The 72,089-nt window shown below is 32.3% G+C and overlaps 3 long non-coding RNA genes across 10 annotated transcripts; 1 reads left to right on the plus strand and 2 right to left on the minus strand.

Annotated features, from left to right (window-relative positions):
* Positions 1 to 16,424: 16,424 nt before the first annotated feature.
* Positions 16,425 to 59,339, minus strand: LOC127734013 (uncharacterized). 5 transcript variants are annotated; one of them, XR_007997347.1, is made up of 3 exons: positions 58,904 to 59,216; positions 49,347 to 49,421; positions 16,425 to 18,583 (listed from the first exon to the last, which is right to left on the minus strand). It is a non-coding gene; the product is annotated as an uncharacterized LOC127734013 (long non-coding RNA). The 5 variants fall into 5 exon arrangements; XR_007997345.1 differs by lacking the exon at positions 49,347 to 49,421 and having other exon boundaries at positions 58,998 to 59,339; XR_007997344.1 differs by lacking the exon at positions 49,347 to 49,421 and having other exon boundaries at positions 58,904 to 59,339.
* On the minus strand, positions 20,106 to 28,259 carry LOC127734014 (uncharacterized). 4 transcript variants are annotated; one of them, XR_007997351.1, is made up of 3 exons: positions 27,954 to 28,259; positions 24,174 to 24,367; positions 20,106 to 20,502 (listed from the first exon to the last, which is right to left on the minus strand). It is a non-coding gene; the product is annotated as an uncharacterized LOC127734014 (long non-coding RNA). The 4 variants fall into 4 exon arrangements; XR_007997350.1 differs by lacking the exon at positions 27,954 to 28,259 and adding an exon at positions 26,411 to 26,835; XR_007997352.1 differs by lacking the exon at positions 27,954 to 28,259 and adding an exon at positions 25,276 to 25,383.
* LOC127734015 (uncharacterized) lies at positions 31,934 to 35,809 on the plus strand. Its single transcript, XR_007997353.1, has 3 exons — positions 31,934 to 32,044; positions 33,663 to 33,749; positions 35,097 to 35,809. It is a non-coding gene; the product is annotated as an uncharacterized LOC127734015 (long non-coding RNA).
* Positions 59,340 to 72,089: the final 12,750 nt, after the last annotated feature.

The following is a 72,089-nucleotide window of genomic DNA, read 5'->3' on the forward strand; positions in this document are numbered from 1 at the left end:
TATATTTTAGAATATGGGAAATATATTATATTATACTTAGTAAATATATAATAATATGCGATTCTCATTTATCAAAAACATGTGATTGATTAAAATGAAATGAATAAATTTATTTTCATTATATATCTCTAAATCTCTCGATATATTTATGCATCTACTAATCACTGTACTGATTTGCCCATAATAGGTGCTCTATTGGAAAAAAATATATAAATATTAACCTATAGTCATATCTTGACAGTATAGTATGAGCAGTAAAACATGATCATTTCAAAGGTATAAAACAGCTAAAGGAATGAAATATAAATAGAAGTAAAAATCAGGAGACAAACTTGACATTAAAAAAATATTGAAACATTAAAATAAAAAAGACCTGAATATATATTGATAAATGCGAGCAAATAGAAGCAAGATAAGTACTATTTCTTATATTTAATATTGAAAATCCACCAACTGTACATACATGTATAATTGTAACCTTTGTAAATAAATTTTGACCGTTTTGAAATTTCCTTGGAGTTCGGTATTTTTGTTATTTTACTTTTTGCTACATAGAAATTGAATTGCTAAATTGAAATTTCTAATTGAACAAACACAATGTGTTTGAATATTTAGTTATTGTGTTTTGTATGAAGTGCAATGGCCTTTAATTATTACTAAAATGAAAAAAGAAAAGCACTTTGATTATTTGTTTCTTATGTTTATATTTCGAAGTGCATTCGACAAAAGCCTAAGTTATTTATTTGATCGACGGAAGCCTAAGTTATATATTTGATCGACGGAAGTGTCCTAACCCTGATACATATTTTAACATTATTAACTTCTAAAAAACGGCGAAAAAATAAAATTAAAATAAATAAAAAATAAAAAATAAAAAAGTTAATCAATTAGGATGCTAACTAAATGCACAATCGCTTGAGAACTATACATTTCACTAATCTATATTTGATGTAATGGAATTATCCGGCAGACGTACATCAAACCCTAGAGAGTGCGTCTATGGAATCAATCTCGATGACTGCAGATGGCGGATTAACCGACTGTATTATCTTGTGACAGGTCCTGGAAAATTACTTCTAGCCTTTCCTACCCTCTATCATTTGTCACTGACACGAAACGGGTGGTAAAGTCTCGGATCCGACAAGACTTAATTTAGTACGTCCTTCAACAATCAAACACTTGCATGGTAAATATTATCGGTAAAAGGAATTTGTATCGCATTCAACGATAATATGATGAAGTTGTATTTGATTAACTTTGATACTGTATTTCATAAAGAAAGACTCATAGTTTAAGTTTCCCTTTGTGGTCAGTGGTTAAACGCTTAGCTTGGCGGAAAACACACAAATGGCTGACTGTTAATTTGTAATTGAATTATAAAACTATAGCAATACTACAAAAAATATTAGAAACCACAGCATCAATCAACGAATCATACAGATTGGACATGAAACACCACTAACCAAATAGTCAAAGAAAGAAAGAAAGAAACAGAAGGTCAACAAAATGAACAAAATAGCAGACCAAATACTAAAAACTTTAAAATAAAATAATGGAAAGATCAACACAACACAATATAAAAAATATTCAAGTCTTTTCTGGACTTCTTCTAGCCAGCATCAGAATATTCTGCCCAAATTTTTCTTTACTTACTTCATATTCATTAACCTAACGTAAAAAATAAAAGACGGCACTTTATCAAGAAAAAGCTCAACTATGACTGTGTCAGACTTATTGTTAAATTTTTGTTGAAATCTTAATGATGATATCAAGAATAAACGAGCACAAACCTTTAGCAATACCTAGTAAACTAGTCAGAGAAAAGCCAAATATTGTGGTATTGTAACCCTTATGCATAGAATAACCCGGCTTTATTTATTTATTTGGACCGTCATTGAAAAATTGTTTTCAAGAAGGGAAAAGAAAACAATTTTACCTCAACATAAAAGTATCTACAAAATATTCACTATAGGGTGCAGTGGGTAATGCTTCAGTATTAGCAAAATTTAAATAATATATTTCGTCTAAATTTCCATTTTATAAAATTATGGTATCATCATATTGAAACTAAAATTGTAGTTCCCTCAGACAAAATTGACCCCATACCATTTAGGCTATATATGTTCTGTTCAAGCCATTACGATTTTTATGCTACCATTGTTTTTTATTTTGGATTTCAATTTTTTTTACTATCGACATAGCCTGTGCAAATCAAGGGAATATACAACTTTTTTCAGGGTATACTGAGTAAGCTTGACATCAGACTACAAATTACAGTTTTATATTATACGTGAGATTGGAGACAAGAACCTTTAAACTATAGTTTCCGTTAAATCAAGTTTCCTAACGACCTTATATTGTTGTGCGTACCACGGTATAGTGCTACAAGCACCTCAAGCCACGTAGAGTTCCTGACCGATTCCATCAGAGCTCATCCCCTTATAAATCCAATTTTATATCCTAATGCTTGATCAACACTCAATTTGTTTTCCGTTGGCATTCGGTAATTTGCGTGAAGCTCTGTGATTGATTGTGTATTCCGAAAACATGTTTAGGGGCAATAAGGTGCGCTACTTGTGCATACAGACATTGGGTAACCAATGACGGATCTGTGAAGAGGGCTAAGGGTTATTTTTCTAATTGGGAGAAGTTAGGAAGTCAGCGCCAGCGGTAGATTTTATTGACACCAGCTTATTAATAAAGTTGCCACGATTAGGGATAGAGATAATACAGAATAAATGCAGCGAAATTGATGTAAAATTCAATTTGTTAGAAGGTGATGAGTTTTGTGTGGTTAATTGAAAAGCCACTTCTCTTTCCGTTACCGCACTTAATTAAATGACTTTTTCGCATATTTTGTTTGCTTTCAAATTCTTTCCATCCAGTATGTCTAAATTAGAGAATGAATTTGACAACAGAAATAAGAAAATACATATGTCAAACTTGTCGGAGAAGCATACATTTGATACACCTTTTTGACCATTTTATAATTGTTCATTCACTGTCGTGAGACAAAGAAAGACCAGGACTGAATAATGATTAGCATTTATTAATCAACTATTAACTGTAAACACGACGAAAAACATTATTCAGTATGAAATTTGAGTAAGATTTAAGAATAACAATGCTTTTTTACTTTACTGATTTTTATTTAAAATGTGTTTTTTTGTAGATCTTTGATTACATTCTCTGTTAAATTTTTCACGTAGGCGGTTTGGAGCCTGACAAATTGTAAAGACACGTGTTTATTGTTGAAGACTGTATGTTTATCTCGGTATGTTTTGGTAAGTTGTATGTCGTTGGTTTGCTTCTCATTATCACCTCTTTTCCTCGAAAAACTGAACAGATTTAATATTTCAATTATTCATATTTGATTTTCCATTTCAGTTTTTAATTATTGATAACTTTTTGTTTCTACAAATCCTGGAGATTGGGGTTTTTATCCGCCGCTTCAAATGACGTTTACGTTTCCAATGTACTTGGCAATCCTGAAATAGCAATTTTACTTTTTTGTTTTTTAAAAGGACAAAAATTTGGGATACACGTCAATGAAGAACCTAACAACACATCTAATTTAAAACCAAGAAGACAAATAAGAGGCCAACAAGTGGTAATTACTTCAACGGAGATTCTAAAAAAATACTATCAATAACAAATTCATAATTGAAAAATTGAAGAAAAAAAAAATGAATACAATCAAACAAGCAAAAAAAAAACAAAACACACCCATAAAAATACCTCCACGAGGAAGGGATTATTAACATAAAGCATTATTTGAAATAACTTTGCAAGTACTGAATCAAGCGGTCTTCAAAATTTCATAATACAAAGAACTCTTTTTGGTATAGATACAGTTGACCACATTTTTAAACATTTTTTAGCATAAAGGATTGATGTTCCATACCTGATGATAATTAATCAAAACACTTATCACATTTTCTTATTTTCATATTTGCATCGAAAGAATAAATATTGTGCATCGTAATAAAAACCTGTATTAATCAGATCAAGGAGGTTGCATGGAGGTAACCTCCTTGATCAGATGATGTATAAACCTGGTCACATACGATAGGGTTGATAAACGTCCTTTACTTTCAGAAATACGTCTCGAAATGACGACACGGGGATTTTTGGTGAGCATTAAGATTGTTGTTTTTTAATCGGCCAGACAGTAGGACTATATACGGAGTCTCATTGACAATTATTGTAACGGTCTGGACTATCTCTACCCCACTATATCTATGATGCATGTTGACAAACATTGTTTCATATCTTCGATCTCGCCGAGTCGATATAGCAAAAGCTTGGTTGACTTCAAGTGCCATATCTGGTCCAAATCGTTCCTGCTGATTATTTTCTGTGTTTATAGTTCCAGAATTTTATAATTTTGTTTTGTGCGTCCGAAACGGTTTTCACGATTCACCATCATCCGCAACGCTCAACCAAAAAATTGAAAGCCAATAATGTTTATATACATGTATTAAATACTTTAATACAATAGGAACTATATGGCAAAAGAGGACATTTAAAGATGACCAAATCCAAAAAAGAGATCAATCAGAGAGATCATGTCAGTGCGAAGCATTGAACACTGAGCTGATGATACCATTGGGTACTAGCAGTCCACCAGTAACAGTGTCAACCCGGTCAGTGCTAGAAGACGAAACTAACCATTAATAGTATTTTGTTCGTACAAATTTGAGAATTCCCTTTAAAAAGGCCTCTTCTTATTCTTAGCTAACGCTTGTGAATGTGTTATCAGTTTCTTCATATGGTTTAAAGTGAAAGAATGTCTTTCATAAAAAACAATTAAATATAAAACAAATGTTTATACGACATCTGACACTGATATATTATTCACGCTTGACTGGCCGGAAGTGAGTTACAGGACTTGACGAGTTGCCTTTCATGACGTGTATTTAATTTTCTTCACACTCGAAATAAAATAAATGTTGGCATTTTACCTGTATTATAACATTGTAAGGCCTTTGAAGTCATGTTATTATGTTTAATCGTGTGTTCTGTTTTTTATTTAATGATTTTAAGACAATTACAAGTACTTATTATTTACAAGAAAATGACAAGAAACGTTATGATATTTGACGTTGTACATAACGTGAATAGTGACATAAACAAAGTTAACATAGACAGTCAAGTTTTGCATGCATTTCGGAAATAACTGCTTGATTTCATCAGGACCTTATTTTCCAAGTTAACAATCATTGTTGCTGAATTTAAACCGACAGACAATTCTTTTTTTCAAATTCGGTTGTATGACTGAAAAACAAATTAATACAGAAAGGAAATGTATGAGGATGGCACACATTACAAAAAAATAACAAAACAAAAATATGACAGAAACGATTTACTAATTACTTAAACATTACACAGAATACATTGTTGAGCAACACGAACCAGTTAAATTAAATATTTAAAAATTCCAAATAAAAAAGATGTTTGGTGTCAATGAGACAGGAATCTTAAACCACAATAAACGATAAGAGATATATAAGAAGTAACATGAGGTCTCCAATAACAGACAAATGTCTTTACCAGAAACATCAAGCTATATGAAGTAACATGAGGTCTCCAATAACAGACACATGTCTTTACCAGAAACATCAAGCTATATGAAGTAACATGTGGTCTCCAATAACAGACACATGTCTTTACCAGAAACATCAAGCTATATGAAGTAACATGAGGTCTCCAATAACAGACACATGTCTTTACCAGAAACATCAAGCTATATGAAGTAACATGAGGTCTCCAATAACAGACACATGTCTTTATCGGAAACACCAAGCTATATGAAGTAACATGAGGTCTCCAATAACAGACACATGTCTTTATCGGAAACACCAAGCTATATGAAGTAACATGAGGTCTCCAATAACAGACACATGTCTTTACCGGAAACACCAAGCTATATGAAGTAACATGAGGTCTCCAATAACAGACACATGTCTTTACCGGAAACACCAAGCTATATGAAGTAACATGTGGTCTCCAATAACAGACACATGTCTTTACCAGAAACATCAAGCTATATGAAGTAACATGAGGTCTCCAATAACAGACACATGTCTTTACCAGAAACACCAAGCTATATGAAGTAACATGAGGTCTCCAATAACAGACACATGTCTTTACCAGAAACACCAAGCTATATGAAGTAACATGAGGTCTCCAATAACAGACACATGTCTTTACCAGAAACACCAAGCTATATGAAGTAACATGAGGTCTCCAATAACAGACACATGTCTTTACCAGAAACACCAAGCTATATGAAGTAACATGAGGTCTCCAATAACAGACACATGTCTTTACCAGAAACATCAAGCTATATGAAGTAACATGAGGTCTCCAATAACAGACACATGTCTTTACCAGAACCACCAAGCTATATGAAGTAACATGAGGTCTCCAATAACAGACACATGTCTTTATCAGAAACATCAAGCTATATGAAGTAACATGAGGTCTCCAATAACAGACACATGTCTTTACCAGAAACATCAAGCTATATGAAGTAACATGAGGTCTCCAATAACAGACACATGTCTTTATCAGAAACACCAAGCTATATGAAGTAACATGAGGTCTCCAATAACAGACACATGTATTTACCGGAAACACCAAGCTATATGAAGTAACATGAGGTCTCCAATAACAGACACATGTCTTTACCGGAAACACCAAGCTATATGAAGTAACATGTGGTCTCCAATAACAGACACATGTCTTTACCGGAAACATCAAGCTATATGAAGTAACATGAGGTCTCCAATAACAGACACATGTCTTTACCAGAAACACCAAGCTATATGAAGTAACATGAGGTCTCCAATAACAGACACATGTCTTTACCAGAAACACCAAGCTATATGAAGTAACATGAGGTCTCCAATAACAGACACATGTCTTTACCAGAAACACCAAGCTATATGAAGTAACATGAGGTCTCCAATAACAGACACATGTCTTTACCAGAAACATCAAGCTATATGAAGTAACATGAGGTCTCCAATAAGAGACACATGTCTTTACCAGAACCACCAAGCTATATGAAGTAACATGAGGTCTCCAATAACAGACACATGTCTTTATCAGAAACATCAAGCTATATGAAGTAACATGAGGTCTCCAATAACAGACACATGTCTTTACCAGAAACACCAAGCTCTTTATCTTCCCATGTATAGTTCATGACCATAATGTTTATAATCTAGTATTAGGTTTGTTTTTTTAATTCATGAATAATAATGAAAGTAAAAAGTCATGGAGCTGGTCACTGTGTCCGGTTCAATAACATCAGAACTCAGGTCATTTAAAACATTATAAAAGTAATGGTGCTGGTCACTGTGTCGGGTTCATAAACATCAGAACTCGGGTCATTTAAAACATTATCATAGTAATGGTGCTGGTCACTGTGTCCGGTTCATAAACATCAGAACTCAGGTCATTTAAAACATTATGATAGTAATGGTGCTGGTCACTGTGTCGGGTTTATAAACATCAGAACTCAGGTCATTTAAAACATTATACCATTTCTGCCAAAAAGAGCTTTCGAATATATATACAGATACAATGCAAATGACGTTCAGCTATCATGGATAGAGAAGAGTATACAAGAATGACACATCAACCTTGAGAAGTTAACTACGGTTTGTAACAATAGACTTAACGCCGAATTATATAGATAGGTAAAATGAAAGGGTTGTATGGACGTAAGTCTGGTTTAACTCCAGGACATTTCGTGCCTCTACCATTCTGGCTAACTGGACTATGTGTTGTTCATTGTTTTTTTTTTTCTTTGTTTGTATGTTTATTTTCTTTCAACAGAATCGGTTGGTAGGTGGTATTGTGGTTTGTTGTATAGTGTTCAATAATTTTCATTATTCCTGTAACTTTCTTATGTATTACAGTATTTCAAGTTGTAAATGAATAAACTTGGTCAACATCAAACCAGCGAAGGCAAACAATTATAAAGTGTAAATAGGTAATAAAATCATCAGCATGCTACAAAGAAGAATGAAAAAAACACTCAGTAGCATGTATGTTAAGAAAAACTTAAATAAGAAAATAAACGGTTCTCTACTCATCTTTTCGACGTGTATGGTGAGGAACCCTTCGTTTTCCTTTTTGATATACAGTATATATATCTATGTATTGCACATTAATTTCATCAGATCAAATTTAATGCATGCTAAGTTTACATAAAAATAATCATTATTCCTTTACTCAAAAGTTGCAAAAGACTTTAGTTAATGCAATATTTTGGTCTATATGTTTTCACTTCTGCATTAATGTTCGTTTAAATTCTCGCACACTTAAGTATGTTTCTTTGAAGTATCAAGTACCTCGTATGTCAATAAGAAAATTTTTGAGAAAAATAATTCAGCGTTCATGAACAATTAGCAGTTGGTGAGTAAATAAAAAAACGCCATTTTACATCTAAGGTGTTCAGTAACCAGTATCAATTATTCAATACTGCTTAACAGTCAAACTACCTTTAAGGGTTAGGAACAGTGTTAAACAATCAATAAAAGGATTATTATACGGGAAATAGAGTTTTAAAACTACCCGCTTAAAGTTTTATAATTCAAATTTAAGAATTATAGTTAGAATTTGCATGTAAAGATTTTAAATTTCTGTCGTCACTGTAAAATGATAAAGTTTTAACGAGAGAGATGACAATAATACCGAGTGAAGGTAGATTAAATGTAGAAACCTAACAATATCATAAGTAACGCAGTCTTATTCATATTTACCTGTTTAAGTAAACCGTTTGGTTAGCAACTTCCCCCTTTTCTCAACCATATCATGAATGCTATGTTTACTATATCGTTTGTACAATGTTAGTGTGAACTTCTCTTCTTTTACTTAATACGATTTTTGATTGCTCCAACCCCCTATTTATTCTTACCAAAACAATGTCGCAACTGTAGGAATATTTAAGTTGAACTGATATTCATTATATATCTTGTAAGGAAAAGCGGGGAACACCACCTTGTAAGGAAATGCGAGGAAACATCGTCTGTATTTGAACTATGGCATTCAAAACAGCGTTGTCAGGACTATGATGAATTAATAAATTTTTCTGCCGATTTTCATCTTTTTTTACCGCATCATACATACCAAGAAAACAGAAAACTACCCCGAACAATCGAATTAATTTGGCCTATTAGCTTCTTAAACTCACTTCATCGTTCGTGTTACAACTAGTTTTTTTTGTTCCATCAATCTGTTTTACATATTTATCCAAATATTCCCATTTAGTTATTAACATTTTACATTAACACAAGAAAAGTATGTACTTATTTAAAAGGATATCAGCCTTTTGTGCAAATGAATAATATCAATTAATCAAAAGAATCGATCTTTTAATTATTTTACTTTTAGTTCCAATAGACATTTGACAACTATATATATCAATTTCTACCTCATGACCATGCATTTACATTAATTAACATGATAATATGTACGTCTCTTTCATTTTAGTTGAACTATTCTGTTCAGAACCTTCTTTATCAATTTTAAAATAACCATCTGGAGGACAATCGATTGAGTAATAGTTTATGAGATCAAAGGGAATTGAACTGAATTCATTATATAATGTATGTAGAAATTCCACTGCATTCAAATATCTTTGTTATACTTCAATAGGTGTTACGTGGAAACGTGCCATTAAAGGTCAACTCGAGTCGGTACGTGTCAACAGACTGCAATTGATCGCACCAAGAGGTTCAATATTGCAAACAACCTTCTATACTCATACAACAGTCTGCAAGCCATTTCAGGTGTAGTCTTTTCCGAAGGTCATATTCAATCACCTTATTTAAAGGACCAGAATAGAAACCTATTTTACTGTGCAGTGTATTATGGTGAAGTGTTTATTCACAATATAGAGGGTTACAACTTAATATTAAAAACGAAGATTTGCAAACGATAAGGGTGGAATCTATTGAAAGCAATCAATTATGTAATTATAGCTTCTAGTTGAGAAGGCTCAGGCACAAAAATCTATTACATAATAAGGTTAATTTGAAAGTTATAATAATATGTCAGACCTACAGACGTTTTAGTTCGATATCGAAATTTTAAAATTATTGTATTTCAAGGTTTCATCTCAAACAAATATAATAAAAGGTGATCGTTGAATCAATTATGTGTTGTGCTTTTGTCCAAAATGTCGCACATGGTAGTAGGTAGACAATTTAGAATAAGTAAGATTGAATATGATAAAAACTTAGAGATCCCATTTAAGGCCGCAATTAAAAGCAGTTGTATACAATTTGATTTGTATTTTATAGAATATTATATATTTGCATGTAGAATAAATAATAAATATCGTTTAACCAAGATGGTGATTTTTCAACTCTGAATACGATAGAAACCTTAAACGGAAACATAATTTTGGTGCACTTGAACTTGTATCAATTAGTTGGCAATATAGATCCAACAGCGAGGCCAACTAGGGGCAAAGCCATTACAGAACTTATGTTAAAAAATCCATTAACACAACAAAAGTAAAATTAGATGAGTTTAAGTGAACGAAACAGAAACACCATATTTTCCCCTAAAGATAAAGGGAAAATATCATCATGACCAATACATGACATTAATGTATTAAAAAAGTTTAAAAAAAAAAGGGCTCATTGACTATCTATACATTACCACTAAAAACAACTGTTATCCCAAAGAACTTTACAATAGCATGCTTTGAAAAGTGATGTAAATGGTTTATATATGAAAGAAAAATAGGTAATAAGATAAAAAGAAACGAGTTTCATTTCAATCGATACTTTTTGTGCATTAGTACAATCCCCATTTTGCAAATGCAAATATTAATTGGCATTATTTTTTCATTTCAAAATATACCCTCATTAAAAGATCTTACTCAAGCCAAATCGGTTAACTTTTAACATTTCATGCCATTTATAGTAAAAATAGAAAAACCACAAATATTATATCTTCATACAAATTAGTAAACTATTCCTTATATTTGGCTGCTGGCTACCTCAAAAGGTTAAGATCGATGGCCTAGGATAGCCCGACTGGCTTACAGTCATACCGCAATCAGAGAGTAATTTTAGATGAACCTTAATAAATAAGTGAAACAGTTATATTCAGTTGGATTATAGTTTCATTCTACTGCATGAAATTAAAGAATTTTACGAGAAATGTAAATATTTGATGGTGTTTACCCCTATTTAACCTTTTTGAAATGGGCACTACTCTAGGTAGTTATCTTCCTAAATACTGAAAGCCTACTTACAACTTCTGTTTATTAAGTTTTGATGAATCTTCTTTAATAAGTCAAGGGCAACAAGTCTTTGAATTTAAAGATGATAGCAGAGATCTTCCCTGTGTGAAATCAAACATAGTTACGTAATTAGCTTACCAGCAGATGAATGGAAAACCGCGGGAAAAGATACAACAGAACGAGGTAATTCAGTTCTAAAATCACCATGGTGCCGAGACCGGTGATGATACGAAGTTATAACATCAAAGACTTTCGTGATGACCTTCCGTCGCAGTCATTGAAGAGAGCTGCACATTTTGAAGAAGTTTTGCAGTTAAAAGAGTAATAGTCTTTCAATTAGATAATCAACATCTTCATGCCATTCAATTGCTCCCCAATGAGAACTTTCAGATTACATCTTCATCAAGTTATCATAGAAGCATGAATGTAATAAGAGCCTTCCCAGTTGTCTCAAAATAGAAACTGTTGTTCTGCCGGATGTCGAGGGATGCATGAAACTGTTGTTTGTCCATCTGAGAATGACCGTGTAGTACACTTTCATTATGGAATTGGTTGTTGACCATCAAAACAGTATAAACTTCTACATTTGTTTTGATTTATTGATGAGTAAATTGACCGAAATGTTCACAAAAGTACTGAGGTTTTCACAAACCAAATTATTCTCTCGACATATATATGATTTAATTGCCTGAATGGCATCTTCTGAACGTTTGTAGATAACACATCATTCATACTTTTCGAAATTTGTAAACAAGATGTAGTGCTCCATGTGCTTTATATGCATTCATAATTTCATATATCCAGTAGTTCCAGCTAGTCCATCACAAATTTACATATATAAATAAGATGTGGTATGATTGCCAATGAGACAAGTATCCACAAAGTTCAAATAAAGTGGATGTAAGTAATTATAGGTAACAGTACGGCCTTCAATAATGAGAAAAACCCATACCCTATAGTCGGCTATAAAAGGCCCCGACATGAAAAATATGAAACAATTGTTTTTTTTCCATTGCTAAATCATGCAATGGCGTAACGTACAGATTTATTTGCTGGAACTCATTAAAATATTATTTTTTGCAACGAAAAGGTAATTGCTAGATATACTTACTGGAACTGTTATTAGATGATTAAAACTGTAAATTTTCTTCTTGACAACTTATTTGCACGTTTCGGCATTGACATTTATCAACAGGTTGTAGGCATTCCTTTGGGTACAAATGGCGCCCCTATCTGACTTATTCCTGTATCGTTATGAAATCAGTTTTATGGCAAATCTCAGAAAAGATCCGTCTTAGTTCCATTTAATTGATAAATTTATTAACACTTACCGTTACTTTTATGATATTTTTGCTCTAAGTAGTCAAGAATTCACTAATTACACTGCAGACAAGAGAAATGACTTTAAATATATTCAACATCTTTTGTCCTTTTCTAGATTGGGATATTTCCGTTTCACACGAGAAAATCAAAACAAAAAATTACAAGTGATGATTTTTCGTTTCCTATTTTGGTTGGTGATGTCAAATTGACCCCTTTTTACGGTGTGTTTATTTACCAACTCGTTCGCTATGCTCGTGTCTGAAGTGATGTCTTAGATTTCTATAAATGTAATCTATGTATAACTGCTGAATTAAAAAGTCAGATATTTCGTTACTATAAGTAACTTAAAACTTTTACTAAATTTTTTCCATAGATACAAAGATTTGATTTTGTAGTTTGGTTGTATCTAGAGGATACTTATCAAAAACGGGATTTCACATCCTGCTTTTTACGATAATACGTTTATAAAGCCCGTACATTTAGATACGATCCATGAAAAATCACTGATCCTCAATATAAACTTAATTCTAAAAGAATACCAATAAAAACCTTAGTAAGATCTTTGAATATTCAATTTGTTTTTATCGGTACTAATATTGATTTTGTTTTTGATATATTGAAACGTAATTAAATATGTATTGCTGTACATTATTAAAACTTATGGCCCTACATACTGTCGATATTATGTACTTATATTTTGGCATTGCACAATATAATGCTTTTCTCAGACTGGTTATGACGTTTTTACTAAATCCGTTGGATGTGTACCGAATGATAATAAAGTCTTGGCAAACATGATTTATTTATTATTAGCTGTAATTTGCTTTAAACTAGCTTTCAGTACCTGCGAGCTCTTTTAGATAGGCGCTTTGCGTTTTTTTTTGTTAGTTGTATTTTGTGCTTCTTACAGATCTGATGAGTCAAAAAATTTCCAACAGTTTGTACGTATGTTGTTCCACATGTGGAGCAGGATCTGATTACCCTTCCGGAGCACCTGAAATCACCCCAGTTTTTGGTTGGGTTCGTGTTGCTCAGTCTTTGGTTTTCTGTGTTGTATTTTGTGTACTGTTGTTTGTCTTTTTCTTAATTAGCCATGGCGTTGTCAGTTTATTTTCGACTTATGAGTTTGAATGTCCCTTTGGTAGCCTTCGCCTCTCGTGTAATGTTATACATGTACCCCTGTCCTGTTAGGGGAGGATTAAGTGCTCTCAAACATGTATAAAACCGCCACATTCTATATGTACCTGTACCAAGTCAGGAGCCTGTAATTCAGTGGTTGTCGTTGGTTTCAGTCCGTCATATTTGTTTTTCATTTATTGTTTTGTTATTAATTAGGCTGTTGGTTTTTGTCGTTTGAATTGATTCACACTTTGTCATGTCTGCGCATTTTATAGTTGTCTATACGGTATTGGTGTTGCTCATTATCGAAAGTCATACAGTGACCTACGCTCGCTTAAATCCGCTACATTAGGACAATGTATAGGATAATTGTCTTATTGACAGTCATGCCAAATCTTCTTATTTTATATATGTCCATCTTACTTTTGAAAAAGCTATGTTACACAATGAAGTAATTTAGGAGCTATTACGATAAAATATATTTTTTTTTTTTTTTTTTTTTTTTTTAAACATTTGGCATTTTAATAATAAAATTTAACTTTTTGATTTTAGCGTGAATTTACTTATCAAATAATTCTAAGCAACACGCATGTTTTCACCATTGAAAAATATAATAAACAGTAATATTATATGGTCAAAATTGTCAAAATATTCATTGCATTGCTTCAGACCAATTGAAACTACCATTGCTTTTAAAGTATATTTGTAAAGATATACACTGCCAAAAATAATGGAGAAGTTTTAAGACATGTTCTAAAACTATAAAAAAAAAGTGAATTGATATAAGTCCTACAAATCTAATTCACATGATTGAACAGCAACATGTAGTATACGTGAAAAACCAATTCTAACATCTCTACAAGAGAAGTAATATTCCGTGTTGCTTAAATTTCTGTTTTCAGTTAAACGTTTTGTGGACTGTTGTTTTTTTTGTTGTCTTATTTTTCTTCTCTTGACAATGGTATCGTCTGTCTTCTTCTTCTCTTGACAATGGTATCGTCTGTCTTCTTCTCTTGATAATGGTATCGTTTGTCTTTCTTCTACTTATAGTTTTGGATTGGACCTTAGAAACATCTTCTATCTTTGTTGAACATTTGCCAATGTCGATAACTGAAGTTTTAAATATGTTCTCTGTTAGGTAGAGTAATTGATGACGTTCATCTGAGAAAATCTTACAATGTGAAGTGCATGAACGCTTACCTGATATAGTACCTTAGGACTTACCAAGTAAAGCACTTAAAATCGTACATAATGATCTACACTTGAAGGTATAACGAAGTCTGAACACTATTCTATGAAGTACATGCCTGCATCTATGTGAAGGAAAACTCTAACGTGTTGTTAATGGAGCAACTAGAACTGAACGCGTACATGATGGAGCAACTAGAACTGAACGCGTACATGATGGAGCAACTTGAACTGAACGCGGACTTTGGCGTAGCTAAATTGATTGAACGAACAGTTAGTATCACAATGTTTTAAATAGGCGATATATTAAACAAAACAAATATTCTGTTATTAAGAAAATATGCTTAGAAAAAAAGCTGTTTTGAACTGTTGCTTAGAAAACAGATGTTTTGAACTGTTGCTTACAAAAAAAATAAAGTAGCTGGCAATATAAAGCTACAACGACTGAACGTCGTTTTCCGTTACGATGTGTCATTATGCCAAGTTGTACAATAGTTCGTGACATGACAAAGGTAACTGTGAAGTGTTGTTTGGTACCATCCTCCACATAAAAACTTGATTGTTTGACATCTATTCAAGTAGATAATGTTCTGTATGTATGGTAGAAGATTTGCGAAAACTGACTGAATAAAAAAATGCACATGTTTGTTAGTTATGCTTTGTAAAACTTGGAGAAGTGAAAAGTTTGTTGTAATCAATTGCAACTGAAATTACTTTTCCTTTACTTATTGTACTTCTTTACAAGTTTTTCTATTGGTAATTTAACTTTTTGCAACAATCATTAAGAATCTATTTTTCAGACACGTATTGGAGAACAATCCATTTAAATATGTTCGACGTTAACATCGAACTTTGCATGATACTTTTTTCGTTCCATTTTACCACAGAATTGCTAAGGTTTCATGAAAATGTTTCTTTTCATCTTTGATATATAAAATACATTGAGTATAAGTTGAAGTTATCTAATGTGCATCCTGTAGTTTTGCCAAGTGGAACATCTGCCACAAGCTTTTGAACAGGTACGTATAACGTATTTATAGATATAATATGGCTGTCAGCGTCTTGAACCCAGACACAACACACGTTATCATATATTACATTACATAATTTGACCTGGAAAATATAGACGGCACTCTAACCATGCCCTTGAATGTTCGTCTGAAGTGATTTCTCCTGACAGGTAACTATCAAGTAAACACTAAAACTTTCATTTTATTTGATCAGTTATTAATTTATGATTAACCTCTTTTTCAATTGAATTATTTTACTACATATTTTTTTCCCAAACGAGGTATTAAATTGCGCATGCCATTATAATTGAATAAAAAATAGGACGAAGAATTCTCTGCGTTATCAATTAAGTGATCTGTGTAATTGTAGACAATCAGATAGTATAAATACAAATTTGACGTTTCACTTCTTGCCTACTAGAAAGTACATACGAGGACATCAATATAACCATTTTCTGTTGTATTGATTGGTTGGTGTTTGCTTTACGCCTCCTCAGCACTAAAAGGCTATATCACGGTGATTTTTCTGTTGTACACTTTATTGTTAAAACATATACATTTTGATTAATAATTCACCAGTTTCCCTTCACCTCACCATCATGCCGATCTAAACTGAAATTATCAAAAATATATAGACAAAAACCATATTGGAGCAACCCCTCATATATTGACATAATTTGAATGTTTTTTCTTCTTACAGTTTTGCCTTTTGCAATCCAGGAGTTCGACGGTTCCAACAAGCATTTGCCACAGTTATAGTCCGTGACAAGTAATAGAATAAATCAGTGCAATCAAGAGCCTCTACGGTGTTCACAAAATAGATTATAAAGGACGGATGGCAACGTCACTACCCCCTCCAAAACTTTGGTTCATGGGAATGATAATTAGAAGCTGAAATAAAGCGAAAGCAGAATTTGATAAAGGTCACTATACTTCAAGTACACATGAGAGCAAAATCATCTCTACCAAAACCACACAATTCTATGATAGAAACAAAATGGGTTCATAAACAAGTGCGCCTGATAGGTTTATGTATCCTCATACGGTATTTTCAGATAACAATATCATTCCATCGTCGTGTTTTTTAACAGTGTTGACATCTTTTTACGCCAAAGAATATGTAACTTTTTTACGATGGTAATATAACCACACGAAAATGTTATGCAGAACAATAGTCATTAGCATTTGAGCTTCCATTTACTGGAAAGGATAGCTTAGACAGTTAATTGACTCTTTTCTTTAGGTCCTTTGGCTTTGTTTTTCGAAACATGGTCTGTTTACTCTTTCTTTGCTTACCAAACTAATGATTCTGAACATTCCTACTAGTTAATCCAGAAGACCGCTTTGTTTGCAAAAAAAATCTGATTTCATCTTCTGTCATATGTAGTGGTTCCTTTCTCCTTTTTTATGCTTGAAAGATGATAAAGTTTTCTAAATTTTACTTTAGTTATTCAACTTAGAGTATATATAGGTTATTTCCAATGTCAATACCAACCGTTTAATTAAATGTGACATACTGGAGCTTTTATTGTCAAATCTAGAAGCCATATGTCCAAATTATATAGCTATAGGGAATACACAAGTCTAAATTAAAAAAAAACCCGATTACTTCTATTCTCGATAATTCAAATCAAAGGTCAAAATTGCTTTTAAGTATTTTAAGAATTGTAATGCTTTCAGAATGGTTCAATTCTACTTTAAAAAGGAATGAACATGCACGTCACTAGTTTATATCAGTAAGAAGCTATAGGTGATACATTTAGTCTAACTTATATTTATTTTGTCCTGTTTCTTCTAGCATTCGATCTATTTGTTCTTGTATGAACGTATCCCCTATTTTGTCCTGTTCCTTCTAGCATTCGATTATATTCGTTCTTGTATGAACTTATCCCTTATTTTGTCCTGTTCCTTCTAGCATTCGATCTATTTGTTCTTGTATGACATTTTCCCATATTGTGTCCTGTTCCTTCTAGCATTCGATCTATTCGTTCTTGTATGAACTTGTCCCCTATTTTGTCCTGTTTCTTCTAGCATTCGATCTATTCGTTCTTGTATGAGATATCCCCTGTTTTGTCCTGTTCCTTCTAGCATTCGATCTATTTGTTCTTGTATGAACGTATCCCCTATTTTGTCCTGTTCCTTCTAGCATTCGATCTATTCGTTCTTGTATGAACTTATCCCTTATTCTGTCCTGTTCCTTCTAGCATTCGATCTATTTGTTCTTGTATGAACGTATCCCCTATTTTGTCCTGTTCCTTCTAGCATTCGATATATTCGTTCTTGTATGAACTTATCCCTTATTTTGTCCTGTTCCTTCTAGCATTCGATTTATTTGTTCTTGTATGACATTTTCCCATATTGTGTCCTGTTCCTTCTAGCATTCGATCTATTCGTTCTTGTATGAACTTGTCCCCTATTTTGTCCTGTTCCTTCTAGCATTCGATCTATTTGTTCTTGTATGAACATATCCCCTATTTTGTCCTGTTCCTTCTAGCATTTGATTTATTCGTTCTTGTATGACCTTATCCCCTATTTTGTCCTGTTCCTTCTAGCATTCGATCTATTCGTTCTTGTATGACCTTATCCCCTATTTTGTCTCGTTCCTTCCAGCATTCAGTCTATTCGTGCTTGTATGACCTTAACACTCCCTTTCTTTCGTTCTAGTATGACCCTGTAATTATTTAATGGTGATATTATCCATAGTTCGTAATAAATAAACAGAATTGATTTAATTACCGTTTAATAGGTCAAAGTTGCCTGCATTTGCATACAGTGTAGACATGTATATCACTTCACATAACATTACGTAACTCGTAAAACCTTTACTTCAAAGAGACAAAGTTTGCACCATAATTTTCAGTGGAACGACAAGATATATATTTCAGCTTAACAATTTATGAGTTTTTCCGGATAAGAGTGACTGATCATTTACGAACTCGACTACTTTTCAAAATTAATAGCTACAGTGTAAATTAGTGAAATGGGGAGTTCAACAAAAACTTCAAATTGTTCATTGCTATTGTTCTAAATATTGACCATTAGCTTTATACAATTTTAATTTTGATTATATCCAAATTAGAACTTAAATTTTATGCAAGATTTTAAAGAGCTTTCAGTCACCGTATCTTTCATATGTACGCACGCAGTTACTTTGAAGTAAATCCTTTAAATAAGGAGATTTCTTGATGATTGCCAGTGCGACAACTTTCAATCAAAGACCAATGAACAAGGATGCTAACAACTACAGGTCACCGTCAACAATGAGCAAAAGCCATACCGTATAGTAAGCTATAAAAGGCAGATTCAGATTCAATAGTTTATTAGCGTCTCGTCACATACAACAACATAAAAAACAAGGAACGAAATAGTTAAAAAAAAAAAAACGAAAAAAAAGAACCACTTGATTTAAGCCAATAACAATATACGAAACACAATTACGCCAAACAGCAACCAACGAAAAACAGGATCTTTGAAAAGATGAAAGTGTGTTATGACTGTGTTATTAATTGCATTTAAACTGGAATTATATACCGATCTCAGCGCATGCATGTGAACATCACCATAAATCTTAATGAAAGGAGTATATTAAATATAATATATTTTTGACCAAAAATAAAACACTGGACACTTTTAATTTGCAAAACACTCATTTGCAAATCCGCCGCCGCCTCTCCTTAGAGCTACAGTGTCGTGTATATAACCAAAATGTGCGGAATTACATGGGATTCAATAAATTCATTGCTTTTCTGCTGTCATTATTATATATATTTTTTTATTTGATTTAGAAAAACATGGGATTTTCAATATCCCATGGGATAAGGCAAATCCCATGGGATTGACCATTATCCCATGGGATTTTGGTTAAATCCCATAGGATTTTTTTGGATCCCATGGGATAATTGTAGTCCCATGGGATATTTGTTGTCCCATGGGACAAAAAAAATCCCATGGGACTATAATTATCCCATGGGATTTTTAATATCCCATGGGACAAAATAAAATCCAATTAATCCTATGGGATTCAAATTATAAATATACAGTAATGTGTATGTTACAATGAATTTTGTTTGGTAGTAAATTGTTTTAAGATGAATCTTTTTAGTTGAATATCTTTTTTTCCTTGGAAATGTTAATGCAATCATATTGTTCTATAATTGTTCAAAAACTAAACTTTTAAACAACAAAGCAGATAATGTAAGTATCAATATATGTTTATTTATGAATTCTAGAATACTTTTTTGAAACACAATTTTTTCCCATTTGGAATCAATGAAAACTCTATTATTAGGCTTAACATACTAGTAGCTTTTTACATAAATCTAATTTTTTTTCTGGATATCCCTCCATCCAAAAAATTTATAGTTTCTTATCATCCAGCATTGTGTGATCTTAATGTATAGTCCACTTTTTGGCCATTCAGCACAGAACATTGTCATTATTGTGGTTTTAATATCTTTAGATATTTAATAGAACTTCGATTCATTGACTGAGTGATGAAAATAATAACTGATCTGACATTTGTCTTTGAATTTATTCTGGTCTTGTTTCTGTGTTTTCTCCTTTTATTCTAAGTGATGAATTTCAATCCTTCTGAAAAAGAACCAATAAAAATCCGAAGTTATGCATTATAAAAAATTGTTTGCATACATGTAGCAATAACATATGATTTTCAATAAAAATAGCTATGCGGTATGGATTTTACTGATTGTTGAAGGTTGTCCAGTGTCATCAGTTGCTAACCTCCTACATCCTTTGGTCTCTGATGGAGAGTTGTCAAATTAGCAATATACCACATCTTCCTATTCTAATATTATATAACAATCAATTTATGTATTCTTCTTTATAACATTTGGGTATTTTCCCCAGTTATATATATATATATATTATATAGATCAATGTTAAAACTTTAGGCAATTACAATAACATTCCATTTTTCACAAGAATTTGCAATATATTATACAAAACGCCAACAATAGAAACAGCACTTCTTTAAGCTTCTGAAGTTCTGAAAGAGTTCCACTTGTGTTTTATTTCAATGAGAAAATACCTTGAACTCTTTTGACATGTTGGAAATTATAACATTGATACAAAAAATTATATTGTTTTTTTTTTTCTTATTTTTGTGTTGTTCGGTTGCTGTCTCATTTTTATATATGGTTATACATATATCCTAAATCTTCTTTTTGTTAACACTTAATTATTAATAGTAAAAATGGGATATTTTTTATTTTGATAATCTCAAAACATTATTATTCTATCAAATAACTTATTTCCAAGTTCACAAAACACCAATGTGTCAGATATTAATTTTAAGACATGTATAAACATGATCAACAAGCAGTTGACAGGATGTCATGCAAAAATCTCACTAATATTAAACTTTCACAAAAACTCCATACTCAGCGAGTACTATTAAAGTTCTTAGTACAGGACAAATTCCTAGTACAGGACACCATGCCTGGCAAACACTAGCATGTGTCAATGTCAAGTCAATCATGTAATCAGGCTCAAAATCTTAGTTTGGCACAGAATTTAAAAGTTCACCACATAATGAACATGTGTATGAAATTCAACTTCATGGTAAGCTATGTACCTTAACCTAAAACTTTAACCTAAGAATGTACTATAATTTCACATTATGACATTTCTATGTTCAGTGATCCATAAAATCAGGGTAAAAACAGTAAATGTGGTGTATAATGTATAAACAAGAGTGCACACGCTGAAATGTTGCGCCTTCTTTACTAATCATTATATCATGTTGATAGTCCTAAATATAAAGCTTTACTACAACTATCACATAAACTCAACATGATCCAAGAAAATGAATTCAAGGTCATATAAACCCGACAAGAAATACATGTACACCTTACAATCATTCAATATACTAAATACAGTTGACCTATTGCTTATAGTTTCTAAGAAGCAGACTTAAACAAGAAAACTAAACATTGACCAATGAACCATGGAAATGAGGTGAAGGTCAGATGAACCATGCCAGGCAGACATGTACAGCTTACAATCCTTCCATACAACACATATAGTTGACCTATTGCTTATAGATTTAGAAAAACAGACCAAAACACAAAACTTTAACACTGAGCAATGAACCGTGAAAATGTCAAATAAAACCTGCGAGACTGACATGTACATCATAAAATGTTTCCATACACCAAATATAGTTGACCTATTGCATTTAGTAATAGAAAAAAAGACCAAAACTAAAAAAATTAACTTTGACTACTGAACAATTAAAATGAGGTCAAGGTCAGATGACACCTGCCAGCTAGACATGTACACCTTACAATCATTCCATACACCAAATATAGTAGACCCATTGCATACAGTATAAGAAAAACAGACCAAAACACAAAAACTTAACTATAACCACTGAACCATGAAAATGAGGTCAAGGTCAGATGACACCTGCCAGTTGGTCATGTACATCTTACAGTCCTTCCATACACCGAATATACTAGACCTATTGCTTATAGTATCTGAGATATGGACTTGACCACCAAAACTTAACCTTAAATATAAAAAAGAAGATGTGGTATGATTGCCAATGAGACAACTCTCCACAAGAGACCAAATGACACAGAAATTAACAACTATAGGTCACTGTACGGCCTTCAACAATGAGCAAAGCCCATACCGCACAGTCAGCTATAAAAGGCCCAGAAATGACAATGTAAAACAATTCAAACGAGAAAACTAACGGCCTATCATTATGTAACACATAAACAAACGACAACCACTGAATTACAGGCTCCTGACTTGGGACAGGCACATACATACAGAATGTGGCGGGGTTAAACATGTTAACGGGATCCCAACCCTCCTCCTAACCTGGGACAGTGGTGTAACAGTACACATAAGAACGAACTATAATAAAATGCTTGGCTGAGCGCAGCCTGATACGACCGCAGAGGTCGATCCCTGAACAGTAGGGGCAATTTGGACACAATATTCAAGCTTGATACTGTCTGAATTTGGATTGTGATCAAATTTTTGACATAATATAGGTTTCTGACACAAAATAAATGTGGTCAAAGATCTTAAAAATCTATTGCGCAATACTTTCATTTGAAGATTTCTTCTTGAAACTTTTCAAAAAATTTGAAATTTCAAAAATATTGGAAGAAAAAAAAATTGGGAAAAAAAATCCCACCCCTCCCCCCCTTGGAGTAATTACCCCCAAACTCAATCCAAGCTTTTCCTTTGAGGTATGGAACCTTGTAGTACAATTTTAGAGAGATCCATACACTTAAACACAAGTTATTGTCTAGAAACTAGAAAAATGCTTGTTTTTGGCCTGTTTTTGCCCCTAATTCCTAAACTGTTGGTACCATAACCCCCAAAACTAATCACAACTTTCCTTTTGTGGTATTGAATCTTCTTGTAAAATTTCATAGAGATCCATTCACTTAAACTAAAGTTATTGTCCGGAAACCAAATGTGTCTTCGGACGACGACGACGCAGACAACGACAACAACATCATAGCATTATACGAACCCAAAAAAAAATTTTGCGGTCGTATAAAAATCAGTTGAAAGAGGCTTAACTCATCAGATAGATAAAAATACTACAAATACAAGTGGACGTGGCCGGGTACTTGTACATCCAAACAACAAAAAGACACTAAGTATAGATCTGAGAGTACTGGCAGTTACTGACAGCTAGTTCAAAACCACTAACAACTAATAAAAAAAATCATGCATCTAAGACTGTTCTTGTTTACTGATCCATGAAATGAGGTCTAGGTCAAGTGAAAACTCTCTGACGAGCATGAGGACCTTGCAAGGTACGCACATACCAAATATAGTTATCCTATTACTCATAATAAGAGAGAAATTAACATTACAAAAAATCTGAACTTTTTTTTCAAGTAGTCACTGAACCATGAAAATGAGGTCAAGGACAATGGACATGTGACAGACAGAATTCGTATCATGAGGCATCTATATACAAAGTATGAAGCATCCAGGTCTTCCACCTTCTAAAATATAAAGCTTTTAGGAAGTTAGCTAATGCCACCGCCGGATCACTATCCCTATGTCGAGCTTTCTGCGACAAAAGTCGCAGGCTAGACAAAAATACATGAACATTTTAAAGTACTAAATTTTGAGTATATACATGTAAAACCACAAGTTACTAACTGAAGTTCATGGTGAACTGTAACCAAAAACTTTAAGTGAATACAATTTAGAGAAAGACAGATGAATGCACAAACACTATCAAAACAGAGCATAAAACTTACCGAACAAGATGTTTTACATTTATTCTTCAGAAGCAGGAAAATTGAAGTGTTTCTTTTCTTTCTCTGCCCTCCATGATATAAACTTCAAATTCATTCATGCAAAATATGAAAATCTGCAAAAGTAGGACCTTGTATCTCAGCTTATCCACATTTTGACTTTTGAACTGCATTGTTCTTTTCATCTTGCTGGCAACCTAAACATAAAAAAAATGATAAACACATAATTCTGGATAAACTTCGTGTATTTATTTTTGTTGGTACAAACAATTTTTTCAAACTTTAAACGAAAACATCATCATTAGAAAGGACGTCATACTAACCTCTGAAATATTTAAACAAACCAAAATTAATACTTGATTAAGATCTTGTCATAAATGTATAGCATGGATACCTCTTATTTTTGAAGACCATATGTCTATTGCATACTTATATTCCTTTGTACAAGAGTATGCATATTAATATTAAAGATTGATTCTGAGGACTTTAAAATCAAAGACGTAGTGCCATTATCCCCTGAATTCATTACACTATACAATGCCATAAGGCTACTCCAAGTTGTATGCCAATCTTTAACATGTTTAATTAGCATGATTAATTTAAGTTTCATAACTCCATGTGTACACTTTGAGAATCTTACAATACTTTTTATTCTGATTTTCAGAACTTATTGTGAGGTTTTTATTAATGCGACTGAGAGCTGTATTTCATTCTTATATCTAATACATATTTATGAGCTGAAGACTACCTCCGGGTGCATGACTTTCTCGCCGCGTTGAAGACCCGCAAGTGGCCTTCCGCTGTTGTCTGCTCTTTGGTCGGGTTGTTGTCTCTTTGACATATTCCCTATTTCCATTTTCAATTGTATGTATGCAGATTTTTCTTAAATCACAATAATCAATCACATTTTTGTCCATTATTCAAAATAAGCAAAAATTAATGCACACAAAAATTAACATTGTTAAAGCTTTTTTTTTAAATTCAAAACAGTTGCCCAAAACCATTAAATTCCTTGTTTGATTTATTTTATATTATTCAAAGCCTTTTATAGCTAGCTAGATGGTATAGCTTTTGCTCATTGTTGCATTTATATTGTTACCTATACCTAACTTGTGCATCATTTGGTCTCTGGTGGGGATAGGCCTACTGAAGAAGGTTCAACTTGGAATTTGCCGGATAATGAGTATTTATCCAAAAATGTAGAAGAAAGATATTCATAACCACAACCAAAATTATGCTGAAATTAATGTAAATTGTCTGTAACATGTTTCATTTTTATTAGTGAGGTACTGGTGACCTGACGAAATTTATAAACATGAACTTTTGAACTATAGGAGTTACCCTACTGGAGTTTGGATCTAGGTCCATTCGCCCTGATTCACATTCAACCTTAATTACTTGTTAGCCTGAAATAGTTAATATCTGTTTGCCCTGTGTCCATCCGCCCTGATTTTAAATTTTATTTTGTTATCTTGATGTATAATGTTTATTTTTGAATAGAGTATGGTAAAGTTTGTAGAAATTTTGCTCAATATTTATATTGTATTGCTACTACCAGATAATTTACATTATTTTCCTTTGATTTGTACTATAGAATACAGGTATAAAATTTTTAATATACTACAACTGAAGACGATTTTACAGTGGCGGATCCAGAAATTTTCATAAGTGATTGCCTAAGAGGGGACCGACTCCTGTCATGCTTCAGTGATTCCCTATATAATCAACCAAATTTTTTTCAAGAAAAGGGGGCCCCGAACTCCTGTCCCCCCCGCCTCTCCTTTAAAAAAACAACTGAAAACCATTTTAAACTGCATGTATTTATCTTAATTGAAAACAATTTCTTGAGTTTCTCATTTAGCGGATCCAGAACTTTTCATAAGGGAGGGCCGGCTCCAGTCATGCTTTAGTGATTCCCTAAATAATCAACCAAATTCCAAATTTTTCCAAAGAAAGGGGGGCCCGGGCCCCCAACCTCCCCCCCCCCCCCCTGGATCAGCCTATGATATATGTGTTTATATATCTCTCTGATATCCCATTTCAAATCAAATGTGTATTAATAAAACTTTACACTAGAAAAGTAAGGGATAGTTACTCATTTGGGAAACTTTCAAATTCACAGCATGCCGGTGCCCGTGTTTTCATCACCCTCGTTGTATTGCGGAATAAAGATTTAGGCAAATTGAGAAAAACATCATGTCTGTGGTTGAAAGTAGTGTGTGTGCATTAATTTTCTATACCTTCTTATTTAATATTTTTCCAATTTTGAGTACTGACGGCAAGTGTTGTAACGTATAGTGTACCAATGTCTTGAGACCAATGTGCTATTTACAAGTGCGATCGAGGAATGCAGGGGAAAGAAACTTATCAATTATGTTTATTCTTAAGACAAAAATGAGCCGCCGTAAAATGAACCGTGTCGAGGAGGTTACTGACACGTAATAGGGCAGAGACATATATACACATATGTGTATATATGTCTCTGTAATAGGGTTATCTCTCGAGAACATTAACTAGTACATTGATAATTTACTATGCAGTCAGTATCCCGAAAAAAAACGTATGGATGCAAAACGCTTCAGTAGTGGTTTCGGCTGACTACTAATACGTGCACTTTGTCTCAAAATATCCCGGCAGCGTTAAAGTTGAAGCCAGGATCTTGGGAGGGGGGTCTTCTTTTTCTGTGTTCTTTATTATTTTTTTTACCTTTTTTTTTACATACTTACACTTTTTGATCATTACTCTCTTTCCTCATATTTTAGCATTTCATTATTCTTTAATCTTTATTGTTTGCCCGTTATTCTTTATTCTGTTAACCCCCATCCATACCCTCTTATGTGGACTTAAGCTTTCGGTAGTTTATTTTATCCTATTTCTGTCTATGTGAATGTAAATACTTTATTTATCACAAAACAAAAACTTACTAAATATTTTTTTATGAAGTCCTCACCAGTTGCGGATCCAAAAAATGTCACAAGGAGGCACTAACTGTCATGCATAAAGAGGGGGCCCACTTCAGTGATTCCCTAAATAATCAACCATTTTTTTCCAAAAAAAGGGACGGGCCCCCATGTCCTCACCTTAATCCACCTCTACCCCTTCCCACTTCGTATCATTGAATTCAGATTCAAGATCTCTCTGATTAAAGTAAGTAAGTAAGTCACATTTGCTTATATCAGGTTTTTGAATTGAACTGGCGGATAGTTGTTTCATTACCAATCATACCACATCTCCTTATTTTTTATATATACGAAAGCTTTATTCATATTTTTAGGTGTATTGATGAATGTGTAAAGATGCAGCAATTGTGTAGATACATTTTAACATACAGCACAAGAGATGCAGATTATATAAAACTTATAAGTCGAAGACATACTGACAACGCCATGGCAAAAACTTAAAAACGACCAAATGACGTACAACAGTCTATAAAACTTAACTATAGCATACAAAACGCAAACATTTAAAACACATAAGAAGCACCCAGACAGTCAAATAGAAATTTAAAGAATAAATAATTTGTAAAGATTTTCAACTAGGCCTACAGCTATATTTTCTTATCATCTAACAGTAAACATGGGTTCTGGTACTATGTGATAAGTCATTTTTCATGCAGACCCAGTTTCATTGATACCTTGAACTTAAAGTGGTTTTATGCATATCAGCCCAGATTGTGTGTGTAATTTTATTAAACAATTCAACAATACACGTTCTAAACAGGTTAAATTCAATTTACAAATTTATAAATTCAGATCTACTGGCATTCAACACCTAATTACTTACTTGCTGTATATTGTCAATCCCTCAACATCGTGAATACGCCATGCGAGGTGTTGGCTATGTTTGATACAGGGTGGCGGCTTCGAAGCGTAGAAAAAAATCCAGGTAAATGAAAGTGTAAAATTTTGTTGTTGAAAATTTTAAGTACTAAATTCCTAAATTTGTACTTAACTCCGTTCTACGGGTAACATGGTTGTTTGATATGAAAATAGGATAAAAAGCATCCGGAAAAATTATCACATTATAAGTATTCGTAAATGGATATGAAAAAACTTAACAAGGAATAAGTATCGGTAAACGGACAGAAAGTCGCAGTTCAAAAGTTTAAATTAATTATTTTACAATTGTTTAAATATATGAGAGAAAGTTCTTAACGAATTGACTTTATTTATAGATGGTATTTAGTTGAGGAAATGATTAATTCGCTTTCAAATAGTTTTTTTTTATCATTAACTTATAAAAAGGAGACATTTTTGACAGCATGAAGCCAGTTAATTACCAAACCACTTTGGCAGATTGCTTTCTTAACAATCATTGTTCAATATTAATATTCAAAAATAAATAAGTCCGTTTCCTTTTAAAAATGTTTCAGAAAAATACTGAAACGTTTTTAAAATTAAGTTAATTCAAAGAAAAAAATATCCCAAAACTAAATCGTGACTCAAAATTTCCTAATGAAATTGTTAGATTCCAAACATTTAGGAGAAGATTGTATTTGTACTTTATGTAATGGTGGTGATATTGGAGACGCGATTCATTATATTATAGCAAAGATTTGTAAAAATCCTTGATTATAGAATGTTCGGCAATAGACGAAAGTAGACAAACCCTATTTAAACGGGGGTTTGATCTCCAAGGACCCCACATTTTACATCGAATAAGATCTATATATATTTTAACGTTTTCAAATGAAATAACTTGAATTGAAAATTTCCCGACTATGTGAAGATTTCTTATATTTCTAAATGGCTTCAATTATTACATACAAAACGAAAAAAATAACTTTTTCTTGTAAAAACAATATTCATGTATTATTATAATTTTTCCAAGGAAACGCTTTCTTTTTTTGTTTGTTTGCAAAGTTTACTTGTATGTGTTTATAACCATCACCAATCAGTCCTAATTATCAAAGATCAAACGACCTAATCAAAATGATGATTGGTATTGAATATGATCATCGGTTATGCATGACGTATCCCAAATAACTTCTTTAATGTTGGTTTGATTTTATCAAAACCAAAATTATAAGATCAATAAACAGCATGCGCCATGAGCGCATGATACGCCCGTCGTCTTGTGTGTGAATTTTTATGCAATAAGCATAAATAGTTTCTGACATACGGCGTGACATGCGAAAACCCCCCCCTTTTTTTTTTTACAAAAATCTCAATATCTCTAAAATAAAACAACGCTCACTAAAACCAGAAGTCCATTACTAGACGTAAAACATATATACATGTCCTGAGTGACTTTTTATGTCCTGTCTGCACTCAGGAGATCCTGAGCGGTTTTTAGACGTACCGTTAATTTATAGGCATATATTTGAAGCTGTTCTTAATTATGTATACATTATCTATAGGTATACATGTATCAGACAAAAAACTTTCCAAAGAACTTAGTTCTAGTTATCTTAGGTCCTAGTCACAGGCACTTGTCTCAGAAAAAAAATTTCCTATATACTTTTAATGTTATATTAAGGTATATAGGAAACAAAATTCTGAGACAAGTGCCTGTGGTCCTAGTGTGAAATAAATCCACTGGGAATTGGCCATTTTAAACACAACTATATACACGTTTTCTCAAGGGTTTGTACATGTAAAGTGAAATTATGTTTACTAAATGCGTAGTTACATAAGTTTATTTGCTACTTTTTTCTTCTTTATTTTATATAAATGATTTTTTTTTTATAATTTTAACATTTTTTTCTACGAAAAATTTGTAGTGTTGCAATAGGGAATGGACACAGATACTTAACTACATTTAACTAAAGAAATTTTGTGTAATGTCATCAATCTGTATTACACATAGACAGGATGTTCTCTAGATAACTATGGTATTTCTAATAAGTTATACACACCCCAGGGTACACGCACTGTCGTAATGGAAAATTACTGCATGCTTTAATTACCTGTAATCAGCCATGTAACAAATCAGTTGACTGACCATGTCATTACAGTTTAAAAAGTTTTTCCTCAGATCAAAACGGAATATTCATTTTAACTTTAAAATTTAAAACTTTAAAAGTATACTTTGACATAATTATGAAGTAAAAGAATTTAACAATTGACTAATCGGATTTTTCCAAAGATTAAGATACAATTATATTTATTATTCTGGGACTGACAGATATATCACAGGCACTTGTCTCAGAATTTTATTTCCTATATACCTTTATTAAAGTATATAGGATTTTTTTCTGAGACAAGTGCCTGTGAGACATATATACATGCATAAGTCGCAGACATATATAATTGTAAATCAAAATGATTTACCTAATTACTGGGAAATAATATAATGTTTCAGTTATGTTGATGTCACAAATACACATGAATTATTTGATGATGCATGCTGGAATTTCTTATCTAAACGCATGACGGTGACCACAGACATATATATATATATATACATTTACTGATTCTATAATTTCTTGAGAAAAAAAAAAATCAGGAGGGAAGTCAGAGGGAAGTGAAACAAACATTTTAAGCTTTTATTAAAAATTGTTGGGAAGACAATAAAATACGACACTGAGTTTTGAAAAAAAAGTTTATGATTGGTATTGGTTTTTTTTTAATAAAGATGCCCCCTTTTTAGCCACACCGACGAATGGAGAATTCCAAATAGGGTCACAAGGTCACATTTTAAAACTTTTTCAGTTGCCCAGTCTCAAAAAGCAATTTTGACTGGCATTGTTTTTAGTCGAATTATATTTTTGCAGGTCAGGTTGCAAAGTGGCAGGTCGGATTTGACTATGTTGACAACGGTCCTAAAAAATATCCGAAAAAAAACGTTGAATCAAACGATATGAACCTACGCAGTTTTATATTATAAGACTGACACACACCAGTGTGCTAACTGTGCTGGGTGAGGTGCTGTAACTTGATATACATGTATCATTAAGTTACAGTACTGTTAGGATTTGCCTACCTATTTGCCTGTTAGTATAGACTGTCCCTGGCTTGAAAGTATGGCCACGGTTCTCTGCTCAGCAACGAGTGCGTGATTAGCAAATCAAATATCTTGTAGCAGTAAAATACATCGGGGAAGGGGGGGGGGGGGGGGGGGGGGGGGTTGCACTTCAATATTTAATTGATAGGGGTGTCGCTGGGGTTCTGTTACCCCACCCTTTTCATATAATTTAGATCTTAAAAATGTATACCTTTTCATATAGTTGCGTGGGTAAAATTGTAACCTTTTCCCATATTGATTGGGTTTCGTGGGGTGTGTTGGAAAAGTGGAATATTTAAGGCTAAGATTCTGTGTGTAATGTTTACTTACGGCGAGACTTTCGGCTGTGAAAAAATGACAGGGCTTTTCATATACAAGTAATTGGAACTTTATCGACCTAATCATATATTTCTGATAGTTTTCCCCTGCACCTATTCCCATATTTTCAAGCAGGAAAAAGTGACCTATTCCAGCGGCACGTCCTATCATCTTGTATATATAGGAAGTGCCCCCCCCCCCTCCCCCCGAGTAAAATACACAAATGTATAATACCTTAATTCAGGAGCACAGTCTCTCTTTACCGTAGATAACTTCGAGATTAATATGTAAGTTTACTTTGCTAATCGATGTTCCTGTAATTCAGATTTATATTTATTTGTGAGACCCCCGTCACTATTTATATTCACTCAAAGAAAGGGGTTCTCCGTTACTGGGAAAATCTTATCTGATTCAGGATCAATTTATCGGTTACACTCCCCTATCACCAGTGATTCTTTGTTGTAAGCTGACATTCTGAAAAAGGTATACTGTGTACTATCAATTTGCACGATTAGTTACAGATGTCGACTCGGACTACTGCAAAAGACAATAATTCAGTTCACTGATTTAGATTGAATAGTGGTTCGGTTAATCCCCTCTTCCCCAAACAAGTAAGAATTAGGTTACATCTTTTGGTAGTCCAAATAATTATGACGTCTTGCAAGGCTATTTTAATTTTTTTTTCTATCTATCTATCTTCATATTTCCGCACTCAGTCACAACTTTGACTATTACGTGCCCAGAAAAAAGTTAAAATAGCCTTGCAAGACGTCATAATTATTTGGACTAATCTTTTGGCAAATATGGTCGTACCACAGGGGTTTGTTACAATTTACCGGGTTTTCTATCCTTACGAATCATGAAAAACTAACCAGGCCAGGTGATAAAAAATCTGTCTCCCCTTTTTATCCCACCAGAATATCAAAAGGTTGTCTCCTTACACCTACATGACAAAAATATATACAAATATGGTATCATGACAATGTGACGGCTCTTCAACAGAAACTAAAGACGTAGAAGTTAACAACTATATAGGTCACCGTACAGATTTCAACAATGGGCTTAAAAGGCAAAATGCTTAATAAGCTACAAAAGGCCAAAATAGATAGACAATATCTGACAAGGGTAGAAATGTCCAGAATGTTGAAAAAAAAAGGTAAGGTGACATGTCTCTCAGAGAACTAGTGTAAGAGATAAATTAGTCCTGGTAAAAATAATGAAAATTGTCTGGTCAGACAAATATAACTTGTATTAAAAGTCCATGGATACAGAATTTACTAGTATATTTAGTCCGATGTCAGTAATTTATGTCCCCAGACTAATTTTCCTAGTCCATGGCATCACTATTCCGAGGTAAAAATGTCCAGTTTTTCTAATACTGTATGCATCATGTCAAGTATATTTGGTGTATGAAAATTTTTAAGGATGTATGTTTGTCTGGCATGTTTTATTCAACCTTGACCTCATTTTTATGGTTCATTGCTCAATGTTATTTTTTTTGTTTGTTTTTTGGTCACTTTTTTCTATTTCCTTATTTTAAAATTAGCAATAGGTCAACTATATTTGGTGTATGGAATGATTGTAAGGTGCATATGTCTGACTGAGAAGTTTCATCTTACCTTGACTTTATTTTCATAGTACATTGGACAATGTTTAGTTTTTGTGGTTTGATCTATTTTTCGGATACTGTTAGCAATAAGGCCCTATATTTGGTGAATTGAATGATTGTAAGATGCACATGTCTGTCTGGCATGTTTTATATGACCTTGACCTCATTTTCATGGTTCATTGGTCAATGAAAAGTTTGCATTGTTTTGTCAGTTTATCATATGCTTTAAGCAACAGGTAAATTATATTTGGTGGATGTAACGATTGTAAGGTATGCATGTCTGTCTGGCAGATTCATATAACCATGACCGCATTTTATGGTTCTTTGGTCAATGCTAAGTTTTCTTGGTTTTTTCATTTTATCAGATATTATAAGCATATGTCTACTTGTTGGTGTATGGAATGACTGCAAGGTGTCATATAAAAATAACAAGATGTCTGTCTGCCAAGGTTAATATTGCTGTGACCTCATTTTCATAGAATATTAATAATATTAAACAGCAAAAATGATGAGCAAGACAAGATATACAAATGATCCAAAATTGTCAGTTGCCTACTAGTACTAATTATGTGATAGTAGTTATTGTCATTAAATGATAATGTTTACCCTTTTATGTGTAGGGCAAGGACATTAAAGATAAAGGGAAACTATAAACAAAAGAAATTATCAACAAAAATAGATTTACAGACGTCAACAAAGCCTAAATGGTAAGTCCACTTCTATAAAAGTTATTGCCCTTGAATAATGATTATTATGAAAATAAGATGTGGTATGATAAATAAGAAAACTATCCACCAGAGTTCAATTAAGTGGATGTAAGCAATGCAATTACTTATGAGAGGCCAATGATGACCTGTAAATAATGAGAAAACCCATACCCTATACATGATATAGTCATCTATAAAAGACACCACAAACAAAATTTGGAACAAAACATCAATTCAAACTTCAAATATACCAGACTAATTTATAAAAAAAAAACAAGTTATGAAAAAACAAATATGACGGACTTGAACCAACATCAACCACTGAACTATGTACAGGCTCCTGATTTTGGACAGGCAAAATACAGTAGGGTTGATATAAAAATAAGAAGCGGTATGATTGCCAATGAGACTTTTCTCCAATAGAGATCAAATGACATTAAATTTAACAAAATTAGTTCACTGTACAGCCTTCGACAATGAGCAAACCCTATACTGCATAGTAATCTATAAAAGGCCATGAAATAACAAATGTAAAACAATTCAAAAAGGGCATGGTGTCTATCCATGCTAAACATGCTTGGGGGAAACACCACAAAGGCGAAAGCTAAGTGCCTGATTTTTGCACAAAACAAAAAATAAAAAACAAATATGATATATAGCAACAATTGACAACCACTGAATAACAGGCCCCTGACTTGGGACAGCCACTTACAAAATGTGGCATGGTTTAACATGTTTGCTGGCGCCAAATCCTCCTCTAATTAAGGACAGTGGTGTAAGTGTCAGTTCATTTAAATATAAAAACTATAAAATCAGTTGAAAAGGGCTATTTTCTGCTCTTTGGTCAGGTTATTTTGATACATTCCCGTTTTCATTTTCAATTTTATTAACTCATTAGAATGCAACAAAGCAGAAAAACAGCTACCAAAAACACAGACCGGATGTGGCTGGAAATTTATTCTTTCCCTTTAACAAAAAAGACTCAACATACAGATCTATTAGTACTGACAGTTACTGAAAGCTAATTCAAAGTAAATATCAACTAATAAAATAAACATTTTGTGAGCACCCAACCCACCCCTAACCTGGGACAGTGGTTTTTATAACAGCACAACATTTGAACAAACTGTAAACATTTGTTGCAATTGGCTTAACTCAAAAGACTGCAACAAGGCACAAAAAACAACTAATATGAAAACCATAGACACAAAGCACTGAAATAAGAGTTCTTACAATTTTAAATATTCAAATGAAAGTTTTATCAAAATGTACATAAAAATGATAAAATAGCCATTTTATTGCTGTATTTCTCTTCATTTATAATTTTTGAGTTTTGTGTATTTGTAGGTCAGACATCTTGGTTTTCATGATCATCATTCAACAAGTCAATACTGAACAGAAAACTTAAAGTTGATATTTTTCTACATAGTGTGACTTTTTTATTAATTTGAAATGGAATGTGTTTTTTTCCTACATAAGAAAGAGGAAATTTCATCATAATGACTATAAACAAAAAGGCGTCATATCATCATGATCATAGATGCACAAGAACTTAATCATGTAAATGCAATAACGTAATTATCAATTGAAAGAAGGGAGGAATGAAAAAATATATTAGTATTTTGTTGTCCAAATGAACTTGCTTTGTCCACTCATTTAAATCGCTCCATCCAATAAAGACGTACGGTGGAAGATTTTTGAAGAACAGATTGCAAAAGAGGTTTTGTCTTAGAATTGTAGGAATATTCTAGTGGATGAAATAATTTATTTACTTGACTCTTATATAGTGGACTGAATAATTGTACATAGCAAGCTGAAACAAGAAAAACTAAAACTTAACAGGAAAAGTGTTTATTTTATAAATTTGCAAATATAAACGTAATATTATGAACACCACAAAGGTATAAGATTCAAATCGTTTGCATATTCATGTATTGCAATGGAACTAAAACAAAGAAAACTTTAACTCATGAAAAGAGTAAACTATTAACTGTGCTTTGTCAATTTATTCAGTCAGAATATGAAATATTTTTTTTCAGTTCTATTTTTCATAATAAAACAAACAACACAAAGATTTCAAATCAATATTTTTTTCTTTTATTAAAACATGTCATCATTTTATTTCAGTTAAAGGATTTTATTTTTTGACTTTAAATAGTATTATACTTTCCAAAATAATAATAATCTTTATTGTCATATAAACAAATTAAAAACATGTTTGTGACAAAATGAAAAAAAAACAAAATACACTCATACATGTTATATATATATTATAAACTTTTTACTACCAAACATAATTCATTGTAAAATACACATTACTGTATATTTATAATTTGAATTCCATAGGATTTTATTTTGTCCCATGGGATATTAAAAATCCCATGGGATTTTTTTTGTCCCATGGGACAACAAATATCCCATGGGACTACAATTATCCCATGGGACCCAGAAAAATCCTATGGGATTTAACCAAAATCCCATGGGATAATGGTCAATCCCATGGGATTTGCCTTATCCCATGGGATATTGAAAATCCCATGTTTTTCTAAATCAAATTACAGAATATATATAATAATAACAGTAGAAAAGCAATGAAATTATTGAATCCCATGTAATTCCGCACATTTTGGTTATATACACAACATTGTAGGTCTAAGGAGAGGCGGCGGCGGATTTGCAAATGAGTGTTTTGCAAATTAAAAGTGTCCAGTGTTATAACCATAATCCATTAAAAGAGACAAATTTGAACACTGATCAGAGTTTTGCATAAGGGATAAACATTCCTTAATTTAAATTGATTTCCGAAGTTTTATCAATACACATTTCATAAAAACAATATCCGTATGTTCATACCAATACCTCAGTACTAGGCTACTGGACTGGAGATACCCTCAGAGAAGTACATTCCATAAGCAAATATATTGACACAGTTTTAATAATAACATTAAACGCTACGTATACTGTACTACAATGCTATGCGCACTTCGACAAATAATGTCTCTTTAGTGGAGATCGACACTAAAAATACAAAGCCTATTTCAAACGTCGAAGAGTTGATATACCTGGAAAGAAACTATTTCTGATAAAAGCGCAAAATTTTCTTTCCCTTTAATGTTAATATAATGGTATTCAAGTAGTCCCTTCTTACGGTGTGTACGTATCCCAACTCGTTAGCTATGCTCGTGTCTGTAGTAATGATTCAGATTTCAGTGAACGTAACCTGTATATAACTGGAAAATAATTAAGTCAGGGATTTCGTTATCACAAATGACATTTACTGAATTCTTTCATAGAGATGAAGAATTGTTAGCATGTTTGGTTGTACAAGAAGAGAGGCGAAAGATACCAAAGGGATATTCAAACTGACAACGTCGTTGCAAAAAAAAAAACGACAAAGAATAGAGTACAAAATATAACATAGAAAACTAAAGACTGAGCAACACAATGCCCCTAAAAAATTTGGGTGAACTCAGGTGCTTCGGAAGGGTAAGCAGATCCTGCTCCGCATGTAGCACCCGTCATGTTGCTCGTGCAAGTACAAATACGGTGAGAAGTTTATTTTGGATCGTAGAAATCTTATAACAAATGGGATATCATATTCTCATTTTTACGGTAATGTTGTTTATAAAGCTCATAAATGAATATACAGTTCATATAAACATATCGTTCTTTATTGTAAAATCTTTACATATAGTTTTTATCGGTATACTAAGGGAGCTACCATTTGATTTTTATGGGGGGGGGGGGGGGGGGGGTAGGATGAAAAATTTTGTCCTGCCTTTTTATTTTTCCCTCTATTCGGTCCTGCCTTTTTATTTTTCACTCTATTCGGTCCTGCCTTTTTTTTTTAGTTTATCCTGACTTTTTTTTTTACATAAATTGTCATCCTGCCTTTTTTTTTTGCAAATAATCTCATCCTGCCTTTTTTTTAACTCAAAACTCCTGTCCTGCCTATTTTTTTTAAATTTCATCCTAGCCCCATCCCCCCACCCCCCCCCCCCCCCCATAAAAATCTAATGGTAGCTCCCTAACATTGATTTAATTTTTAATTTGAAATATAACTAAATATGTATTATTATTATAGAGAAGTTTTCATTAAATATTCTTCAAAATTTGAAATATAATGTATACATAGTTTAGTTGCACTTGTCCATAGATAAATGTCCATGTATAAAGTTTTATAGACCATGTACAAATTTAGCCAGTGGGGTTTATGATGTAAGTAAACACTCGATTCAGATTACTAAATGACCATGTTACGTAAACCCCATTACACATGTTACTTTTAAGTGTATTGGGAAGGTTAAGAGTTTAAATAAGGGTAATTCAACGGTCACTTCAAAGATGCAAAATTTTAGTACCGACGTTTATTACTTTATTTGATTAATGGGATAATTTCTCCGGGTACTATATAAACAAGTTTGTTCAGTTGGTGTACTATCTGTGTATTCCAACTGAACAGAACTTTGTGTTTTTATTTTAAAGGTTAGTAATCTTTACACATTTTTTGTAACGATTTAATCATTTAAATTGAGAAAGAATTTGTGATTAAAAGTAAATTTTTAAACTGTAATCTGAAAATAGAAACAATGTGCTCTTTTAATTTTATCAATTTAATGAAAGCTTAATTTGTTCAATGTTATTTGATTTATTTACAACTTTATTGTATTTGTTAATTATTACTATTTTAATTTGTATTTTAATTTGATATTTAGTATTGTACAATAATAAACAAAACGGATCTGTGTATTCCAACTGAACAGAACTTTGTGTTTTTATTTTAAAGGCACCGGACAATTTCAGAAACCCTAGTGGTATGATAAAGTCATAAAAAAAACATGAACAGCATACAAATTACTTGTCAGCCACATACACATACGAGTTTCATCCGACCTCTCACTACACCAAGTCGAGTAAAGTCTCACCCCAACTGACACCAAAACCAAGTATAAAAAGTGGTGGAGGACTTTGGAAAAAAAAAAACCATAAATAAAATACTGCATGTATATGGTCATATAAAGTCACGAATAAGAATAACTAAACGCAATCAGTCATCTTGGTCATAACAACTTGTCTAACCGATATATACAATATCAACGGATATCAACCTTATTCCTTACAACCCACATATGTTGTTTGGAAGCGCAATTTTTTTTTTAAGAATAAAACAGATATTTTTCTTTTATATGCTTCAATTTGTTTGTACATATTCATTTCAATTATTTGTGTTGTTGATTTGTCTTTTTCCTAAAAATTTTGGAGCTCCAAAATTAAATGGAGTGGGGGAGTATTATTATAGAGAAGTTTTCATTAAATATTCTTCAAAATTTGAAATATAATGTATACATAGTTTAGTTGCACTTGTCCATAGATAAATGTCCATGTATAAAGTTTTATAGACCATGTACAAATTTAGCCAGTGGGGTTTATGATGTAAGTAAACACTCGATTCAGATTACTAAATGACCATGTTACGTAAACCCCATTACACATGTTACTTTTAAGTGTATTGGGAAGGTTAAGAGTTTAAATAAGGGTAATTCAACGGTCACTTCAAAGATGCAAAATTTTAGTACCGACGTTTATTACTTTATTTGATTAATGGGATAATTTCTCCGGGTACTATATAAACAAGTTTGTTCAGTTGGTGTACTATCTGTGTATTCCAACTGAACAGAACTTTGTGTTTTTATTTTAAAGGTTAGTAATCTTTACACATTTTTTGTAACGATTTAATCATTTAAATTGAGAAAGAATTTGTGATTAAAAGTAAATTTTTAAACTGTAATCTGAAAATAGAAACAATGTGCTCTTTTAATTTTATCAATTTAATGAAAGCTTAATTTGTTCAATGTTATTTGATTTATTTACAACTTTATTGTATTTGTTAATTATTACTATTTTAATTTGTATTTTAATTTGATATTTAGTATTGTACAATAATAAACAAAACGGATCTGTGTATTCCAACTGAACAGAACTTTGTGTTTTTATTTTAAAGGCACCGGACAATTTCAGAAACCCTAGTGGTATGATAAAGTCATAAAAAAAACATGAACAGCATACAAATTACTTGTCAGCCACATACACATACGAGTTTCATCCGACCTCTCACTACACCAAGTCGAGTAAAGTCTCACCCCAACTGACACCAAAACCAAGTATAAAATAATTGTTACTCAGTGAATAACACGTATTTTTCTACATCGATATTTTTATTTTGTTATTGTACACTATTATGCTTTTCTCAGATTGCTCATTACTTTCACACTAAATCTGTCGGAGTTGTACTGAATCACATTTTAGTCAGGGAGAGCATGTTTTTTTTAATTTCTAATATTTAGAATAGTCTTTTAGATTGGTATAATTGTGTTCTTTTTTATTTGTTTAGTGCTTAGTACCGATCTGATGATAAAATCCCTTTCCAACTGATTTTGACAGTAATACTTATGTTGTATGGTACCCCTGTCCCAGGTTAGTAGAGGGTCGTGCGCTCACAAAATTTAAAACCCCGCCACAATCTGTATGTGCATGTATCAAGCCAGGAGCCTATAATTCAGGGTTTTCATTTGTTGCTGTCTGCGATCTGTTTTTCGTTCATTTTTGTTGTATAAATCAGACTGATATACTTTTCTTTTGAATTGTTTCCCATTTTGTCATACGGTGTCTTTAATAGATTACTATACGGTTTGGTTTTTCTCATTGTTAAAGGTCGTACAGTGACCTGTAATTGTTCAAATCTTTTTTCTTTGGTCTTTCGAGAGTTGTCTCATTGGCTATCATACCACATCTCTTTGTCTTTATAGTAAGAAGAATATTAGTATCATCAGTAGGTCTCATCTATATGTAATTCTTTGATAAATCATGTACAGGTACCACCAAAACATGTGTAGCGGTTGTCGAAATATTAAAAACTACCGTGGAAGTCGATGCTATACTTTAATCGTACTATAAGATGCGAGCACTTTATCGTACAAATGAAGAGCAGCAATAAAAGCGCTGTTTCATTTGATTAATGTTATTTCATCCTATTTCACTATTTCACTATCGATACGGCACTTTTTTCAACAAATTGAATGGTCATGTTTGAACTGTTTTACATTTGTTATTTTCGGGGCCTTTTATAGCCGGCTATGCGGTATGGGTTTTGCTCATTGTTGAAGGACATACGGTGACCTATAGGTGTTAACTTCTATATCATTCGGTCTCTGGTGGAGAGTTGTCTCATTGGCAATCATACCACATATCCTTATTTTTATATTGATATATAGATATCTTTACGACAAAGTTCGCCCCTTGTAAATGTCCTCCCGTGTATATACCGTCAAAAAATAGAACTGTTTAACTACCTCACCTGACTCATCTTGCTACACTTAATGTATTATGTAGAGTACAAATTATTTTCACTACTGTATTTCTACTATTTGTATTTGTTAGTCCTTTGGTAATCCGTATGTATCGACAATATTGTGTGAATTATTGTACTTAAGATCTTTTGTGTTTCTTATGTCAAAATACCCTGTCACATATTTGCATGTAGCTCAACACAAAAACTAGTTTAGAAAGACTTCCATAGTATGTGACAGTAAGTTATTCACACTACACTTTGAGTCATATTAATTTTAATGTCGTTGATGTCCGGAACATTTTACCTGTCCTTCTTCTGCTAGACAAGAGTCATCACCCAGACAGAAAAATGCGTAAAAACATTAAATGCAATCATTTTTGCAGCTTTTACCAATTCTTGTGGCAGAATTTGCAATAGAAAAAGACAGTACCACAAAAAATCACGAGGCAGTAAATCTGTTGATGCATATCTTGATTGTAGTACTGATATAGACTTTGTCTGAAGCTTATGACGTAATTCATAATAAGAAAAGTTGCACCCGTTCTCATAATCCCAGAAACAAATATACAAAGGTTAGAATTACATGAACCTCAAACGGAGTCAAACTATGTACGCCAAGTGAAAAGGATTTCTTGATATGTATGCATCACCCCTTATGGAATTCCAAAGTCCAAAGGGTTACATCACAGTAACTATGAAGTAAGATAGGCAGTAAAGACACGCGGCATCTGTAGCAGAGTACATGTGAACACTGTACATAAAAGGAATGATTGGGTAAACGTCAATTAGACAGTAGAACATCAACATAAACAACTAAACAGTCTACAATTAAACTAACGATTTTCACCAATAGACCAGTGTTTTGTGCAATATGGTATGGACAGCTTTTTATCGACCGAAATGGCTATTGTGGAAATGTTTTCGTTGGTTCTTCTGACTTAATTTGTGACATTATTTTTAAGAATACATCTCTTTCTATGAATAGAGAACATGGTATAGGGATATAACGTATGAACGTAATTTAAGCATCAACTCGTGGCAGAAGGTGTTTGATTAAAATTTAGTCAATGAGTGTCTTAAGACATATTGTCTGTTGTTAACATGTCCGTATATCTTTGTGGTGGATTGTATGTGTTGTTTTATGTCTTTTTAGTTTGTCTTTGTCTTATGAATATTTGAGGTGAAGGGTATACGCCAATAAGACAGAAAACCAGAGACATAATCAAAAATACATCTTTAATTTGATTTTGACATTAAGATTTCCCCTAGAAAAAAATCGTATCGATAATATTCTAGTTGTAATCGGTTATTATTGATTTTTCAGGATCCAACGCTAAAAAAGAAATATGATGGAGTATAATAAAAGAGAAGGATACAGTTGTTTTAAGGCCTTCAGTGATGAATAATAAAGCTCCTGCCTTTCATCAAGTTCAAATATCTCATTGTGTCGAAATATGCAGATTACATTTCTTTGGTGTGGTTTGGGTTGGTGTTTTATTGCCGTATAACACACATTTCCTCACAACCTCCGCTACATAATTAAGTTTTATAATGTCAAGAGCAAGTAGTCCAATGGTGGTCAATTCTTCCCGTTATATATATAAACGAAAGAAGCTATGATATTATTGTCCAAAGAAATTTAAATTATGATCTTGATTGTTTTTTATTTGAACTTTAATGTGTAATCGTGATATTATTAATCAAACCAAAAACTTGAAAATTGGCATTTACTGCTTCGATGCTAAGGGGGTAAGGGCAAAGTCTGGTCGGTTCAAAGAATAATGTATCTGTGGACGGTGACATTTTTTCCTCTAACTGTTATGAACTAGAACGTTAAAGATCCGAATCAGCATGTTGGTCTAAGGAGACAGCAGGGTTCATTTTCTCGTCCTAATATTCATGTATAATATTGGCCACTTGACGTTTAAAGCCAAAGCATCCATCCATTATAGTGGCCCAGTAATAATGTTCACGGTAAAATGTGAGGTTAGTGCAAGAACAAAAATATTTTTGCATTCAAATTAAAAAATAAGGTAATTTATTTTTTTGATTTAACATGAACATTTTTATTAAATGTATTCACGAAAATAAGTTCCAGGTTTTTGTGTATAATATGAAATTGGCATATATTGTCAATTACTAGTAGATCGTGTAAATTCCTGTTATGAAGAGTAAATTACAAGATGAAATGAAATTCAAAAAGACCAGATAAAGATCTTAAGTACAACGAAGACAAAGCGATCTCTTGCAGATACCGGGAGTATCGTCAGGTCCCCGGATGGGGATACATGTGTTTCCCTCTTGTGCTTATTATTATGCAGAATTTAAATCAGTGAAGCAGTGAGACAATAATATAACCTTTTCTGCAATGCAAGAATGATAATAAGGAATTTTAAAAACTTAACTATAATTAACAGTGTAGTTAATTAAAACATCGATGATGGCAAGGACACAGAGAGATAGTAACGCATGAAATTTATAAAGTGTTTTTTCATTTTTTTAATAAAGAACATTTACAACAAAAAACACCAACAACACAAATTTGACTATGATCATTTAGTATGTTCTGCTGTTCGTCTGGTAAATTGAAAAATAAAATAACAAAAACACCGAAATCCAAGGAAAATCCAAAACGGAAAGTCCCTCATCAAATGGCAAAACCAAAAGTTCAAATACAAAAATTGAACGAATTAAAAGAGACGTGGAGTAAACGTCAATGAGACAGCGACCAAACGACACAAATAACCAAAAGACATGTAAAGGTCGATCAACATACAGTCTTCAACAATATAGATAGGAATTGTTTCATTGTATCTTAGGTTTACGGTATCTGCATATTATCGGTGAGATATATAATTTGGTTATATCGTTTGGTTGAACGAATGTCATCTACCTATCTGCTATTCAATAATGCCTAAATAAACAATTAATTATTAAGTTTTACTAGTATTACCATTTGAGTATTGTCACATGATTAGAGAAATGAAATTCACTATATAGAATCATATACATGTAACACAGATGGTGCGAGTTTTGGACAGGACATACTTGCCATCGAGGTGGGTCTATTATGCAGATTTTTTGTTGAGGTTTGATATGGCTCTATTTGTTCATGATTTATGCTTTGTTGAGGTTTGATATGGCTCTATTTGTTCATGAGTAATGTTTTGTTGAGGTTTGATATGGCTCTATTTGTTCATGAGTAATTTTTTGTTGAGGTTTGATATGGCTCTATTTGTTCATGAGTAATGTTTTGTTGAGGTTTGATATGGCTCTATTTGTTCATGAGTAATGTTTTGTTGAGGTTTGATATGGCTCTATTTGTTCATGAGTAATGTTTTGTTGAGGTTTGATATGGCTCTATTTGTTCATGAGTAATGTTTTTTTTTAGGTTTGATATGACTCTATTTGTTCATGAGTAATGTTTTTTTTTAGGTTTGATATGACTCTATTTGTTCATGAGTAATGCTGTTATTCTCCCTTTCTTCAGAATGAGATTATTGTTGCTCAATTTAGGTCGCCGTTGTTGCACGTATCAAGTGTTTCTTGTAGGTTTGTCACTGACCTATGGTTTTATCCGTCTCAACCTCTCTATTGTTACATTGAAAATGTTCTTGCTGACAATCGTTATTACATTTTTCACGCTGTGAAATTGAATACGAATACAAAATATATATATTTATATATCATAGCAATTAGATAAATGTCCTTTAAATAAATATACTTTAAGTAAATATACTGTAAATATTTTAAGCGTAAAAGGAGTTGTAGAACTACACATAATTGAATTGTATTTACTTGAATAACTATTAATTTTAGGACATATATTTGAACCTGCAATTGTAGAGATTTTTAGTTTCGTAATTTGTTTAGTAGAGATGGAAAAAGTTCAAGCTTTAAGCCTCATGCAAAGTTGATCGTAGATGAATTTGGCTACTTTTTTTTATTTCCCATACTCATCTAGCTCTTAATGTTTCTATGTATTTACACACTCCTGGCTTTCAAATACTCATCTAGCTCTTAATGTTTCTATGTATTTATACACTCCTGGCTTTCAAATACTCATCTAGCTATTAATGTTTCTATGTATTTATACACACCAGGGGCCTGTTTATCGAAATTGTCCTAAGATCGGTCCTAAGAATTTCTTAGGACAGAAATTAGGACAAAGTTAGGACAGACTTACGACATGTCTCAGCATGCACATCGAAGCTATCTTAGGATTATCTTAGCTAGGATGTCCTAACCGCTGTCCTAAGTATTGGCGTTAAAGAAAATAACAAATTAAAAATGAAAAAATGAAAATATAGTATCAAATATAACCAATAACTATAATTTAAAAAAAAAGATAAATAATTAGAAAATAATATAAAAAATATATGTGAAATTAAATATATTATAGCAATTAAATAAATATACTGTAAATATTTTAAGCGTAAAAGGAGTTGTAGAACTACACATAATTGAATTGTTTTTTCCTTGAATTAATATTAATTTTAGAACATTGAAGCTACAATTGTAGAGATTTTGAGATTCGTAAAAAAAAAGATATTAGAAGAGATGGAAATCATTCAAGCTTTAAGCCTCAGGCAAAGTTGATCGTGAATACTTCTGGATACTTTTATGTCCAATTTTGTCATATATCTCTTAATGTTTCTACGTATTTATACATCCCTGGCTTTCAAATATTTTGTTTTAATGTTTCTGATAAAGGTAAATCCAGAAAACGCTTTGGACGTGCACAATTTCTAATGTGTTATTTTCTTTTACAGGAATCTCGCCACTTTGAATTTTCAAATTTTGAATTCGAATACTTTTTTTTAATTTTTTGTACGTCTAGGTCCTATACGTCATATTGTTAAACAGCTAAACAATAGGGTCACACAATAGGATCAAACAATATCAACAAATAAACGTCCTATACCTACAAAATATTCTTTGAAGAGAACACATTGACATAGTGCATGTATATAAACAATAAATTATATTGGTAGTTATATCAATAAATGGATGCAAAACCTTTTATGTTGATGTTTAACCTCTGCCCACGTGATGAGAAAACATGAAACATTATTTGTAGAAGAGGGGAAATGAACATTGTAAAATATCTCAAATTGTGACATAACAGAAGTTAGCCTGAAGCGGTTTCAATGAAATATGAATGAAGGCTAACCAAAAATCATGCTAACTGTCAGGTCGTTTACATTAGGTATTCAGAGTGTGGTTTTGTCTAGCCTTTTTTATTCTCATTCCATTGACGTATAAATGCATAAAATTGGATTCAGCAACATTTCCACGACCTCATTTTTAATTCACAATTTGTAAAACAATTATTTGTTGTTTTCATCCATTAATTGATTCTAAATATTTACCCGACGTTCAAAATAAAAGTTACATTTGACGAATTTAAGTTAAATAAATTGTTATTATTTCGGTATCAGAGAGTCTTAATTGAATTAATATTCAATTCACCGACCAAAAATTGTTGTAATTTAATACATGTACTACATCTAGACTATAAATGTAAATGCAAATAAATTTTAATTAATTAATTTAAGTACGTGAAATATCATATATATACATGTACATAATGACATTATTGTGCTGAACAGGTTAAGTTTCAATTATATTATACGTTTTTATTTCCGCATCCTTAAATCTTTTTTTATATATATATGAACAGTAGAACGTATGACGTTTCCCTTCTCATATAAACAGGGAAATCAAAGATTTTCATAAAACTGAAGAGGACACTTTTAAACCAGAATATTAATTTTATTATAAAACGATAGAAAACTAACGAGATATCACAAAAGCTTTTATAGGATCTGTCAAAACAGAATTGATTAACATTAAAAATAAAATGATACCGTCCTTTCTCTCAAAATGAATATTTTCGCCTTATAATTACATTTTGAAGAGCAAAACAGAAATATGCGACATACAATTGATCAAAATTAGAACTGCATTATAGCCCATTGGCAACCATCCTATACATTATTATCTTCATTTTTTACCAATTGATTGATAAGAGCCTAGCAATTTTCTGATGAAATTCGATTTAATATAGAGATATGTGATTTAGGCCTTTCGACATGAAAAGTATTACGGGCAAATGTGTAAAATTGCCATAACACGGACTCCCTAATACGGTTCAATTTGCCATTGATGAAGTTCATTGCATCGTAAATTACAGAGTCCTTAGGGAAGGTTTCCATTAATTTGTATCATGATCAAAAATGTCATATACACATATATTTTTTATGAATAATTGAAAATGACAAATGCATCTTTTCAACTTTCCGTGAAAAAACCATAAAGGAAATAGACGTTTCCAAGATGATAAATTTGGTTCTTCGAACTTATGTGTAAGAAAGGCGACATTTTGCAATTGATAAAAGACTAGTTCATAGGATTTGACAGATTAATTGGTGGCATTATGCATATATTTTGCATAAGAATGCACACTATTAGTACGACTCAGAGACATACTGGGGAGCGGGTCAGAGGTTGAGGGACGTGGGTCATTAAAGCGATTACGGTAGATTAATTAACTAAAATGGGATGTTATTTAGGTGGCCTGACATTTAACTAGATTCTAGACCTGATGTTCTTAAAAGTTATATATCAGCAGAAACCAAAAACGAATAATTTTTTTTTATAAGATATTATATTTTTCTTGGTATTGTATAAATATATTTGAAATACATGGATGATGTGAAATCTTTTTGTAAATATTTAGAACATTTGTGATGTGAATGGGAGGAAAAAACAGTATCTGATATTGTTATAATATAAAAAAAAATAATATACGTTCATTCATTATTTTGATGAGAATAATCATAAAATGGAGAACAGAAAATAAATAACAACACCTCAAATTATTATAAAAGAGATCTTCGGCAATTTGGTTAGACGAAATTAGGCGCTAAATTAACATGCTACGTAAAAGTTGGTAAGAAAGAAAATTAGATGCGATACGAATTTTAATTTGAAAAAGAATATACCCGATCTAACCAAGTCCCGTCAAATCAAATGTCGATAGATGTAAAAAAAAAATCATGTCTTTTTAATTATGGACTTCTTCGTCAAATTCATTTCTATTATATTTACATGATAATTGTAGTTATAATACTAATACTAAAATAAAAAAACTGCTGATTTAGTTCATGAATTGGAAACGGATCATTAAAGAAGACAGACTTTATTACATTGTGTGATATTGCTAAATACTATCCACAAAAGGGTAATATAAGTATAATACATACATAAACCATATGCCTAAATTAACAGAACAAATAAAACAGAACAGGAATTGATTAAAGTTCTTGAAAAATCTTCACTTCTGAGAACAAGTTGTATATTCTAAAAAGTCTTCTAGAATTAAATCTTACAGATATTTATTTGTAAAAATGCTCAATCTGATTTTTGTTAGAGAAGGAAATAAATGGAAACGAATGCAGTGAATATTGTGATAAAGGACATAATTCTCCCGAATAATTTCCTCACTTATGGAATTACTAGTATAGTTTTTAATAGTAAGAATATTTTTCATTGCTAATCACAACACACAAAATTAATCAAATTCAGCACAATTTGTAATAATGATAAAACATTTATTATTAACAATAATAGTAATAGGCAATTTTTGCCTAATTTTGGCAAGAAATTTAGAAATCAACCCAAAATTGGATTATTATTATTATCAAATGATAAATAGCGCATGTATATTTAAGAAGGTTTGTCGTTTTGTTAACGAAAGCGGCTTACTTTTTGTACAGACAAATGATGGGTAAATTTATATAGACAAGCTAGACATCTGAAGAAATAAGATAAAATGCATACAGAATTTGAAAACGGAACATGTTGAATTTTCCGCAAAACTTGATGTTTTTTTCATAGTTTTATCAAACTTTATTTCAAAATTTTGTTTTATTTCATAGTTTTATCAAACAATATTACATGAAGGGCCAATCAGGTCTGCCAACAACAAACAAAATAAAGTCCAATAAATATAGATAAATGCAATAAAATAAAAGAAAACAAATATATGTACAAATAAAAAATCGAACTAACAAAACCCATTCAAGTATATACGCATACTAGAAAACATGGGTTTGCTGCAAATAAAAAAATGAAGTCTTTTATGCAATATAATTGATAGAAATTATGTGTAATTATGTACTTATGTAGAAAATAATGCGTGATCTTTTATGGTGTTATGTTATGCAAGTACAACATGAAAATACCAGACTGTGGTTCAGATAATACAGGTTCGACTAGTCCACACTGTACGATCAACTTCTTACGGTACATAAACTGAACTGTTGAAAAAAAACCCATTCAGAGGAATTCATTAGGTACATACATTTTCATGTAAAAAAATGACAACACTGTAGTTGTGTTAGTTTATCATTGAGTAAGTCGTCTCTTATTGACCATATGTTACACTGCTACGAAAGATCTTTTCAAGCAAAACATTTGGCAATATGTTACTATGCTACGAAATGTCTTTTTTAAGTAAAACACAGCTTTTGCTTCATTCACCGAAAACGATTTTAAACAAACATTTTCTCACGTGCAATATGAGTTAAAATAAAATGATTTAAAAAAAAAACAGTTTCATTACTGGTGTTTTATTCTCAATATTCTGTGCAATTTGTTGATGTTAGGTGACTTACTTACTTACAATATAACAACAAAACTATAAAACCATTGGGAAATGAAGGGGTTACATAAGGTTTTACAACATTCATTGTTTGGGTCCCGCATTGATCATTGTTCCTCATTGTTTCAACTTGCAATGGACAAAAAAAAAAGGCTTCGTGGTCCAAACAATGAGTCATATAAATATCCAGAAATCCCACACTGCGGATGGCTTTTCCGACCAAGAAGTCATATTTGTATAAAAAGCTACTGAACAGTATTGAATTGACTACAATTAAGCGAATTGACTGAACATTTCTGAATTTACCGCAGTGGATAAGTCTGAAATTAGACCGAAAGACTGAACATGAATGAAATATTTATTGTTCAGACCTTGATGGTAAGTTTTAAATCTAAAATGGTCTACTAGTAAAGGAACAAATTTCTTTTTTCATGATTTTTGTATATTATGGACCCTCTGCTATACATTGGTTCCTTGTTAGTATATTTTTAAAATTATTTCAATGATCACGTTACCTACCATGTATAGGAACATGCAGGATCAAGGTTGATATTTTCTCAAAACAGAAATTGGGCTCCATGCACAGACCTTATGTATGAATGAATAAAAAATTAAATGAATCACTATTATTTAAAAACTGCATGTGTTATTTAAAAAAAATATATGTTACAAACATTAAAGTGCCTTGTCACCCCTTCATAAATACGTTAAACAAAACTTACTTTTTCTATATTACTGTCTTAATTAGCTTGTAACTTTAAGATCAATTATTTTTCTAACTATACAAATTTTCTGTGATAATCTAGTCATTATAGGGAATTTAATTCGAGAAGAACTTAGTAATTGCTGCCTTGTTTTACGTTATTATGTATCATTAAAATTTTAAAGTTTTATTTGACTTAATGGTGAACTTATTCATATGTAACGACCTCATGGAATTCAGGTAGAACATTATCTTTTCTAATTGTTGGCAATCATTTCAGTTGCATGTTTCGTTTGCATGGGAAATGTAAAATTAGGGGCGTTTGTAAAATTATGTTTGCATGTACGGAGTGGTACTTATACAATGGCATAAAAGGTTCCGAAAGGAGAATACCACATGGGAAAACTTTTTTTTCCCATTTGCCTACTTGTTCACCACTACTATGAATCGTCCACCCATTTTGAAATAAATCGGATCTGGTTCAGTAGAAAAGTAATTCTAACTGTTTTTTTTTATTCTTTATAGAAATATTTATGAGTTTGAATGAGGTATAAGATTAGTTGTACCATTTATAAATAACTTTTAGGGATTACAGCCCTACTTCCGTAAAGTTCTACATAATGTACAATAATGTGATAATTTGTCCTTAAATCTTTAAATCTATAGGTTTAAAACATTATTAGCCAAAGCATTAGACTATAATTTATTATGGCTTCTCTTTCTTCTTGATTTTCAAATTGTTTCCTTGATTTGCAGTATTACATTTCCGGGTTCAGTAAAAAAAAAGTATGCAGTGACCTGGGACATAATACATTGACGTTAATATACTATTCCCAGGCAGTGACCAAGATTGTGGTTTAATCAAGGGAGCAGTAAGTTCAAACTGTTCCAGCGACAGAAGTTTTTATGAAATATCAATAAAAAAAACGATCATGTTTTATTTAGATCCACGCCAAAATTTTCTCCCTGATTTTACAGTAGTCCTCCAAAAGTAATATCGGAGTATCTTCGTTAAATACCCAAGTTAAAAAGGCTACGGCTCATAAATCAAAAGGCCTTTTATTAGGTTTATCTGCAGTTTTACATTTACATCACGAATATGTTTTAAACAATTGAACCTATACAAATGAAATGAATACCCGTAAGAATGTTGAAAAACCCATACGATCGTCTCTTCATATAAAGTATAAAAAATCAGACTATCGAATTCCGTTTATCAGTCCAATTTTCGATATCTTTATTCGTTTATTCCATTACATTGAGGAATGATTAAAGCGATAGTGTAGAGTTTATCTTAAAGAACACATCACAACCAGTTTTTGATACGTCTTTGATAGGTCAAAGATTGAATAACGTGTTAATTGTACGATGTAAGGTGTCTGTCTGAGTTTTTTAAATCATGAGGCTCTAGACGGTCCTTTGTACGACAATACGGGATCTTCGACGGGACGATAAATAACGGTCATTCTAAATGTTAATATGGTATAAAAACATTCGAACTTCTTCCGTTTTGTAATAAATTCCATCATAATGATAAGGCAGGTTTGCAAGTTTTTGTATAGGGCCAATCCCCATTAGTCTGAAATAGGTTTAAACATTGTTTTGAATCTTTCTATTTACATGTACACACTGTGGTCATGTTATTTTATTGTCTGAGTCATCGTATTAGTCTTGAAAAATCAAACTTGAATAGAAGTAATTTTTCGACCGGCACATGGCTGCCATCTTCAGTGCCAGGTCAGGTTATCAGACAAGTTAGTAGACATATAAACAAAAAGCTACCCCGAAACAGATTGTATATAATGATTTTTCAAATTTAAAACTTTTCAGGATATGGTTATACCAGTTATACAGGGCGTTTTTCTATCAATATCTGGTACAAACCACTCAAACTGGTACCCTGGTCTCCTGACATTGATTGACGAAGGTACCATGGGTACCAGAATTTTGGTACGATTCAGTTGAATCTGACTCTTACTTGGCTTCTGACATTTCTGTCTTGTATATTTAATCCTACTTTTTCTAGTTGGGATTTCTCTTACACACCAACTGCTGTTGGTTTAATATTGTCTATTACTATTCCTGATTTGTAGTTGCTATTAACCTTAAAACAATATTAACATTGAAGCCGCCTCCAATCTATGAATGATCATATCTAAGAAGAGCAATGGAAGTTTGAACAATTGAAACAGTATAACTTTAAGGTTTTGTCTTGTAAAAATATGGAAGAATAACAACGGTATGTGCGTGTAAGAGAAGGTTCCATGGTTTTCATTGATATAAGGTTTCTTGTGTTATTAAGGAAATGGGAGCTTTAGTCGTGGGCCTCTGAATATCAAAGAACTTTATTGTGTACAGGAACTGCGCGTATTTCAGTATATTAGTATAAAGAATTGAAGAATGTAAAATGTTAAAAAGTCGAAATCTTATATAAATTAAGTCGGTACAAAACTAAAACACAAAAAGAACAAAGATATAAACAATCTCATGAAATCAGCACATCATATGGCAAAATTTGGGGTACTTTGCTAATTTGCATAGCGGCCATATTGACTTATTATGACGGCAGCCATTACAATATGATTATATATGCCCATAAAATAAAAATGCAAATATGCAAATTCCCAAGTCGAATAATTTGTCCGCATATAGGTGAATTGTACATTTTGTTTGCCTTCTGTTCGTGTACAAATGAACATTGTCTACTTTGACAACTTTCGGCCTTTTCAGTTTGAAAATCGGAAGCGTAACCGTAGTATAATTGCTATCTGATATAACGATTTTTCGTGAAAAAGCAAGATCCAAAATAGAAATAAAGATACAAGAAGGCATTGTTCATGATTTGTCCGCATGTAGGGAAACACCTTGCCGGTTGAATTTTCAGGTTAAATAACTTTAGCTCACCTGCTGTCTTAAGTTTTCGGCCAAATTCTTTTAAAAACGTGATAATTTCATCCTCCCCATTCCGTAAATAATCAAATTTTAATCATTTGTCCTTCAAATTACACAAAATATTTGTAAATATCCGCCAAAGGAAGTTTTCAAAGACACGTTAGTTTTAGATCCAAAACGGAAAAAGACTGGAATATCCGCAAATTTGATATAATTTATATTTTCAATCTACAACTAAGGGGAGTAATTAAATCAAAAGGGCCAAAGTCACGTGGTGCAAATCATATGAATAAAGTACCTAGGATTTTGCCATATGTATAAAACGAGTGACAAAAATCCCTAAATTCTAGTATGTACTGCGATTGTTTTCACACACTTGTAGTATAAAGGACATTCGATGTTAGATAAAGGGTTTTAAGGATATTAAATGTTAGATAAAGGGTTTTAAGGATATTCGATGTTAGATAAAGGGTTCCAGATACAAAGCAACATAAAATGCACACAGGAATGATCTCTAGAAACGCTGGTATCTATAAAAGAAGGAGTAAAGTGCACACAGGAATGATCTCAAGAAACGCTGGTATCTGTAAAAGAAGGAGTTAAGTGCACACAGGAATGATCTCTAGAAACTCTGGTATCTGTAAAAGAAGGAGTCAAGTGCACACAGGAATGATCTCTAGAAACTGGTATCTGTAAAAGAAGGAGTTAAGTGCACACAGAAATGATCTCTAGAAACTCTGGTATCTGTAAAAGAAGGAGTTAAGTGCACACAGAAATGATCTCTAGAAACTCTGGTATCTGTAAAAGAAGGAGTTAAGTGCACACAGGAATGATCTCTAGAAACTCTGGTATCTGTAAAAGAAGGTGTCAAGTGCACACAGGAATGATCTCTAGAAACTGGTATCTGTAAAAGAAGGAGTTAAGTGCACACAGAAATGATCTCTAGAAACTATGGTATCTGTAAAAGAAGGAGTTAAGTGCACACAGAAATGATCTCTAGAAACTCTGGTATCTGTAAAAGAAGGAGTGAAGTGCACACAGGAATGATCTCTAGAAACTCTGGTATCTGTAAAAGAAGGTGCCAAGTGCACACAGGAATGATCTCTAGAAACTGCTATCTGTAAAAGAAGGAGTTAAGTGCACACAGAAATGATCTCTAGAAACTCTGGTATCTGTAAAAGAAGGAGTTAAGTGCGCACAGAAATGATCTCTAGAAACTCTGGTATCTGTAAAAGAAGGAGTTAAGTGCACACAGGAATGATCTCTAGAAACTCTGGTATCTGTAAAAGAAGGTGTTAAGTGCACACAGGAATGAACTCTAGAAACTCTGGTATCTGTAAAAGAAGGAGTTAAGTGCACACAGGAATGATCTCTAGAAACTCTGGTATCTGCAAAAGAAGGAGTTAAGTGCACACAGGAATGATCTCTAGAAACTGTTTGGTATCTGTAAATAAAGGAGAAGATATTAGGGGGGGATAGGGCGGGTAGCAAACAAAATAAATAAGTCGAAGAAAATAGAAAACACCATGGCCAAGGAAACAATGATGAAAAGACAAACAAAAGTAAACGAAACACTATATATAACACTAAAGATTGAGCAACGCGAACCCAACCAAACAACATTTAAGGAGAACTCATGTGCTTCGGAAGGGTAAGCAGGAAAAGAGGGTATGACTGTGGCTACGAAAAGTGGAACATATACATGGTCATCTGAGCCACATGTATGCCATAAAGGTTCATTACTTTACCAGTAGGACTTCTCAGTTCGATTACTTTTTATTTATAATTGGCAACCCTCTACTAAGGAAATTAAGATAGGAAACATAATCACTGGATTATCGTATTAACTGAGAAATAAGTACTCCTTTTTATAGTCCTATCCAGAAACCTATTTCCGGAATCATGAATTTATCTCTAAAATTATAATTTCAAGCAGGTTATTTCCCTTGACGGGCAGTAGAGCGGCTTCGAATCAATTAAAATCAAGAGTTAAAGTTAAGCGACTTTTTAACGGTTTTTACCTTCCAATTTATTGTAATCAAACTCAATTATAAAGCTGGAAATGTTTGTAAGTAAAATAAAACATTGTTTTCTATTGCTCTGCACTGCAGTGAACTAGAATTTATAACAGAATACTTTCCAAACAAGGGAAATAATTCGTATTCAATTTTAATTTTAAAATCAGATTCAGGATTTCGGAAGTGAATTACAAGAAAGTCCTTATTGCGCTGCAGGAATGTTGCAATTTCTCTTTGAAAGTTAATATGGAGTCTTAACATCAATAAAGTCTCCTGAATAGATAGCATGTATCCAGCTAAGACAATACTGCTTTGTGATTATGATAAATACTACTTATTATTATTTTTATTATGTGTTTGTTTTGTATAATCTACTTCGTATACTATTTTTTTATTTTGCGATTTTTCAACAAACAGCACAGATAAACTTCAGAAAGCATATCTCATATATAGAATAGATCTTGAGAATGTGACGATCCAAATCCTACAAGATCAAGTACAGTTTGGTACCCATCCCAGCTTCTGAAATGCTTAAATAATGCTACAAAACTTCAGAACAGTTACCACATATCACGACATATTTAAAATAACGACTTTAATGCAAGGGTATCTATAATTACTCAGCAACTTCCTGTGTACCCGAAACGTATATGCTTAGGTAATCGGTACACAGGAAATTGATGAGCGATGGTTTTAATAATGCATCACAGGGTACAGAATGCTCACATATGTCCGGTACTAAATTTCAGTACTGATTTGATTCGTAGTATCTGGGGAAAATGCGACAAAAATTTCATACATGACCATAATATGTTAGAATATTAAAGTATTTGGTAAACAGGAAGTCGGTGGGCTATGGATGTGCAAACGCATCAAACGGTTTCGCGTTCTTACATGTAGCTTGATACCAAATACCAAGAAGCTATGGTTTGTATAGTTCATAAAAAAATGAGTCAAACAATTGATTGGACGGACGGACACACGGACGGTCAGATGTAAACCAGTAACACCCTCCTTCGTAGCGAAGGAAAATACTGCACTCGCACATGTCCATACAAAAATTTTTGCAAAAGATTGTGCATGAAATATTATTTGTGTTATATTGTCTTTTATGTGTTTTATTTTCTAAGAAATATACTTTCTAGTAACAGCAGTTTCGGTTTTGAAACCTTCTCCCTTGTAAAGAGTTTCCCTTTGCTAGCAACTTTAATTATTGTAATTTATTGTGATTTACTTCTTGTAGAGAAAGAATAATTTATTTAATACAAATTTCGCATTACCACAATTTATTGAGAAAAACATGTTTCATGCAGGAAATCTTACGTCATCTTCTGTTTTTTTTTAACGCTTTTTTATTTGACATGAATAAATTACTTTAAAGCAAGGAACCCAACAAGATTTTTACTACATGCATGTTCAATTTTGTATTTACTTTACCGGGTTCGGGAACTATATTTCGTTTTTGATCAACTTTACAATATGTGGTTATTTGGCTTGATTTAAAAGTGTACAATAGGTTTTTTCCAAAATAAACTGGTAATAAAAAAAATTATTCATTGCTTCAAGTAGAACAAAATATCTTTATTTCTTAAAAAAGAAAATCATATATTTTGTTTGACTATTTATTTAAGTTCTTGAATGGCATGTTAATGTTCAAAAGAGAACGTTTTTCCTAATTATTTTGGGTAAATGGAAGGAGTGGGTTAGAATACAAAGTCGCATGTATTGTTAGGAGTAATTTTTTGGGGTTCACACGTAGAAGTTCTGAATTTTGATAAATTTAAAGGAGAATATAGTCGAATTTATACTAATTATATTATATTTCTTTTTAATTTTGTCTGTATTGATGTATAGATGTATTGTCACTGTCACTCGATTAACAATGAAACATGCAAAATGATCTCTGACAGAATTGATAATATTGATATTTCGTTAATGTAAAATAAACATTAGACGCTTCGTTAACAAATTATTTTATTATATAATTGATTTGTGCATTTTATGGGTATTAAATGACTTTGGTGGCAGTAAATATCGAAATCTGTTTGGAAATAAAATTTAAAAATTAATATAAATAGAGAGTACAGCTCCAAGTAAACTTAACCCGCGTGTTTAATTGAATGCACTATTATTGCTTTTTGTTTGTCTTGTGCATTTATTTATGGAAAGCAAATAAACCTTAAATGTATATGGTATTACATTTACGCATTTTAGAAACTGATTTTCACGTATGACGTACGGAATCATAAAAAAAGAGTAAAAAGGTGTTTTAATATTACAGATGACAATTCAGGAGAGTCTTCCTGGAACATAATATATTGACTATAACAGTCCCAGAGTCTTCTTTTAAAATTGTGATTTTTATAAATAAATATCTTTTTTGTCATATAAACATATTTAGTTTGTGACAAAATAAACATTATATAGCAAAGAAATAACAATTCTATGATGAATGAACACATGGGAAAAAATATAAGACTTCTGTCCTCAGTTCTAATGACTGTTTTATAAAGGAGCCAATATTTCTAACATGTTCCATGATAGAGGAGTTAAGCATTTCTTATACTTTCTGTTTTTGTGTAAGACATAAAGTTATGAGTGGGTAAACAATTTTTAAATAGGTTATCCCTTAGGTTTTTGTTAATTTTTAATGTCAACTCTGGTATTCTTAATATTCATATAACGTGTGCATTTCAAAGTTAACATAAAAGCTGACCTAACACCTAATACATACCAAGCACAAGCACCAGCACAGGCATATATTTATTTCTTTATTTATATAAAAAAAATATCATTTTCTTATTTTAATATTTTTGAACCCTAAAAATATGTCAAAACATATTAAATTACAAACAATATTAAATTAAAAATACAGTTATAAAAATACGATCAGGGTTGCATAATTTTGTTTTAATTAATTTTAAATTAAACATTTCATTCAATATTGTTCATAAACTCAACATCATAGTAAATAAGACAACGAGTAAAATATAAAATAGCGGAAAAAAAAGTCATTTCATTACGGAATTTTTTATGACGTCCCATTTAGTTTCTTGTAATTAATTTTAAGATACAACAATGCACAGAACATTATAGATATCAATAACAATATGCCAAAGTTATTAAAATCGATTATTATTTTTGGTTTGATTTATTGGTCGCAACGACTGTTCTTATTTACTAAACTATTTAATTAATTGATAACTGTTTGTACATTAAACAGATGCGTTTATCTATATTGTTTTATATAAAAAAGAAATACTTGAAGCATATTTAAGATGTAAACAGATGACAAAAGTATAAAACAAATATTTTTGTGAAATTAATTAGTACTTATAAATGTGGCGATATAATCATATATACTTAGATACATATCAATGCTTTATCATGGAAAGAGATAGTTAAGACGGAAATTAAAAAAAAAAATATCTTAGTAATGTAATTTTTTGTTAGTTCAAGAAAGAATTAAAATTGAACCGAAAGTAGACATATCGTTGTCCCAGGAAGTAAAAAAGTTATACTCACACTATTATGTAATCATAAAAATATGTTGCATCTTAAAATAATCCCGATAAAATCCTTAAAATGGTTACTTTGTTGAAAGAGCAGAATTAATTACCATAATAAAATTTATCCCAATTATATTCTTTAAAATCAACGTCAACGTTTTCATTCAAAAAATCATTCAAAGATGTCTAAAATAACGACCATTTTGGTCCGTCTTTCTAAAATGTGTGAATTATGCATATTTAAATCAGATAATTTTGTTGCATTTAGTGATACGGTGGTTTATAAATAGATACATCGAAGTTCTTCTTCTTTTTGTTTCAATTTTAATATAAAATAATTTCAAAGTTTTATTAAACATATTGTAGAGGCCTTGACTCATGGCACGATCATTGACATACGGGTTTCCTAAGCTAAAAGGTGGGGCAGATGCTTGACTTCACTGCACATCAATCACAATAAACATGTAACATTGCGCAAGGAAAAGTAGTTCTCAAATCGAATGGTCAGAATTGTCCTGTTCAAGCTATTATAAGTACCATAAACATTCAAAAAGATCAATTCAGAACAAAATACACGAAATATTTAAAGTGAATTAAAAAAAAATGGTTTTAGAAAAATGGTATAGAAAGTTTCTAAAGTTACAACGATTTACTAGATCTAACGTTTCAATCAATAAAAATAGTTAAAGTAATACGTATTGCAATTTAATCGAATTAACATACATGTGCATTATATTTATAAGTTAATTAAGAAAGAAAATTATAAAACTCCTGCAGGAAGCCCCTGACATTTTTGATGCAACGATATGTGCATACATGCACAGTGAACTGTACACGTAAAACATTTAAGATCGTTATAAAAACTTGAAGACGATACGAACTTTAGACTTGATTTACTGCCATATTACATAATTTCTTTCAAATGTTAAAACGCTATTGAAATTAAATGTGCATTGGGGTTTATTTAATTTATATTTAAATGAATACCCAAGGTGACCTAAAATAACCCCAGTAATAACTGCGCACTATCAATGTGATTACACCACCAGCCCCTAAGTTGACATAATTAATGAAACATGTTATCGGTGTTCTTATGGGTCAATAGATGATCTAAATAACTATGAAGCACCCGACAGGACTTACAAACTGTTAATAAAACAGAAACAAGATCAGTAGTTCTAATCCAGATTCATTACAGTTACGTTTACATAGAATTATTTAAAAAAAAATTGTACTCCAGGGTTGAAAAAATGTCCACAAAGACCGAACACTTCCGAAAAAATCTCAGTCTCCAAGCGATTATCACTAAACCGATGGACTGTAACTGTCCTGACTGTACAGGAAATGCAAAAGAAAGTGGCGGATTAAAATCGCGGGTTTTAATAACACTTTCGTATGACAGCCGGGCTTCCTACAGAGTATGTCACTCAAAAAAAATAATCAAAACATATAGCAAGTTACAAAATAGATTAATTCCAAATATACGAAATATACGAAATATGAAATTTCGTTATAGGAAAACGGATTTTTAGGGATAAAGTGTACATTTTTTAAGTCTTGCTCAACTATTGTCTTGCAACAGATACATGTAACAATGGACCCCTCTCACAGATTCTAAAAATGCAGACAACATGAGACACATTCTCAATAAGGAACCTTTTTAACGTTCATTGTCCGAGAGGACGGGACTGTGTTCCTGAACATCTCGTACAGGCAACCAGCTGTTCAGTCGGATGAGAGAAGTAAAAATTCTTGAAAGAAAACGTTCTTTCGAAAATTTAAGTCAAAGTAGAAAACTGAAAGAGATGTCTTTAAAATATAAATGTCTAACAAAAATTATATGCAACTATATACACCTAAGAAATTAAATGAAAACACAGTGAATTAAACAGAAACACACAACTGACACACAATTTCAAACACATGCTACATACAAAGGGAGGCAAATGCGTTTACTATTATTGACCAAAACATAGACAGAGTAGTCTACCTTCATATCGAATAAAAGAGGTGACACGTTATTTGGAAAAAAGGCGTTTGTCTCTTTCGTAACTTTTTGTTATCATTTCTTTACTTGCTTTAACTTAAAAGCAGACAGAAAAGGTTATGTATGATATTCAGTTGTAAAACTAGAAACAGTAAATTTTCCAGTCAGGTTCTCTCGAAATTGTCAAGTTTTCCTATTCTCTGAATAAAATTAAACCGTGATACCGTTTTGTTGCGTTTTAAGCTCTCTATTTTTAGATACTGTCTCATCAATAATGCTCAGAAATAATAGTTGGAACCGATAACAATAGGGGAACTATAATTACAGAAAAACATTTATTCGGATTCCTAGTTCCAATTTAAGTAAGGTAACCAACCGTTACGTATAGATGAATATGTCTATACATTTGTTTCAATATTGACTTCACTTTAACCATTAACTAATTAACACCTGTTTATGTGCTTCGTTGTTTAATTGCTCAACGTGCTACACGATGAACGCTAGAGAGAAGAAATTTTATCCTTTTTAGGTTTTTGGTGGGGTTCGTTTTGCTCAGTCTTCGATTTTCAATGTGGTGTTTTTGATGGGGTTCGTTTTGCTCAGTCTTCCGATTTTTAATGTGGTGTTTTGTGAACTTGTTTGTTTCTTCGTTGTCTTTCAGTTTTTGCCATGGCGTCATCAGTTTTTCTCGACGGATGAGATTTCAGTTTTTTGCCATGGCATTGTCAGTTTCTCTCGACGGATGAGATTTCAGTTTTTTGCCAAGGCATTGTCAGTTTCTCTCGACGGATGAGCTTTGAGTTTTTGCCATGGCGTTGTCAGTTTTTCTCGACGGATGAGCTTTGAGTTTTTGCCATGGCATTGTCAGTTTCTCTCGACGGATGAGATTTAAATCTCACCTTCGTATCTTTCGCCTCTTATTTAAAAATTAGTTCCCCATTCATAATGATATTTACTTTTTCTCATTCCAGATTTTAAAGCCATATTTTTTTTATATTAACCGGTGTCGACAAGAATATCTATTGTAATTTCCCATAAGGACACGAATATTAAACTTTAAAATTTGTTTAGTATGAACTAATACATTTAGGCAGTTCAATTTCTTGGAACTGAACATCTTATTAACAGTTTCGATATAATCCCGAATCTATACAAAGCATGGCAAAACATGGACGTCGATGGAAAGTTCTACTTCCACGTAATCACATTAGTAGGTTTTTGGTAAGTTAAACAAGCTCACCCAATATTATATTGGTAACTGTACTAACAACAGGATGTGCATGCATATAAATGTCAATTTTCAAAAGAGTGCTCAATCTATTTTAGTTAAAGGACATCGGCCAGAATTTCGTGTCTGGTCCTACACTATCTTATGTATTTAGCAATAACACTCTATTTCCCCATTATGTCCTTTTTGTTTTATCTATAATACATGTAACTGGACAATTTGACATTTTCTGTTTACCATTTTTCGTACCATGCATACAGTTTTGATGAACATTTATTTTTCTTTCAATATTCCTATAATCATGATTCTTTCTCTCCAACCGTTATTCTGTAACTGCTTCCACTATGATGGCCGATATTTGTGAAAAGGGAAGAGATATATACATGTATATTGCTCCTACCTACAATAAATGTAAAAATAAATAAAATATCATGGTAAGTATTTGTCAGGACATTGTTCAAAAAACAATTTTTACTTTCCAACACCCCTGTTATGATTAAAGAGACGTTATTATTTAACTGGACAATGGGTGCAAGTACATTCTGTGATTAGCAACATTACATTCTTGAGAAAAGGGTGCTATCTTTTTTATGTAAGATTAAGACATTTTTTATTGATACAAATGCGAAGCTTATTTGTCATGTTCAATAACGAGAGCATGTTTGCATTATAAACACAAGTGTAGCAATGAAATCATGGAAATACATTTTTAGGACAGAAAAAAATATATTCTGTTCTGATGTATTTCTTATCTATCTAAAAATAATCGACACAAAATAATGAGGAACAGGAAGACTGAGTCCAGTATTTATTTTAGATGATACGAATTAAAGTCCAATTAAAATAAACAAAAAAATGAGGTGCAAAACAATAAATGTGAAATACATATAAATTAAACTTCATAGAAACAAGTTAGAAAAGTTGTGAATAAATTCAACATCATATTCCTAAATGGACAAATCATTAAGCAACAACAAAAATCATCATCGATGTTACTTATATGTAATACAAAATGAAGCAAAGTTACATTGTATTAACCGAATTATTCTTCTTCAACTTTTCCGTGCAGTTTCACTTGTAATTCGGATAGTCGACCAAAGTAAAGACATAGTTACTACATGATAAATGTTTTGTGCAGTTTCACCTGTTATTCGGAAAGTAGACCAAAGAAAAGATATATTTAATACATAAATATTTTGATAGATGTAAATACCAACGTAGGTTTCAGATCATCAATGACTTTTGACACGCAACAGACAAATTAGTTACCAGTTATCCGGACATGCCGACAGTACGTAACCTAGGTCTCTGTAGTGTCAATTCTCGTGACACGAACCATTTATGCAAGCAAGATGCATTAATGAACAAAAGCCAAACTGCATAGACTTGTCCACCTGGTTAGGTATAATTTATGACATTTAAATCAAGAATAGCAGATCTTTGTTTAGGGCACAGGGTAACGACCGAGTGACACGAAAGTTGACCATGAGTTAGTGCATATACTGCAATTTAAAGGGGCGAAGTTATGTGTTGCAGGCTGATCACGTAAGGTTAACATGTTTGATTATAACATAAAAAGGATAACATGAATTACCTAAAAAATGGACAGTAAACCAGATCCACACCAGCCACTATTTCCTCTGAATAAATAGACGTACAAAAAAGACAAATAACAACAAACAACTGTGCATATGGTTCAGACAGACGGACTTAATACAACCACAAGGAATGGAGGGGTTTAAACAGTTTGTATATGTATATACGTGCAATATAACAAGCATTCTGAGAGTATTGCATGGCAATACATAGACCCCTACCGGTTAAAAATTCATTGCATTGAAACAAAATGCTAATTTGATCTTTAACTTGTCATGGTGTAAACTATATAACAAATATCAAGTCAATATCTTCAAGCATGACGAAAAAAAGTGTTGAAAAGTGATTATTTAAGTGAATTTTCTAAGTCCAAGGACAATACCTCTGCACAAATTCATCAGACCGGAACAAAATCCGAACTTGATCTGTAACTTGTCATGATAAAACTATCTACCAATTATCAAATCAATATCAAGCATGATGAAAAAAGTGCGGAAAAATGATTATTTGAGTGAATTTTCTAAGTCCAAGGACCATAACTCTGCACAAAATCATCAGACCGGAACAAAATTCGAACTTGATCTGTAACTTGTCATGATAAAACCATATACCAATTATCAAATCAATATCTTGAAGCATGACGAAAAAAAGTGCGGAAAACTTGATTATTTGAGTGAATTTTCTAAGTCCAAGGACCATAACTCTGCACAAAATCATCAGACCGGAACAGAATTCGAACTTGATCTGTAACTTTTCATGATAAAACAATACACCAAACATCAAATCAACATCTCCAAGCATGAAGAAAAAAGTGTGGAAAAATGATTTGCCGGACTGACGGATGGACAAACATACATACATACAGACAGACAGACGCAGTGCAAACCTAAAGTCCCCTTCGGCTTCGTCGGTAGGGGACTAAAAAAAAGGAAACAGTAAATACAAGTATCAATAAATGTTTCGGATAACAGATATCTTTCATTAGTATGACGTAAAATGAATCATATAAATCTATTCTGATTTTACTAAAACAATCTTGAACGTTATACAAATTAAAAACCGAACCACGATTGTATAATCCAAAAATTTTAGAAAGGTTAAGTGATTACAACAGAGACTGCGTAGTTATGCATCCAAAATGAATAGCATCTTGCGGTTTGAACTTTAACATTCTAAAATTTCAAAGGTTGACACAGGTTAAGTATTTACAACAGAGACTTCATACTTATACATACAAAACGAATAGCACTGTGCTATTTGAACTTTTATAATTCCAAAATTTCAAAGTTGACGATGTTAAGTATTTACAATAGAGACTGCGTAGATATGCATCCAATATGAAAAGCATTGTGCGATTTAAACCTCTATAATTTTAAAATTTAAGTATATAATCAAAATTCACAAATCTCTCAAATTGAAGTAAATTAAGGCTTTCGAGCGGTCATGACGGTCTTCTTCAGCGGAACTTTATTAAGTATATAATTCTAAAATTTCAAAGTTGAAAAAGTGGAATTTACCTTGGAATTCGGTATTTTTGTTTAATATGCTTTTTTCCATTTGAAACAAATGATTGCCTCTCCTTGTAGAATTTTTAAAGTGTATTCAAATCCCTTAAATCTGACCATTAATGTTAGAAGGAGACACAATTAAGATACAATAATAATCTCAACTTTCTTTCAAGATAAGTTAATTCAAACAATTTGTGAGATTGCAAAAAGTGGCCAGAGGTATAAGGGGAGGGTTGAGATCTCACAAAACATGTTTAACGTATTGATAATTTAGTCTTAGATGCATGATTTTTTTTATTAGTTGTTAGTGGCTTTGGACTAGCTGTCAGTAACTGCGAGTACTCTCAGATCTGTACTTAGTGTCTTTTTGTTGTTTGGATGTACAAGTACCCGGCCACGTCCACTTGTATTTGTAGTATTTGTATTTTTATCCATCTGATGAGTTAAGCCTCTTTCAACTGATTTTTATAGTTCGTTCTTATGTTGTACTGTTACACCACTGTCCCAGGTTAGGGGGAGGGTTGGGATCTCGCTAACATGTTTAACCCCGCCACATTCTGTATGTATGTGCCTGTCCCAAGTCATGAGCTGTAATTCAGTGGTTGTCGTTTGTTTATGTGTTACATATTTGTTTTTCGTTTATTTTTTTTACATAAATTAGGCCGTTAGTTTTCTCGTTTGAATTGTTTTACATTGTCATTTCGGCGTTTTTTATAGCTGACTGTGCGGTATGGGCTTTGCTCATTGTTGAAGGCCGTACGGTGACCTATTATAGTTGTTAATTTCTGTGTCATTTGGTCTCTTGTGGAGCGTTGTCTCATTGGCAATCATACCACATCTTCTTTTTTATATTAACCCCGCCGCATTTTGCGCCTGTCCTAAGTCAGGAACCGCCTTTGTTGTAGTCTAGTGTGTTTTTTATTGTGGGTCATTTGTGTTTCGGAGTTGACTGTGACGTCCATTTCGCTGAACTAGTATACATTATTGTTTAGGGGGCAGCTGCAGCCCACCTTCGGGTGCGGGAGTTTTTAATGCGTTGGTGACCCTTGAGCGATTTTCTGCTCAGTGGTCGGGTTGGGTGTCTCTTTGACACATTCCTCATTTCAATTCTATACTCTTGAAGTTATCTGTTGAAAATTAAAGTGATGTTCGCAGACAAAAAATAAAAAATAAAACAATAATATTTTAGTCCAGCACTATTTTCTGTCGCATAATAATGATGCCATATAGAATGGTATTACTATATGAATGTAATGAACACATGCCGGAACCCTTTGGATGCCTGTAGCCTGAGAGCAATAATAACTTACATTCGCCTTGTCCAGTCACTTTACAGATCCTATCAGTTAATTGTTTGTGAATTTTGTAAGGGGAAGACGCCAGTAAATTGAGAGGAAATATTTGGAACTTGAATGGAATATGTTACAGATATTAAATGAAAATACGAAAAACTGAAGCACAATCCAAGACCAGGCGACCCATTAAAAGTGAGTCTTTGGTAGCAAACAACATGTAATTTTTTTTATCCGCATTTGACAAATTTATAGCTTTTTCATTAGGTAGTAAGAACCATCCCAAATAAGAAAAGATTATGCCTTTTACTCACGATGTATACAGGTAAATACTCTTGTCTTTTTTTCCAATTATGATGTCATGGAAGTCCTTTAATGTAAGCCATGATTGGACGTTATATGAATAAAATTAAAAATGAGGTGCAATTGCTAATAATACCAATGTGATGGGGAAGATAAATGATTTTGAAGACTTGGATATTGAATATTTATGAACTTTGCTTTAATTTACGTTTCTAACAAGGAGTGACTTACAAGTGATCAGTATGCTGGAGTTTCTCATTGACAACAATTTTTTGAATTTAGACGTCGAATTTTCCAGCAGGTTATCGGTATTCTTATGGGAACCAAATGTGTACCTCTCCGGCCGACCTTTTCTTATTTTTACATGAAACGGAGTTTCTTCAAACACTTGTACAAAGCAAGAAGATTAAAGACGCTAGATCATTTAAATTCACATACATGTATATTGATGATGTTCTTTCCATTAATAATTCAAACTTTTCTGATTGGGTCCATTAATATATTCTCCTGAACTAGAGATTAAAGAAACCACAGATACAGCTTCCTCCGCCTCTGTACTAGACATATACCTCGAATTTGACTACAGCGATCATCTCAGTACCAGAATCTAGGACAAACGAGACTATTTCAGTTTTGAAATTATAAATTTTCCTCCACTTAGCAGCAATTTACCAACATCATCCGCGAATGGACTATACATTTCTCGACTCATACGATATTCAAGAGCTTGCACCTGCTACTGAGACTTTGTAAAACGTCATCGGTGTCTGAGCCAAAAATGAATAAGCATAGGTTTTGTCAAAGATCGTCACGTCCTTTTTCTCAAAAAGTTCATCGGTAAGTACCAAGACCTAATAGATAAATATTCAGTGTCTACCTCACAAATAATACAAGATAGTCTTGAAGTATAGATTTTAGGTGCTGAAGTTGTATATCTTTTTATTTATTTACAGCTTTCCCTTTATTTGTCGTTGTACTATTATGTTCCTCTTGTTCGTATGACTCTTGACTTGACTGTGTATTTCTGCATCCAGCCATCATTTTTTTAGTTTTGGACATTCCTGGTGCTTACAAAGGTGCTATTCGGACGCAAGAGGTTTTCATGGGGTTGTTTTCATTTTGTTTACCCTTATATTTACACTTTACTTAATTTGTACTTTCATTTTTAAGCAAGAAAGTGTATACTATAAACTGTATGTACTATAAAAAAACTTTGATTGGCGTCTTTGTCAAATTTACTATCTCCTTCAATAACTCTGTTTGCTGGCGTCTTTAAATGTGACTGTTGTTTTCCATTCGTTTCATTGGTTGATAAAGTCGAACATTTGATTTTGTCAGTTTTTATTGACTTACCTTTTTTGAATCAAGTTACCATGGAGTTCGCTATTTTTGTTAGTACTTTTTTACAGGAGTATACTGAAATATTTTGGATCTATAGAAAAACTCGGTATTAAGAAACTACCTCTTCCAGTAATTATTTTCATGAACCCCTTATATTCCCGTATCACCCTTGTTAGTAACTACATTACTAATAACACACACTAAGGCAGAATTTGTTATGAGACAACTGTCAAAGGTCATTACACGACATAAAGATACACACACTCTATTAGGTAAATAACTCAAACCAAAAATACTAATAACATTGTATTAGTATACAGTTCACTATATTTTACAAATTGAAAATATTTCCGACAATATGAAAGGTACTGACCCTGTCAACATAAGACTTAATAAATTATATGACAGGGAGATAAAGGCATTTGAGAGGCTACAAGGACAGCAGCAATATATGTATTGCTTTCAATGGCAAACTTCCAGTCTTCTATAATCTTAATAAGATCATATTTCATCAAATACCAGGACGAAATGTCGAGAGATACAGTTAAAATATATTTCAACAAAATTCAAAAGTTGCTCGTATACGGTCCTATCACAGAATTTAAATTTACTGACAAAATATTGACTAATCTGGTATTATCCACCTCCTCATAGCTATTTTTTTGGGGAGTGGTTTAACTATACCTCTTTCAGTTTATTGAGAAATGAGCTTATTCTAAACATTTATTGATTGACAGAGTAATTGTTTTAGATACAGCTGGTTTGGTTAGTTTCAAAAAAATAGAAATACCATCCTTCCCAGTGGCCTTATTAATTCCAGTTTACTGATTTGTTTATCTACAAATTCAGTTTCTGTAGGAGAATAGATAAGTTTAATTCCACCTGATAATGTTCTGAAATAGTTGTTTTTTACCTGGATGGTCTTCTTTAATACAACTGTCTTTGCCTACATAATTGAAATATTAGCATAACAATCTGTAAATGTTTTTTCACTCTCTGATTGATTGTTAATTATAGTATCATTGTAACTGAGTACACTATTATTGTTAAAAAGACTTCCCATGGTGGTAATAAATGGTTTGATAGTAGGTAAGCCACGATAAAATTATATCTCACTTAACTTCTTTTTAATTTATTTACATTATTTCTATGAAGTCTATATTTCACCAAGTTTTCTTTTGACCTGACTTTGTTGTATATATTGTACATACTTCTTTGTTTGTAATGAGCCTCTCTGAGATGGTGATTCATAAATGGTGCCAGAGTTTGTAAGGTTATCTGTTTTGGTGGTATAAGTTTATTCATAATACTCAGCAAATTTGAATCAAATTACTTGTACATAGTAGTACGTTTTCATTGTCACTGGCTTGCTCTATATTTTTAAGTAAGTTATTTTTCTCTACATCATGTAAAAATAACTCGTGATTGAAATTTTTGAAACACCTGTTTGTTTGAAGACAAAAAGATGTGGAAGATATCAAGGGGATATTCATAGGTCAAAACAAACTGGCCACGCCATGGCAAAACAAAACAACGATCAAAACACAAACTGACAACATCATCGCAAAAAACAAAACAAAGATCAAAAGACAAACTGACAATGCCATGGCAAAAAACAAAACAACGATCAAAAGACAAACTGACAACGTCATGGCAAAAAACAAAACAACGATCAAAAGACAAACTGTTAAACAAAACAACGATCAAAAGACAAACTGAAATCGCCATGGCAAAAAACAAAACAACGATCAAAAGACAAACTGACAACGCCATGGCAAAAAACAAAACTGCGATCAAAAGACAAACTGACAACGCCATGCCAAAAAACAAAACAACGATCAAAAGACAAACTGACAACGCTATGTAAAAAAACAAAACAACGATCAAAAGACAAATTGACAACGCTATGTCAAAAAACAAAACAACGATCAAAAGACAAACTGACAACGCCATGGCAAAAAACAAAACTGCGATCAAAAGACAAACTGACAACACCATGGCAAAAAACAAAACAACGATCAAAAGACAAACTGACAACGCCATGGCAAAAAACAAAACAACGATCAAAAGACAAACTGACAATACTATGTCAAAAAACAAAACAACGATCAAAAGACAAACTGACAACGCCATGGCAAAAAACAAAAATGCGATCAAGACAAACTGACAACGCTATGTCAAAAAACAAAACAACGATCAAAAGAAAAACTGACAACGCCATGGCAAAAAACAAAACTGCGATCAAAAGACAAACTGACAACACCATGGCAAAAAACAAAACAACGATCAAAAGACAAACTGACAACGCCATGCCAAAAAACAAAACAACGATCAAAAGACAAACTGACAATACTATGTCAAAAAACAAAACAACGATCAAAAGACAAACTGACAACGCCATGGCAAAAAACAAAAATGCGATCAAAAGACAAACTGACAACGCTATGTCAAAAAACAAAACAACGATCAAAAGAAAAACTGACAACGCTGTGTCAAAAAACAAAACAACGATCAAAAGACAAACTGACAACGCCATGGCAAAAAACAAAAAAGCGATCAAAAGACAAACTGACAACGATGTGTAAAAAAACAAAACAACGATCAAAAGACAAACTGACAACGCTATGTCAAAAAACAAAACAACGGTCAAAAGACAAATTGACAACGCCATGGCAAAAAACAAAAAAGCGATCAAAAGACAAACTGACAACGCTATGTCAAAAAACAAAACAACGATCAAAAGACAAACTGACAATACTATGTCAAAAAACAAAACAACGATCAAAAGACAAACTGACAACGCCATGGCAAAAAACAAAAAAGCGATCAAAAGACAAACTGACAACGCTATGTAAAAAAACAAAACAACGATCAAAAGACAAACTGACAACGCAATGTCAAAAAACAAAACAACGATCAAAAGACAAACTGACAACGCCATGGCAAAACACGTTAGACAATGAAAAGACTTACAAGTACTCAAAACACTACACCAAAAATTAAACAACACGAGCCCACTTAAACTTGGGTTTTTGTAAGGGATTCTCAATCATTAAGGTTCCTTTAATATTCTCTACATCACATACATTACACACAGGTAGTTTCTTATGTTCTGATAGTAAATCATGATTAAAGTCACGTGGGGAATAGCAAATTGTCATATTTCACTGATATTCCAACATATGTTTTATAACATCTTAAGGGGGTCTAACATTTCCTGGTATGAGCCATATTTCTTCTATAAACAGTTACCTCAACACTTCCAGGTTCAACTTAGTCAAATTCTAAACATTTCTTTCGGACTCATACCAGGTCTGTTCTTGGTATATCACCAGACCGCCACCATGTATGTACAGATCTATCATTTCGCCACATATGGTATAATAGTTGTTAACTGTGCGTCATGACAAAAGTCGTCAAATGACTGTACTGTTTTATGTAGAAAAATAGAAAATTTGAATGCTGACGTAAAATATCTTTGACATCCCATATATATTAAAGATGTGTAATCATATTAATTCCACTTTTAGATATGTGCTAACGTTAATGAGACATCAACCAATCATAAGTAATATGCATCTATGAGTACTTTTACATTGAACAAGGTATTAGAATAAAAAAAAGGGCAGACACTGATGAAGGTCAATTGTACTGAACTATTTATTTTTCTAAACGATACAATATTTTGTAGGAATCATTCGAAATCAGCTCGGTTACTTTTCATCAGAAACTTTTTTCATTGTCAACACAGGCAATAATCAACCAATGAAATATCGAAAAACAGTGAACAAACATGGAAGATCTTTATTGAATGCAAGCGATGTTTTATGACATTGATTGATTGGTTGCATCTAGCTTAACGGGTGCCAAATGTGGAGCAGGATCTGCTTACCCACCCGGAGCACCCAAGATAACCTTCTATTTTTCGTGGGGTTCGTGTTGCTCAG

This window comes from Mytilus californianus, unplaced genomic scaffold (assembly GCF_021869535.1).
Source record: "Mytilus californianus isolate M0D057914Y unplaced genomic scaffold, xbMytCali1.0.p SCAF_3, whole genome shotgun sequence".
NCBI classification, from domain to species: Eukaryota; Metazoa; Mollusca; class Bivalvia; order Mytilida; family Mytilidae; genus Mytilus; species Mytilus californianus.